The following is a 55,091-nucleotide window of genomic DNA, read 5'->3' as shown; positions in this document are numbered from 1 at the left end:
GGAAGCATTCAAAGCTCACATAAGAGGCAGTATAATCTCATTTGGAACTCCAAAAAAGAAAGAACATAAAACAAAGTTAAAAATAGAAGACCAGATTAAATGACTAGACATTGAGAATGCACCATCCCCCTCTCCCGTTTTACACCAAAACATAGCAACACTCAAATATGAATACAACAAAATCATATCTGCGAAGATAAGTAAAGCCTTTCTTTATACCAGGCAAAAATATTTTCAATTTGGTGACATGCCACACAAACTCTTATCTACAGAGCTTATAGAAAAAATGGAAAGAAGAATGCACAGAATTAAAGCTGAAGATAATATTCCTTACAAAACATAAAGATATAAAAGACAGGTTTCTGCAATTCAACAATTCATTTAGCAGACACATATATCCAATGTGACATACATCAGAGAGTAAGCACAACATGAATGTAGAAATGTCAGTAAGTGCAAATGAAGAGCTTTGAGTCCGATCGGACACACAGGTCCTGATAGGCAAAAAGCAAAGCACAACATCGACAGCTGTTCTTGAGAGTCCTAATCAGCATCAAAACCATCCTAACATCATCACAGGCATTATCGAACAAAACCATCATCATCATTGTCATCATTCATATCATTAAGTGCGTAGGTTTCTATGAAAGAGCTGGGTCTTTAGCTTTTTCTTAAAGGTGCAAAGGGATCAAATGGAATTTGGAAGTTCTTTCCACCACCAGGGGTGGGGGGGGGGCGACAGAGGAGAAGAGTCCAGTTAGAATCGAAGGACCCTGTTGTGAAGGTTGGATCAGACGCCTTTCATTGGCAGAGCGTAGTGGGGGGGAGGGAGTGCAGACCTGGATTAACGAGTTTAGGTAAGGAGGATCCGTTTTTGTTGCTGCTTTGTAAGCGAGCAGCAGAGTTTTAAAGTTGAGTAGTAATCAGAGCCATTGTAAGGAGGTGAACAGCAGAGGTTTAATGCATTTTATTCTGGCTTGTATGTTTAAAAAATCACTCCAGAACCTGTAACTATTAAAGCATTCTTAGACAAATGTGACCTTCCCAGATTAAGCGAGGAATACTGTGATACGTTGAACTATACAATATAACATACAATTTCTGATTTTCAGAGCGCTAATTGCTTCGCTAACACACTCCTCTCGGATAGGACAACAAGATATGCTCGAAAGGACCGACTTCAACAATTCAAAAGAACATATCTTATAACTACCATTCCATTACAGCAGTCCTCACAGTAGGCTACACGCGACACAGCAACTGAGATGGTTGAAGAGTGAAGGTCTCTGTGGGTGGAGGGAGGTGGGAGGGTAGGAGATGAGTGGGATGGGTTTTTAGTTTATTTGCTTGTTTGTTTGTTCCTTATATTACCTTGTTTAAATAACACATTTGACACCTGTGTACCAGCTAGGCTATTATTTGCTATGATTATGAAGAAACAGGCAACGCTACATTATCTTTGGTGTAGTAGAGTTATATAGCCTATGTCCACTGAATAAAAGAGTGAAGTCGGCAGTGTTGGGGCCTTTCAAGTAGGCTACACCAAGAATGACTAGCGAGCTATTCAAGACGACGGAGCCCCCGTCATAACAAGCCAAAACAAAAGTTGTTGCTGTAGTTTCAAACATCAAACTTGATTCAGCATCTGTGAGATCAGATCACCACTCAGAACTACACACGCCAAGGTTAAACGTAATACTGAGTGATATCACATAAGTGGCAAGTTACTTGATGAAACATCGAGCTGTTGGGAATTCAATCTTAGCGAGACGTCGCAGTAACAGTTTGGCTTCAGTGACGTAAACAAAGCAGTAACACCGCATGTCGTCTGCGGAAGACTAAAAAGTCCTCTTAAGGACTACATTCAGTGTTTAACGTCTCATCCTCTCATCTGTGTGGAGTCAAAATGATTGTAAGTTAATAAACTAGGAGTAAAACACTCAAATAATAAGAGGGTTTGTAGACTTTCAGCACTTTTCATAGATTCAATTAACTACAATTAAGTTATTCATAGCACTAAATGGGAGATGTTTGAGTGTTTTATACCCACAGCAAAGTTGATTTGACGAGAGTTAATTTCTTAATTAATAAAGGTTGGACTGTTGAAGATGGTCCAAATATATGTCTTAAAATACAAACTGTATTTCAAACAAACAAAGACAAAAAAAACCCAGAGAAGATAAGAACACAGAAAAGACACTGATACTTTATTTCTATCAGTTCAGAGAAAGAGTAGTACAGTGATTTGACTCCACAAGGGGGCAGAATAGGGACATAAAAAATTGCAAGAAGGGAAGTACGTCTTTCTTAAGAGAGGATTTGAAAGAAGCTCATTATTCAGCTTGAATTATCGTAATTGGCAGAAGGTTCCACAGTCTGGGGGCTCTGAATGCAAAGGCCTGGTCAGTTTTGTAACAAGGCAGGATTTAGGTACAATCAATCAGCAAAGCTGCATCCATTGAGGGAATGCCCAGACACATATAAAAGACCTCTTGAATATTTGGGCAATTTAAGGCTTTAGAAGTTAGCAGTAAAATCTTAAAATAAATATGGTTAAAGACGGACAGCCAGTGAGAGAGAGAAAGCCCAGGAGTTAAATGCTGTAAATGTGGGTGCCTGTCAAAACTGCATCAGGAATGCTCTGTCTGAACTTTTTGAAGTGTAATGTGTTGGGGAAGTTCATGGTACCGTGACCGTATGGAAAATAAAAAATAAAAAACTCTTATTGTGTTTTATAGCCAATTTTACTTTGACAGCCAAAAGAGAAATCTTAGAAATCTTATATCTCTTGTACTTCCTATTGTACTAAACTGCAACTTTCAATTCAATTCTAACTGATGTCCTGCATTTCTTACAGTGGATCAAAGTGTCAGTACAGAGGTGATCCCTGACCCTCCTGAAGCACAGATCAGCAGTGAGTGTAAAACCAAAAGAGAGCTAAGTAATAACAAACCTACTAGTATCCTCTGAGCTGTGTTTATGAAAAGCTCCTTCTGTGTGCTCACACCTCAGACCTCTGGCGTTTTCGCAATGCCCAAACACATTATAAAACACGAAACGAAATGAAACACAGTGGGACACCAATATTACAGCGTTATGGATGAAATGTGTAAGTACAAAGGCGTAGTGAGGGGGAAACTTTGTCACAACGCAGCAGGGTAATCGCAGTCTGTAAGTATCTACTGACTGTTCTCCCTTTATTGAATGAAGCTTTATTGGATGTTAAGCAACAAACCATGTGGTGGGAGTTAATGAATGTACCGGATAAAAAAAACACATAAATCCCCACCAGTGAACAAAAAACCCCACCAACCTTAAGTCAAACTCAAAGAAGAAGAATCCAAACACTTAAATACATTTAAAAGTACCAACATTTGATTCACACCAGAGCTAGTTTTAAAATGTTAGGGAGGGAGTATAGACACTTTATGTTCTTTAGTGATAATGACTGTTTCCCTCGCTTGTTGCCCTTATTGTCAACCGTCTGTAGGTAATTTCTTTCCGGTCATTTTTTCCTGTTTAATACCTTGATGATAGGTCAATAATAACATGGTCTCAAATACTTATTTTAGTGACTCAAATTATTTTTAGTATTCTGAAAGTTTAAAAAAGTTTATTTTTTTCTTTTCCGCTGCCTTCATGTTTCATTGTGTGGTAAATATTTTCATGCGTCTCTGTGTGTATGAGGGAGGCAGGGAGCCTCAAACCCTCTCAGGTTCAATTAGTTAAGTTGGTCATAACAGGTTCAAGGAAGACTGTCGTCCTCTGGGAATCAGCTCGGCGCAATGAGAAAAACAGATCACGTCTTTCTCAAGGGGGAATGAGAAGTTAACAGTGACTTTGTGGTGATGTATTCTCCTGGGTCAGCCTGTAGAAGAAATGACAGACCTGTTTGTAATGGATCAAAGGAAGTGAAGTTCATTTTATCATCTATGATGGAGTCATTGAAGGCTCTGTTTACTTGTAAGAAGTTTTCTTGCAACTACAGAAAGTAATAGCATTACTACAGTGCAACTGTTAGTGTGACTGCTACAACTGCAACTGCAAATTCAGCACGCAATAATACTGCTAACAACAAAGATAAAGTTACATCTGAAATGTTCCATGTTCATCTTGAGCTACTATGACGTCATGGCAACAAGCAATGCCAAAGTGTACGGGGAAAAAAAAAAAGCAGAAATCTACAGTTGTTTATTGGTTATAAACGTGTATGGGGCGCTGGTGGCCCAGTGGTTAGAGCGCACGTCCCATGTATGGAGGCTGTAGTCCTCCAAGCGGGCAGCCCGGGTTCGAACCCGACCTGTGGCTCCTTTCCCGCATGACATTGCCCTCTCTCTCACTGCCTGATTTCCAACTCTATCCACTGTCCTATCTCTCATATAAAGGCACAAAATGCCCATAAATATATCTTAAAAAAACCCCAAAACAAACGTGTATGTAATCAAAAGTAGTTTTATAATGAATTACCATAATTGCTCTTAGTAATGTTTGAAACTCTGCTGTATACATCAGGCAGGGCTGTAAAAACTGCTATTTCTAAAATGTGTTAGAAATACCAGGCTGTTGTTGTTCTTTATAAAGCCTTATAAACCTTCATCTTATCAACAGGTGATTTGATTCTCTAAAGAGAACTTGTGCCACTGTTTTTTTTTGTGAACAAACACAAAAAAAAGTCTAATGTCTCCCGGCAGGCCTGAGGCTTTGGTTGCATTTCTCATTTTGTCTTCTTTGTTACCTGTTTCCAGAGATGTCTCTCTCTGGGAGGATGTACAAGTTCCCCAGGGAATTAAATCCATTTATCTGGCAACAATCCTACCCTACCTTAATATTTAACCCCTCAGGATTATATCCCATGTAACAGTTTGAGTTCAGAGGCATCAATGCCCTGGAGCTTTATTAATCTCGAGAGGGGGCTCTGTTATTGCTTTTGGCACAGACTGAGAGAAATTAAATTAGGAAGAATCTGCATTTTTGTCAGGAATATGGGGTGTGCTTTTATTTAACAGAAGTGATGTTTTGTCAGGTCAGATTTATTTTCTAGGTTTCATTTTAAATGGTCAAATGTTGTTTGCTGCTACTGACAAAATATTTAGCCCTCAAATGATGTTATTATCAGAGCCCGACCGATTTATCATCCAGCCAATAATATTGTCTGATATTTGCATGTCCAGTGACCATCTGAATCGGCTAATTTTATCACAGACATGCACGGATATTACTAGATTTATTCACCAGTCAAATAGCATTTCATTTGAGTATCCTAATGCAACTCGAAGTACAGTAGAAAACCCTCGGAAATCAAAACTGAGCCTGTTTTCTGGAGACAAAGTGGAACATCCAGTCTTTATGTAGCTGTCATCGTACTTTCAGTTGAGTTTAGCTTCTTTTTTCTTAGTGTGTCCACAATCCTCACTGTCCATTGGCCTTTAACAACAGCCCCCCCAAAAAAGAGTTTTCTCCTCACAAGCTCACTAACTGAAAGTGAGCTCACCCTATGGGCTCCATGCGCAGCTTTTGACCCACACGTGACCTAATCAGTCAAATGTTTTTTACTTTTGGATTCAAACTTTTACTGAAACAAAATTGATACAAATATTGTTCATTTTAACTTTAATTGAAAATAATATGCCATGTGATAGGTTATAAAAGACTGGCCATGTCCAGGAATATAAACAACAAAACACAATGCAGTACATGGCAACTGCTGTACATCCACCCTCTTTCTTCCGACTGTGTTTTCGCTGCCCTGTTCGAGCCGACCCAAGGCCCGGTACCGGTCTGGGGTCCTGTTGGTTGAAGACCCCTGCTGTATGTATGCTACACATCTGTAAGAGCAGCTTCTTTCATTGTGTTCATTGCTGATTCTGTAAATATTGAGATGATACTTGATATTAGATCTGAAGTGTTTATTCTGTTGTTCTGTAAATCAAAGAGGCTGTTTTCGCAGCATGCTGTAAATCACTTTACTTTAAATCACGTCAGTTTCAGACACTGACAATTACTATGTCAATCATATTACTACTGATGATCTCACTTGCATTTGTATGCACAGCGTGGCATCAATATGAATTTCCATCTGTTTCATAATTAGCTAAACACTTCTTACAGCGGCTTCAAGATTGAAATCTTCTAAACTAAATTCAGCTGTCAAAAAAAAATGCACACTTAATTCATGTTGACCATATTCAGATAATACAGGTTATAGAAAGTTACTAACTGTTGCAACATACCCCCCCCCCCCCCCCCCCCCCCACCACACACACACCTCCTCTCTCTCAGTTTGGGAAACAGTGTTTTGCCAACTGTGTCATCATCCTGCATGCACAGTGTCAACAAACAACTCATTAACAGCCTCATTAAGCAGAGTTGTTGTGGGGTACAACAGGGGAGTGAAAAAAAGTTCACTTATGAACTTCTTGTGTGAAAGATGTTTACAAGTAAACACAAGTATGATTCAGCAAAATAGTATTCATAGTATGCACATTTTTAACAGCCATATAGAGATCAAAATCAGTTTGAACATGGCCGCTGTGTTGGTGATATCTGAGCAGTGCTTTCTTCAAGTTTGTTAAAATCTTCAACCACAATTAATGCAGCGTTGGCAACTATTATAGTTGTAATGATAGCTCCTAAAAAAATATTGGAAATTCATAAATGAAACACACAGTCACACCGATTGACATTTTATCATGCTCATTATGATGACATTAACCAGCGTTCACAACCTAAGAGACCCCACTTGGAGTTAAAAAAAACTATTGACTGGCTAGACTTGTGGTTTTATGGGATAAGTCAACAAGAACAATAAAGCATGTTAACATTCATGTAAATATTTCAAGTTTTTCTGGGAGAAAATTTAGCCAAAACATATGAGGGAAAATAACCTATATTTGTCCTATAAATTCAAGATTGTTACAACTTGGGACGCCGGTGGCCGAGTGGTTAGGGCGCGTGACCCATGTACGGAGGCTGTAGTCCCCGAAAGGGGGCAGCCCGGGTTCATATCAGACCTTTGGCTCCCTTCTCGCATGTCATTCCCCACTCTCTCTGTCCCTGATACCTGACTCTATCCACTGTCCTATCACTACAATAAAGGCATAAAAAGATTAAACCACTCACATCGAGCTTTTATGGGAAAGAAATGAGAGTATGTTGTATTCTTGTCTTCTGCTCTTTGTGCAAAAGCCAGTTGCCAACTTGACATTACTAAGTTAACATTGCACTTTTTATTTTTTTTTAACCATTCAGGGGCATGCTGATGTTGCTTTTTTTTTTTAAATAACTTTATAGGGCTTGAGCAGGCACTGAAGGGTGCAAGGACCCTCTTGAAACCCTAAGGATTATTATTTTATTATTAGTTTTTTCTTCCTCCTCTTTGCGCCCACTTTGATTTCAGCCAAAAATGTGTTGTGGACAGCTAAACAATATGCAGCAAACCCCCAATGAAATGACTGGGTAATGGGCAAATGATCACTGCTATCGCAAATTGGCGCACACACACACACACACACACACACACACACACACACACACACACACACACACACACACACACACACACACACACACACACACACACACAAACGTCCTTCAGTTTACATACTGAAATACATCACATAAATGTTAAATAAAATGGCACTAATGATGAATGGCTCACATACACTGGTCACATGGGAACATCCACTGACTGCCCCTCTTTGTAGCCACCCCAGACCAAACACTTAAAGCCTGACAGAGCTCTGTTGCTAAAAAGAGAGAATTGCTGATTTCTATCCACACACTGAAAGAGTACACAGCACTGACTGATGCAAAGAAAAGGATTCGACTTTATTGAAACCACAATGAACTTATTCAACTCTGCTCTGGGGAAGAACATCACTTTTGTGCATCCTGCTTATTTCATAATAAGCGGTTTATCTGGCATCCCGAATATCAAATATTACTATGTCTTTCTCTTTTTTGTTTATGTTGTTTCAGTGATAGGAAACACAGTTGTAATGGCTGTAATATACTTGGATCATAATCTAAGAGCACCAAAATACATAGCAGTTTTTAATCTGGCATTTGTGGACCTGTTTGGAAACTCTGCTCTGGTGCCAAAGCTTTTGGACATCTTTCTGTTTAACCATCCCTCCATACCCTACAACGACTGTTTGGTTTTCCTTTTTTTCTGCTACACCTGCCTTTCCATGCAGTCATTTAATTTGGTTGCACTCTCCTACGACAGATTAGTCGCCATTATCTTCCCACTGCACTATCAAGTAAAGGTGACCCACAGGTTCATGCTGTCTTTGATTGCCTCTTTCTGGGCATTCATTATCATTGCTGTTTTCATTGCCATTGGCCTACTTACCAGGCTCTCATTCTGTAAGTCTGTAATAATCAATAGCTATTTCTGTGACCATGGCCAGATATATCGACTGTCTTGCAATGACCACTATCCAAACTATGTCCTTAGTTGTTTGTACCCTGTTCTTCTATTCTGGCTTCCTTTTGTTTTCATCTTGTTAAGTTACCTATGTATCGGCTGTACTTTGGCCAAAGTGGCCTCGGTTCAAGAAGGACTCAAGGCCTTTAAAACGTGCATAGGTCATCTGTCTTTGGTGGCTATCTATTTCATTCCACTGTTGATCACATTTACCTTGATGGAAAACATACATCCTAATGCCAGGATCATAAATCTGTCTCTAACGTCCATTTTCCCTCCCATGTTGAACCCAATCATTTATGTTCTGCAAACACAAGAAATCAAAGAATCTGTGAAACGGCTACTAAAAATTAGAAAGAAATCTCAAATATCGAGGACAAAAATATTCACAATGTGACAGCGAAGTCATAGCTTTGGGCTATTATTCGTAGGCTATTGTCAGTGGTAAATGTGAAAGGATGAAATAAGATTATAATCATGACATAAAAGACAACTATGAATCAAGTTGTTGTTTTTTAAATGAAGGATTGAAAGATGTTTTTCTCTTCATCTGTGAAAACAGAGATAAATACATTCATTTTAAGGTCAAAGTAGATTGAAAGTATAGTATGAATCAAATAAAGATGTATGAATCAATTAAAGAGGGAGAAGTTCTTGCTTTAAAAAAAATGTGTTGTGCAATTTCTATGTAAATATCAGATTTTCCCTCTGCTTTTTTGAACACTGGAATCATTTACAGAGTAAGGGTTTTATCAGCATATTTAGGTTTTGAAGAAAAGCAGTAAAGAAAGTTTGCTATATTTTTAAATCAGTAATTATACAACAAGGGTATGGTGAGACAGTACGTGTTTCAACGTAAATAACAACCTTTATTTATAGAGCACTAATCACAATTACAAAGTGCTTTACAAGGACAGAAAGATAAAGACACTCATCATGATGAAGCGAAAGGCTGTTTGTATTACACATTTTCAAGATGAAGCATTTACCCTTAATGTTTGGATATCTTCACTTTTACCATGTCTTCAGAAAAAGTGTTTATTTGCTCATACATTAGTAGTCTTTAACATCTCTATGATCAGACCATTTAGGGGGTTAATGTATTGACTGGTAAAAAGCCTAAAACCTGTAATGAGGTGACCTTTGAGGTTATTGATTGTCACACATAATCGATTTCTTTGCTCAAAAGCCTTTAACAATCCTGTGTGGAATCTTTATTGTATCACTAATGGCAATCAGGCAGAGAAAGACAAAAAGTATTTGGAAGAGGATGTGCTGTTGTTATTGAGTGCCTCACTTTACTTAAAACAACATCATGCCATGAACCAAATATGGTTTGAACTAATGTGTTACAGACATGAACATTTCTGTCAAAGGAGCTGCTCACTGTATTTACCACCTCCAGTAACAATCTTTCAATCAGTATTACTGGGATCTGTTCCACATACTAATGGCAGATTAATTTCTGCTGTTCATAGTCAGTTGATTGATAGTCTTTAAATTCAAAACCAATTAAACTTGGTTTAAAATTTTGAGAGTACTTGAAAGTCTGTCTGAACCCTCCTAGCACCCCTAACAAATAGGGCTCTCAAAAAGGGGGTTCCTCAAGCGTCGAGTGTCTGCTTGAGGCTGACTCCAAGAACACTGGAAGGCAAATACACACAACAGGCAAAAAAAAGCCGTGTTTACAGCATAAATTAAATGTTTACAGCATGGTACCAAAAATGTATTGGGATGAATTTTTGTAAAATGGCTCCGTTTTGTTAGATAGGCCTACTGTTATCTACTGAAAGTTAGGTTGAGACACCATTTGGCGGCTTCTGCCGATGAGCCTCCAGAGCCCGTAACAGATGGCTGACGTCACTCAGGCTTCATCCATCAATGTTTACAGTCTATGATCTTACCTAACTCTCCCCTACGCTACTTCCTGTTTGGATAAAAACCTGATTTTATTTTGCAAGGAAATAAGGTGCAGAGTAGGGGTAGGTGCTTTGTCATTTTGAATTTCCCTCGGGATCAATAAAGTATCTATCTATCTATCTAGTAACAATATGGTTGTCCCTGTAATTTCAGCTAATACACAGAAAACCTGTTTTAAGGCATTACATAGGAAACATTAGTTGTCTGATGCTAAGGGCCAGATCATGATCACACCACATCCTCTCCACGTCTGTGGTAAATCCCTAGCATGTAAAAGTTATCTTACAGTTAGTCCCTATGAAAATAAAAAGAGTTTTTAATGTCGTCGACGTCGACCATCGTCCTGTTTTCCTTTCTCTCTTAAAATATCGATTCAGGCACTGTTTTACATGTATAAAGTTAGCACTGGTATCTGAAAAAACCCAAAGGATACCAAAATCCACTCTACAACTCCTAGGACCGCCTTTGCCAGACAGCAGTGGTTGAAAAAAAATGATTCCAGAAGTATGTTGAAGGCAGGTGGAAATAAAAGCTTTTCTTGCATGTGCTGAATACAAACCAGCTTCTTTACTTGGTAATTTATTGTTTATGAGGGAAGTTCTTTTACTCTTAAATTCTACTCTTCAAATTTAATGTTCTGTAGTTCTAACAATTCAGTAGAGTAATACATCTTCTCTCTACATAATCTAATTGTGTCAATTACAGGCGATTGATTAAAACAATATTCAAGCACATCCACAATTTCTATTTGGGCTTATAGCAGTATTGGGACTGAATATGTCATAAAAACGGTAAGGTGTAGTTTGTTCAAGCTCATATTTCTTTGTCAGATCTTTTGTTAGTTGATCAGGGATACAAGTGATGGAGTGGACTTGTTATCGCCAGTATTAAAAAATATTATAGACTTACACGGGTTGAAGCCAAAGGACTTTATCAGGACAACCTCAGCCTAGTCAGTCATGGCAAATAATGAGTCTGTTTCTACCTGTTTAATAAGGTTTTTTTCTTTTCCATTATTGCCATGTATTTTCTAATTGATAAAGGTCTCTGTAAAAAAATACAACAAAAATGATGATCCAGATCTTCTCCTTCATAGTGTTACGAGATAACTCTTGTTGTAAAATGGAGTTTTAAAAATGAAAATAAATACATTGATTTCTGCTCGGCTGTAGTTGTTCCAGTGGGGAGTGGATTTTGGTTGCGTTTAATATGATTGGTATTACTGTTAAGTTTTGATTTTATCTAAAGATACTGATGTGATGATGGATTGTGCTTCAACATAGATACAAGTAGAAACAACAAGTAGAAACAACAAGCTACAAAAAAATGGAATTGAAATGATTATTGAAGCGTATGTGATTCGCCTTTCTACTTTTATTTAATCTCATTTTCATAATAGATGGAATGACTTCTTGGTGGAAGTAGTTACTGCATCTCAGTTGATAGTTGAACAAAACAATGACATAAGCCCCCAAGACAGTCACACATGAGACATAAATTGGGATCTTGAGTGACAGGGCTAACTACACATCTCCTGTCTCTCTGGGACAAAGGAAACGTATAACTGTCAGGCCCCTCACAAACGGAGCCACAAGCGTGATCTACACACTTGAGTCACAGGTGAGTTTAACATATTCAGCTGTAATCAAATGGTGAAACAATGTTCTCCTCAAATGCGTGTTTTGTTTCTACATCTAGGGAAACAGGCGTTCACAATGGGTCCAGAAGTAAGAGCTGCCATCATATTGAATGCCACATTTGTTCGTCCTGCAAAGTTCTATCTCAATGGGTTCGCCAACATGCCTCATGAAAAGTATTACTATGTGTTTTTGTGTTTTGTCTACATCATGACTGTTCTGGGGAACGGCCTCCTTCTCACAGTCATTTACCTGGTGGAGGCTCTGCATACTCCTAAATACATGCTGGTGTTTAACCTGGCTTTCGCTGATTTGTGTGGCAGCACTGCTCTCATCCCAAAACTCTTAGAAACATTCTTGTTTAACAAAAGGTACATTGTCTACGAGGCGTGTTTGAGTTATATGTTCTTTGTTTTATTCTTTGCAAGCATGCAGTCATGGACACTTGTCACAATGGCCTATGACAGATTCATTGCAATTTGTTTTCCTTTAAGGTACCATAGTATTGTGACTAAACCAGCTATTGGCTTAATGCTTCTGTTTTCATGGGTTTTTATAGTGAGTATTATCGCGCCCATTATTAAGCTCATTGATCGCCTCTCATTTTGTAGATCTTTGGTGATACAGACTTTTTTCTGTGATCACTCCCCTGTTTATCGTCTGGCTTGTAATGACACCTCTATAAATAACATTATGGCATATGTTGCTTTTCTAACATTTATTTGTATTCCTTTTGTATTGATAGGCTTGACATATATGTGTATTTCAATAGCACTGAGCAGGATAGCATCAGGACAGGAACGACTCAAAGCATTCAAAACTTGTAGCTCTCATCTGATCCTTGTGGCAATTTTCTACCTACCATTATTTGGCACCAACATAGGTTCAGTGACGACCAACCTTCAACCAAATGTCCGAATGATTAACTCCTCTCTGACACACACCATACCAGCTCTTCTCAACCCAATTATCTACTCTTTAAAGACAGAGGAAGTGCTGAGCTCTATCAAGAAGCTATTGAACAGAAAAAGAATTACTAACACAACTAAGAAATTGTGACCTCTTCATCACTTCCATAATGTCTTGTTTAAGGAGTGTTATAGTAGCATTGTTCTGTTTTTACTTTTTATTCTAAACTCTTACATAAGTGCTGTAAGTATATTTCAAGGATTTTTTTTAATCATGTGCTGTTGCTGTAAAAAAAAAGGGGCATGATATGCCTTGTATTTCACAAGAGGTGATTCTGTGCCAGTACAATTGTTGTTGTTTCTGCGTTCCGTTTATCATACCAATTATTTTGGTCAAATATCCACTACTTCAATTTCATTAATTACTGTTTTACATTTTTGAAAATTGTCCAAGATGTAATAATGTCTGTCTTGAGAGTTGGACCGACATTTGACTGTGAACAGGCCCCTGTCTTGTCCAGTTCGAGTCCATCAATCCACTGGAACTTGAGGTCAACCTTTTAGAACTAATTTGATGTCAATCCATTGTTTTAGTTGATATTTGAGGAAAAAAGCCTAATATTATACTGCTCCTGTTCCTTATTTATTTTGAATGCTTTTCTTTGTCATATATTATAATAAACTAAATGTCCTTCGGTTTTGAGTTTTGGTTGAATAAAACAAATTATATCAATGCATGCCCATTGTTTCATTCAAATTATTACAAAATGCTCTCTGATTTTTCCGAAATGTCATAGATTAATCTTTTATTTTATAAGGAAAAAGAGAGAAAAATTCAGAGTTTTTGAAAGAATGCGATGTGTATAAATGTGCAACACAAAACAAAGATAGATATTTAAGGGGACCTATGCATTCCTCATTAAGCATGGCAAAATCAACTGAAATCACAGCAAAATATTCATACAACATTTTATATTTTTGCTAATTATTAATCATACGCTACATGCTGGTCACATTGGCTGAAGTGGTGTACACTTCAACATAAGGCTGGGTGAAGAAAAATGTTATTACCAAAAAAATGTCATATCAGTCAAAATCAATAATTTGTCACAATACTGTAAATGTCATATCAATATTTCTTTCAAATTTAAAGGCTGTTTTTTGCTCCTGAGTGAGAGTTTCCATTCTGTTCCAATCGTCTGTAAGCCTGCCTACCCATATCCCTGTGACATGATTGTCGTCTTTTTCTTCTCTTTATTGTCAGGTGGCAGCTAGTGTCACTTCAACATGATGCAACTTAACAACAGCTTTTTGATCTTCATATCATCATCCAATCTTTTAGTTGATATTTAAATTAGACAACTACCTGTTTAGAGTATTTTAAGGCTACAACAAAGCACAGCAGTGCCTTGTACCAAATGCAAACATCTGCACATTATGCTCACATTAACAATGCTAGTATGCTGATGTTAAGCATATATACAATGTGCACTAAATGCTGAGCCTAATGGTTTGCTATCACTAACACTTACACAATAGCACTGAAGACAAAGTACAGCTGAAGTTGGTTTAAGTGTCTTCATTTTGTAGGTCTTTGTAACAACCCTAGATTTAAGGCAGATTCCAGAGGAGGATTTTGTGTACCTCATTCTATGGGAACTCAGCAGATATTTGCCATGAAATTTAATGACAAAATAAAGATTTTCAGCGTACTTGTGGGTCCAGAGGGAACATAAGTTGTTGGATATAAAGCCTTAAATCTAACCCATATTTGATTCAAGGTTACATATTATACTTCTTTTCAACAAGTTTCATTAAGTCTCAGGGCTCCCTAAACCATGTCTTTGAAGTTTTGTGCTCAGAATCCTCTCTGATCCTGTATTTGATCATGACTATAAGCCCCTCTATTTCAGCCCTGCTCAGAACAGACTGTTTCTGTGTCTGTAACTTTAAATGCAAATAAGCTGTGTCTGACCACACCCCTCTTTGGAAAGGCTTGGGTGACTTTGGCTTTCTGACTCCATGCCCTGTTGTTTATGATGAAAAGGTGGACTCAGAGGGCAGAACACCTAGCTGTGGAAGTGTCACTCACCTGGGGGAGGGGTTACAATCCTTTGAGAAGTCATGAAGGGGAAAATCTCCAAACGGCCTGTTTGAGCACACGTTTTCTGAAAAGTGGAGAAGGCAAACAATCAAGCTGCCACCTCCAGTATTTAAAAATGAAGCCCATATGTACATGTTTCTTTTTATTTATTTAATTATATAAATATATGTTTTGTTTAATTGTATGTGTTTTCTCTGTTGTGTCTTGGGATATGAATGTAAATATCTCATGTGATCCTGATGTCACTCTCCAAAAGTGTAAACTAAGTTAAATGTTATGGTATTGTTTTTGGTTTGTAAAAACTTGTAAGTATGACTCTGTGAGGGAAAGCATGAAACTAATAAAACATAATTCTAATTTTTTATTTTTTATTTTTAATTAAGCCCATATGGAAGTACAAAATCCTGCAGTTTTTTTGAGTGTCTGTTTGAGGCTGGCTGCAGGCTGCAGAAACACTGGAAGTCACATACACATCCGGTCAAAATAGCCAGTTTCTACTACAGAAGTTAACATATTTACAGCCTGGTACAAAAAACTAAATAGATCTAATTAGCTAATTAGCTAATCAGGACATACTGTACAGGGGGGATGAATTCATTGTTAACTCATCTATTTTGATTTTATGAAGGATAAGCTATATTCAGCATGGCAACAGCCATCGATGGGACTCCAAAACCTTGATAGCTTTTTTTCAGTGGTAACTGGTATTGAAAAAACACAAGAATTGATTGCCATGAAACTTCTTACAATAATCTTTTGTGATTTTGAGTGCAACATTTGAACAGCTACTAGATAGATTGCTTTCAATTTGGTGACATTTCCAATGTCCCCGACTGAATCAGTTGTAAATAATTAGTTTGCTTATGACTTTGTTCACCATCGACACAACCAACATTATTAGGCCACATTTTCATTTTTCAACACTTACATTTCTGACTAATTATGTTGCTTGTGTTTAAAAAATATGTAATGTGTCTTCTTGCATGAAAAGTAAGCTTAAATAAGTATGATGAAAATGCTAAGGCTATTTCACAAATATTTCCCCATGCTGTTGCAGGAATTGCTCACTTCAAATGAAACATGGTGTTATGTATGACATACTCACATGATCAATGGACACATTTTTTTTTTTTTATTTCAATACAAATGAATATACCTTAAAGATATCCCCTTAAACTAGCTTCATGTTGTGGAGAATATTACTATTACTGTTTAATGTTAACCACTGTATATTTGTGTTAATATTGCATATTGTATCTCAAATCAAGTTACGTTCTATATCTAGTTACATGTTTCAATGAAGTAAGTCTTTCTTTAAATCGCTCCTTAAATAAGCTGTTGTTTCTAAATCTTTCTTGATTTGAATCACGGATGTGCTGAGTATTCAGTATCCTGTAGTGAACGCTCAGCCAGTTGCAGCAGAGATGACTACAACTTAAGAACAGTAAAGTTTACTTTCTATCCAACTGCTGACCATGTGACGCTGCCCCATGCATTTCTGCTGTATAAAAGTCAGATCTCACACAGTACCACTCACTTTCATGAGGCGCACACTCGATGTTGTCTGAGGTGAGCTTGGCTCCAACATTTCTACTTACTGCGTCTACTTATTTCTACAATTTACTGCGTCGTTCTTTGTCATTTCAACAGTTATTTTTGACCTTACGTCTAGGGAAACAGGCGTTCGCAATGGGTCCAGAAGTAAGAGCTGCCATCATATTGAATGCCACATTTGTTCGTCCTGCAAAGTTCTATCTCAATGGGTTCACCAACATGCCTCATGAAAAGTATTACTATGTGTTTTTGTGTTTTGTCTACATCATGACTGTTCTGGGGAACGGCCTCCTTCTCACAGTCATTTACCTGGTGGAGGCTCTGCATACTCCTAAATACATGCTGGTGTTTAACCTGGCTTTCGCTGATTTGTGTGGCAGCACTGCTCTCATCCCAAAACTCTTAGAAACATTCTTGTTTAACAAAAGGTACATTGTCTACGAGGCGTGTTTGAGTTATATGTTCTTTGTTTTATTCTTTGCAAGCATGCAGTCATGGACACTTGTCACAATGGCCTATGACAGATTCATTGCAATTTGTTTTCCTTTAAGGTACCATAGTATTGTGACTAAACCAGCTATTGGCTTAATGCTTCTGTTTTCATGGGTTTTTATTGTGAGTATTATCGCGCCCATTATTAAGCTCATTGATCGCCTCTCATTTTGTAGATCTTTGGTGATACAGACTTTTTTCTGTGATCACTCCCCTGTTTATCGTCTGGCTTGTAATGACACCTCTATAAATAACATTATGGCATATGTTGCTTTTCTAACATTTATTTGTATTCCTTTTGTATTGATAGGCTTGACATATATGTGTATTTCAATAGCACTGAGCAGGATAGCATCAGGACAGGAACGACTCAAAGCATTCAAAACTTGTAGCTCTCATCTGATCCTTGTGGCAATTTTCTACCTACCATTATTTGGCACCAACATAGGTGCAGTGACGACCAACCTTCAACCAAACGTCCGAATGATTAACTCCTCTCTGACACACACCATACCAGCTCTTCTCAACCCAATTATCTACTCTTTAAAGACAGAGGAAGTGCTGAGCTCTATCAAGAAGCTATTGTACAGAAAAAGAATTACTAACACAACTAAGAAATTGTGACCTCTTCATCACTTCCATAATGTCTTGTTTAAGGAGTGTTATAGTAGCATTGTTCTGTTTTTACTTTTTATTCTAAACTCTTACATAAGTGCTGTAAGTATATTTCAAGGATTTTCTTTTAATCATGTGCTGTTGCTGTAAAAAAAAAAGGGGCATGATATGCCTTGTATTTCACGAGAGGTGATTCTGTGCCAGTACAATTGTTGTTGTTTTTGCGTTCCGTTTATCAAACCAATTATTTTGGTCAAATATCCACTACTTCAATTTCATTAATTACTGTTTTACATTTTTGAAAATTGTCCAAGATGTAATAATGTCTGTCTTGAGAGTTGGACCGACATTTGACTGTGAACAGGCCCCTGTCTTGTCCAGTTCGAGTCCATCAATCCACTGGAACTTGAGGTCAACCTTTTAGAACTAATTTGATGTCAATCCATTGTTTTAGTTGATATTTGAGGAAAAAAGCCTAATATTATACTGCTCCTGTTCCTTATTTATTTTGAATGCTTTTCTTTGTCATATATTATAATAAACTAAATGTCCTTCGGTTTTGAGTTTTGGTTGAATAAAACAAATTATATCAATGCATGCCCATTGTTTCATTCAAATTATTACAAAATGCTCTCTGATTTTTCCGAAATGTCATAGATTAATCTTTTATTTTATAAGGAAAAAGAGAGAAAAATTCAGAGTTTTTGAAAGAATGCGATGTGTATAAATGTGCAACACAAAACAAAGATAGATATTTAAGGGGACCTATGCATTCCTCATTAAGCATGGCAAAATCAACTGAAATCACAGCAAAATATTCATACAACATTTTATATTTTTGCTAATTATTAATCATACGCTACATGCTGGTCACATTGGCTGAAGTGGTGTACACTTCAACATAAGGCTGGGTGAAGAAAAATGTTATTACCAAAAAAATGTCATATCAGTCAAAATCAATAATTTGTCACAATACTGTAAATGTCATATCAATATTTCTTTCAAATTTAAAGGCTGTTTTTTGCTCCTGAGTGAGAGTTTCCATTCTGTTCCAATCGTCTGTAAGCCTGCCTACCCATATCCCTGTGACATGATTGTCGTCTTTTTCTTCTCTTTATTGTCAGGTGGCAGCTAGTGTCACTTCAACATGATGCAACTTAACAACAGCTTTTTGATCTTCATATCATCATCCAATCTTTTAGTTGATATTTAAATTAGACAACTACCTGTTTAGAGTATTTTAAGGCTACAACAAAGCACAGCAGTGCCTTGTACCAAATGCAAACATCTGCACATTATGCTCACATTAACAATGCTAGTATGCTGATGTTAAGCATATATACAATGTGCACTAAATGCTGAGCCTAATGGTTTGCTATCACTAACACTTACACAATAGCACTGAAGACAAAGTACAGCTGAAGTTGGTTTAAGTGTCTTCATTTTGTAGGTCTTTGTAACAACCCTAGATTTAAGGCAGATTCCAGAGGAGGATTTTGTGTACCTCATTCTATGGGAACTCAGCAGATATTTGCCATGAAATTTAATGACAAAATAAAGATTTTCAGCGTACTTGTGGGTCCAGAGGGAACATAAGTTGTTGGATATAAAGCCTTAAATCTAACCCATATTTGATTCAAGGTTACATATTATACTTCTTTTCAACAAGTTTCATTAAGTCTCAGGGCTCCCTAAACCATGTCTTTGAAGTTTTGTGCTCAGAATCCTCTCTGATCCTGTATTTGATCATGACTATAAGCCCCTCTATTTCAGCCCTGCTCAGAACAGACTGTTTCTGTGTCTGTAACTTTAAATGCAAATAAGCTGTGTCTGACCACACCCCTCTTTGGAAAGGCTTGGGTGACTTTGGCTTTCTGACTCCATGCCCTGTTGTTTATGATGAAAAGGTGGACTCAGAGGGCAGAACACCTAGCTGTGGAAGTGTCACTCACCTGGGGGAGGGGTTACAATCCTTTGAGAAGTCATGAAGGGGAAAATCTCCAAACGGCCTGTTTGAGCACACGTTTTCTGAAAAGTGGAGAAGGCAAACAATCAAGCTGCCACCTCCAGTATTTAAAAATGAAGCCCATATGTACATGTTTCTTTTTATTTATTTAATTATATAAATATATGTTTTGTTTAATTGTATGTGTTTTCTCTGTTGTGTCTTGGGATATGAATGTAAATATCTCATGTGATCCTGATGTCACTCTCCAAAAGTGTAAACTAAGTTAAATGTTATGGTATTGTTTTGGTTTGTAAAAACTTGTAAGTATGACTCTGTGAGGGAAAGCATGAAACTAATAAAACATAATTCTAATTTTTTATTTTTTATTTTTAATTAAGCCCATATGGAAGTACAAAATCCTGCAGTTTTTTTGAGTGTCTGTTTGAGGCTGGCTGCAGGCTGCAGAAACACTGGAAGTCACATACACATCCGGTCAAAATAGCCAGTTTTTACTACAGAAGTTAACATATTTACAGCCTGGGTCAAAAAACGAAATAGATCTAATTAGCTAATTTCTCGATCAGGACATACTGTACAGGGGGGATGAATTCATTGTTAACTCATCTATTTTGATTTTATGAAGGATAAGCTATATTCAGCATGGCAACAGCCATCGATGGGACTCCAAAACCTTGATAGCTTTTTTTCAGTGGTAACTGGTATTGAAAAAACACAAGAATTGATTGCCATGAAACTTCTTACAATAATCTTTTGTGATTTTGAGTGCAACATTTGAACAGCTACTAGATAGATTGCTTTCAATTTGGTGACATTTCCAATGTCCCCGACTGAATCAGTTGTAAATAATTAGTTTGCTTATGACTTTGTTCACCATCGACACAACCAACATTATTAGGCCACATTTTCATTTTTCAACACTTACATTTCTGACTAATTATGTTGCTTGTGTTTAAAAAATATGTAATGTGTCTTCTTGCATGAAAAGTAAGCTTAAATAAGTATGATGAAAATGCTAAGGCTATTTCACAAATATTTCCCCATACTGTTGCAGGAATTGCTCACTTCAAATGAAACATGGTGTTATGTATGACATACTCACATGATCAATGGACACATTTTTTTTTTTTTATTTCAATACGAATGAATATACCTTAAAGATATCCCCTTAAACTAGCTTCATGTTGTGGAGAATATTACTATTACTGTTTAATGTTAACCACTGTATATTTGTGTTAATATTGCATATTGTATCTCAAATCAAGTTACGTTCTATATCTAGTTACATGTTTCAATGAAGTAAGTCTTTCTTTAAATCGCTCCTTAAATAAGCTGTTGTTTCTAAATCTTTCTTGATTTGAATCACGGATGTGCTGAGTATTCAGTATCCTGTAGTGAACGCTCAGCCAGTTGCAGCAGAGATGACTACAACTTAAGAACAGTAAAGTTTACTTTCTATCCAACTGCTGACCATGTGACGCTGCCCCATGCATTTCTGCTGTATAAAAGTCAGATCTCACACAGTACCACTCACTTTCATGAGGCGCACACTCGATGTTGTCTGAGGTGAGCTTGGCTCCAACATTTCTACTTACTGCGTCTACTTATTTCTACAATTTACTGCGTCGTTCTTTGTCATTTCAACAGTTATTTTTGACCTTACGTCTAGGGAAACAGGCGTTCGCAATGGGTCCAGAAGTAAGAGCTGCCATCATATTGAATGCCACATTTGTTCGTCCTGCAAAGTTCTATCTCAATGGGTTCACCAACATGCCTCATGAAAAGTATTACTATGTGTTTTTGTGTTTTGTCTACATCATGACTGTTCTGGGGAACGGCCTCCTTCTCACAGTCATTTACCTGGTGGAGGCTCTGCATACTCCTAAATACATGCTGGTGTTTAACCTGGCTTTCGCTGATTTGTGTGGCAGCACTGCTCTCATCCCAAAACTCTTAGAAACATTCTTGTTTAACAAAAGGTACATTGTCTACGAGGCGTGTTTGAGTTATATGTTTTTTGTTTTATTCTTTGCAAGCATGCAGTCATGGACACTTGTCACAATGGCCTATGACAGATTCATTGCAATTTGTTTTCCTTTAAGGTACCATAGTATTGTGACTAAACCGGCTATTGGCTTAATGCTTCTGTTTTCATGGGTTTTTATAGTGAGTATTATCGCGCCCATTATTAAGCTCATTGATCGCCTCTCATTTTGTAGATCTTTGGTGATACAGACTTTTTTCTGTGATCACGCCCCTGTTTATCGTCTGGCTTGTAATGACACCTCTATAAATAACATTATGGCATATGTTGCTTTTCTAACATTTATTTGTATTCCTTTTGTATTGATAGGCTTGACATATATGTGTATTTCAATAGCACTGAGCAGGATAGCATCAGGACAGGAACGACTCAAAGCATTCAAAACTTGTAGCTCTCATCTGATCCTTGTGGCAATTTTCTACCTACCATTATTTGGCACCAACATAGGTTCAGTGACGACCAACCTTCAACCAAATGTCCGAATGATTAACTCCTCTCTGACACACACCATACCAGCTCTTCTCAACCCAATTATCTACTCTTTAAAGACAGAGGAAGTGCTGAGCTCTATCAAGAAGCTATTGAACAGAAAAATAATTACTAACACAACTAAGAAATTGTGACCTCTTCATCACTTCCATAATGTCTTGTTTAAGGAGTGTTATAGTAGCATTGTTCTGTTTTTACTTTTTATTCTAAACTCTTACATAAGTGCTGTAAGTATATTTTCAAGGATTTTTTTTAATCATGTGCTGTTGCTGTAAAAAAAAAGGGGCATGATATGCCTTGTATTTCACGAGAGGTGATTCTGTGCCAGTACAATTGTTGTTGTTTTTGCGTTCCGTTTATCATACCAATTATTTTGGTCAAATATCCACTACTTCAATTTCATTAATTACTGTTTTACATTTTTGAAAATTGTCCAAGATGTAATAATGTCTGTCTTGAGAGTTGGACCGACATTTGATTGTGAACAGGCCCCTGTCTTGTCCAGTTCGAGTGCATCAATCCACTGGAACTTGAGGTCAACCTTTTAGAACTAATTTGATGTCAATCCATTGTTTTAGTTGATATTTGAGGAAAAAAGCCTAATATTATACTGCTCCTGTTCCTTATTTATTTTGAATGCTTTTCTTTGTCATATATTATAATAAACTAAATGTCCTTCGGTTTTGAGTTTTGGTTGAATAAAACAAATTATATCAATGCATGCCCATTGTTTCATTCAAATTATTACAAAATGCTCTCTGATTTTTCCGAAATGTCATAGATTAATCTTTTATTTTATAAGGAAAAAGAGAGAAAAATTCAGAGTTTTTGAAAGAATGCGATGTGTATAAATGTGCAACACAAAACAAAGATAGATATTTAAGGGGACCTATGCATTCCTCATTAAGCATGGCAAAATCAACTGAAATCACAGCAAAATATTCATACAACATTTTATATTTTTGCTAATTATTAATCATACGCTACATGCTGGTCACATTGGCTGAAGTGGTGTACACTTTAACATAAGGCTGGGTGAAGAAAAATGTTATTACCAAAAAAATGTCATATCAGTCAAAATCAATAATTTGTCACAATACTGTAAATGTCATATCAATATTTCTTTCAAATTTAAAGGCTGTTTTTTGCTCCTGAGTGAGAGTTTCCATTCTGTTCCAATCGTCTGTAAGCCTGCCTACCCATATCCCTGTGACATGATTGTCGTCTTTTTCTTCTCTTTATTGTCAGGTGGCAGCTAGTGTCACTTCAACATGATGCAACTTAACAACAGCTTTTTGAGCTTCATATCATCATCCAATCTTTTAGTTGATATTTAAATTAGACAACTACCTGTTTAGAGTATTTTAAGGCTACAACAAAGCACAGCAGTTCCTTGTACCAAATGCAAACATCTGCACATTATGCTCACATTAACAATGCTAGTATGCTGATGTTAAGCATATATACAATGTGCACTAAATGCTGAGCCTAATGGTTTGCTATCACTAACACTTACACAATAGCACTGAAGACAAAGTACAGCTGAAGTTGGTTTAAGTGTCTTCATTTTGTAGGTCTTTGTAACAACCCTAGATTTAAGGCAGATTCCAGAGGAGGATTTTGTGTACCTCATTCTATGGGAACTCAGCAGATATTTGCCATGAAATTTAATGACAAAATAAAGATTTTCAGTGTACTTGTGGGTCCAGAGGGAACATAAGTTGTTGGATATAAAGCCTTAAATCTAACCCATATTTGATTCAAGGTTACATATTATACTTCTTTTCAACAAGTTTCATTAAGTCTCAGGGCTCCCTAAACTATGTCTTTGAAGTTTTGTGCTCAGAATCCTCTCTGATCCTGTATTTGATCATGACTATAAGCCCCTCTATTTCAGCCCTGCTCAGAACAGACTGTTTCTGTGTCTGTAACTTTAAATGCAAATAAGCTATGTCTGACCACACCCCTCTTTGGAAAGGCTTGGGTGACTTTGGCTTTCTGACTCCGTGCCCTGTTGTTTATGATGAAAAGGTGGACTCAGAGGGCAGAACACCTAGCTGTGGAAGTGTCACTCACCTGGGGGAGGGGTTACAATCCTTTGAGAAATCATGAAGGGGAAAATCTCCAAACGGCCTGTTTAAGCACACATTTTCTGAAAAGTGGAGAAGGCAAACAATCAAGCTGCCACCTCCAGTATTTAAAAATGAAGCCCATATGTACATGTTTCTTTGTATTTATTTAATTATATAAATATATGTTTTGTTTAATTGTATGTCTTTTCTCTGTTGTGTCTTGGGATATGAATGTAAATATCTCATGTGATCCTGATATCACTCTCCAAAAGTGTAAACTAAGTTAAATGTTATGGTATTGTTTTGGTTTGTAAAAACTTGTAAGTATGACTCTGTGAGGGAAAGCATGAAACTAATAAAACATAATTCTAATTTTTTATTTTTTATTTTTAATTAAGCCCATATGGAAGTACAAAATCCTGCAGTTTTTTTGAGTGTCTGTTTGAGGCTGGCTGCAGGCTGCAGAAACACTGGAAGTCACATACACATCCGGTCAAAATAGCCAGTTTTTACTACAGAAGTTAACATATTTACAGCCTGGGTCAAAAAACGAAATAGATCTAATTAGCTAATTTCTCTATCAGGACATACTGTACAGGGGGGATGAATTCATTGTTAACTCATCTATTTTGATTTTATGAAGGATAAGCTATATTCAGCATGGCAACAGCCATCGATGGGACTCCAAAGCCTTGATAGCTTTTTTTCAGTGGTAACTGGTATTGAAAAAACACAAGAATTGATTGCCATGAAACTTCTTACAATAATCTTTTGTGATTTTGAGTGCAACATTTGAACAGCTACTAGATAGATTGCTTTCAATTTGGTGACATTTCCAATGTCCCCGACTGAATCAGTTGTAAATAATTAGTTTGCTTATGACTTTGTTCACCATCGACACAACCAACATTATTAGGCCACATTTTCATTTTTCAACACTTACATTTCTGACTAATTATGTTGCTTGTGTTTAAAAAATATGTAATGTGTCTTCTTGCATGAAAAGTAAGCTTAAATAAGTATGATGAAAATGCTAAGGCTATTTCACAAATATTTCCCCATACTGTTGCAGGAATTGCTCACTTCAAATGAAACATGGTGTTATGTATGACATACTCACATGATCAATGGACACATTTTTTTTTTTTTATTTCAATACGAATGAATATACCTTAAAGATATCCCCTTAAACTAGCTTCATGTTGTGGAGAATATTACTATTACTGTTTAATGTTAACCACTGTATATTTGTGTTAATATTGCATATTGTATCTCAAATCAAGTTACGTTCTATATCTAGTTACATGTTTCAATGAAGTAAGTCTTTCTTTAAATCGCTCCTTAAATAAGCTGTTGTTTTCTAAATCTTTCTTGATTTGAATCACGGATGTGCTGAGTATTCAGTATCCTGTAGTGAACGCTCAGCCAGTTGCAGCAGAGATGACTACAACTTAAGAACAGTAAAGTTTACTTTCTATCCAACTGCTGACCATGTGACGCTGCCCCATGCATTTCTGCTGTATAAAAGTCAGATCTCACACAGTACCACTCACTTTCATGAGGCGCACACTCGATGTTGTCTGAGGTGAGCTTGGCTCCAACATTTCTACTTACTGCGTCTACTTATTTCTACAATTTACTGCGTCGTTCTTTGTCATTTCAACAGTTATTTTTGACCTTACGTCTAGGGAAACAGGCGTTCGCAATGGGTCCAGAAGTAAGAGCTGCCATCATATTGAATGCCACATTTGTTCGTCCTGCAAAGTTCTATCTCAATGGGTTCACCAACATGCCTCATGAAAAGTATTACTATGTGTTTTTGTGTTTTGTATACGTTATGACTGTTCTGGGGAACGGCCTCCTTCTCACAGTCATTTACCTGGTGGAGGCTCTGCATACTCCTAAATACATGCTGGTGTTTAACCTGGCTTTCGCTGATTTGTGTGGCAGCACTGCTCTCATCCCAAAACTCTTAGAAACATTCTTGTTTAACAAAAGGTACATTGTCTACGAGGCGTGTTTGAGTTATATGTTCTTTGTTTTATTCTTTATAAGTGTGCAGTCATGGACGCTTGTTGCAATGGCATATGACAGATTGATAGCAATTTGTTTTCCTTTAAGGTACCATAGTATTGTGACTAAATTGTACATATCCTTCAGTCACGTCTATGAACTTGTTGCTGCAATGATAATCATCTGGTTGCCTCCTTTATTGATAGCAGTGACATACTTTTGCATTTTCACAGCACTGAGCAGGATAGCGTCAGGAGAGGAACGACTCAAAGCACTGAAAACGTGTTCTTCTCATCTGATCCTTGTGGCTCTTTTCTTCTTTCCTATTATTGGCACCAACATAGCTTCCCAATTCTCTTTTGTCCATCCTAATGCCAGGATTGTAGGCTACACTCTGACAAACACCATACCTGCTCTTCTCAACCCTATCGTTTACGCTTTAAAGACTGAAGAAGTGCTGAACTCTTTAAAAAAGCTTTGCAAAAGAAATAGTATCAACAACACATCCTCATCCAGGAAGGTGAAATCTGTAATGTTGCTGTCCTGATACATCAAGGAGTGTTACAATTAACAACTGTTTGTTACTTTTTACATTCAACATTTTAATAAAAAGTGCTACAAAGATATCTGAGGGGGAAAAGACAATTGTGTTATTTTGTTGTATTTTGCAAAGTTAGCAGACTCAAGGAAATAGTTTCACTACATGTTGTAAGTCATGTGACCTATGCATGGAATTTTAATTTTAATCCATGTCTTGGAGCTTATTAGAATTTAAATATTCAGGATCAAATCATCCTTTAATCTACCTAAACTTTTCATTCTTTTAGTATTGAACGACTCAGGTTTCATTTTAAAAACATTTTTAGCTGATCTTTAAATCATCCAACCTACATTTACTATCTCTAGTCTTTGATTGTATTTTCTTTGTGTAAGACATGGAAGCTGTTTATAAGCGGGCTTTCTTTATCTTTCGTTCTCTTAAGTATTATAATCCATGTGGAAAAGGAAACACACCAATATGTGCATAGTTCTCAAAAGTCCCAGCATATAGTCAGAAGTCAAATAAAGATTTGCATGAGTTGAACAGTTGACAAGAAAATATTGAGTATGAAGGCTCAATCAGAACATGGTTTTTGGGTGGATTCCACCATCTAGTGGTTTTGCTTGTATCCTACATGATGGATCCAATTTGTCACACAAACTGGAAAGGTTGCCTACATCAGCAGAGTTAGACAACTTTCTAACATGTCATTAATACGTCACAGTTTGACAGTGTCAGCTATCATTTTGTGTCTGTAATATGGTTACAATTTACACATTGATCAGATATCTGAGTTGTGTGTGTTGCAGTTGACGGTTTTGCCACTCGATGTCGCTGTTGTTAAATTACATTAGCTGTAGATAATGGTTGTGTGCTTCAGTAATCAACTAATCATAATGATTTTCACATTTTACTTACCTTATCGTTGCGGTTTCTTAAAAGTGTATCCATGGTAGCGGCAGTAACAGATGTAAAAATACTTTTTTTCGGCCGTTAGCAAGCTCGAGTCATTCAGACTTGAGAGGCAAAATTGTAGCAAGCGCTGCATCAAAAACATGGTTTATCACTGATTGGCTGCAGAAAGTGAACACGTCATAGCTGCGTCAATGTTTTGGTTAGTTTGGATGTTACGTTCTAACTAGTCAAGATGTACCTTAAGTCTCTGTGGTGCAACCAAACAATGAAACCATAACTTAAGACACAACTTATACAAAGCTGGTCCAACAGATCACAGGACTTTATATTCATTTTATGATAACATCAGAAATATTATTAAGATATGTTATCTCTTGCATTGTGCCAACATTAATAAACCCATCAAGTCTTCACATAAAAGTTTCAACACATCCACTTTGAGCTTCAAGGATATCTTTAGTGCTAGTCAAGAAAAACTCTGTGTACCTCAAAGGTCTTTTAGAATATTTATTTTTTTTGTTATTTTTGTATGCGCAAACTCTTGATCTGAGCAAATCATGTACGTACTTATGCGTTTGTAAAGAAAACAAATCCTCACAAAGGATTGTGGCAAGTGACGTTTTGATTTCTGTCACTTTTGGCTGACATCTGTCAATAATAGATAAACAGACACATAGTTTCATCACCAGGTACTTCAATTAGAGGGAACCAAACAACATCATAAGAAAGTGAAAGCTTAATTTATTGACGTATAAATCATTATAGTCTTCCCACCTCATGCAGAACAAGAAGGTTCTGAAAAACACATCCCGTTCCTGTGCTTGGGCTTCAGCTGGATGTTGTGATATCAGCTGGATGTTGTGATATCAATTGGATGTTGTGATATCAGCTGGATGTTGTGATATCAATTGGATGTTGTGATATCAGCTGGATGTTGTGATATCAGCTGGATGTTGTGATATCAATTGGATGTTGTGATATCAGCTGGATGTTGTGATATCAGCTGGATGTTGTGATATCAATTGGATGTTGTGATATCAGCTGGATGTTGTGATATCAGCTGGATGTTGTGATATCAGCTGGATGTTGTGATATCAGCTGGATGTTGTGATATCAATTGGATGTTGTGATATCAGCTGGATGTTGTGATATCAGCTGGATGTTGTGATATCAGCTGGCTGCAGACTCAGCTGAAGTGGAGGTTTGCTGCTGCTTCCTCAGCTTTTCTCTCTGTGCATTTTGGAAATTCATCATGCAGCTTTTGAAAGTCTGGACCTGGCTCTGGCACACTCTCCAGTCCTGGTGTTCAGCCATGCACTCCTGCACTGCGTAGTGAAGCTCGGCACAGCCGGTGCGGGATATCATCCGTTCAACAGGGTCGTCCTCGTCCTCCTGTTTACGGCTGCGGTCGTGTGGGGAAGGGGACGCCATCCTGTTCCGTGTGAAGCAGTCTGGACATGAGGACAACAAATTAAGTTATAAAGGATTTTAAAAATACCACAGAACAGTCAATTTCCGACTGCCTTATTTTCTAAATCTTTATTAGAAAAAATAAACAGCATATTGTCCCTGTAGTCTCTTAGAAATATTTTAACAATACAACAACACCATGTCTCAATCTTTGACGTTAATATTTTAAATAGAAATGAAACTTTTTGGTACTAAAATTAGAAAAGCAACTGCTCAGATGGCCCTTTGTTTCATTAAAGTTAGATTAAGTCCTTAATAGTTTAATTGATTAAGATAAAATAAATTACTGGGGATGCAATTGAGTTGAAAAAAAATGTTATTATTGGCAATGCATGTTATTGCAAATATTGCAAGTTGTGACCTCTATGGTTGTGACACAGTGTCATGACTTTTGCATAGCTTCTGGGTATTCCTACTCATTTGGGACCAAACCTTTTAATCCAGTGTTTCCCAAAGTGGGGGTCGGGACCCCCAGGTGGGTCACCAGCCACCAAGAGGGGGGTCACGAGATGCCTTCCATAAAAAATTTAAAATCATTTAAAAGTGCATCAGAATATCTTTTTACCCATTTTTGTAAATATACTTAAAGTAGTCCAATGTCATAAAAGACAGTATCATTAAGAGAAATTGAAATGAAATGAATGTGTACATATTTTATAGGTTTTAGGCTGTTGTGTTGTTTTGTGTTAGTAGTTTTAGAATAGGTTTATTAGTGTGTGCGTGGCTGTCGCTACGTTATATACCTAACTAACCACCTTCAAGAACAATGGGGGGTCCCCAGTCACCCTTATTTTGGGGGTCACGACCTGAACAGTTTGGGAAGCCCTGTTTTAATCTATCCATTCTACAAAGTTAACATCAGTCTGACATCAGGAGAAATATATTGTAGCCTAATGCAGTCAATACTGTGTAGGTGATATGTAGGTAAACACCATATACTGTAAATATTACAGATAGGTATGGTATAAACTTAAGGGTACTTCTATACTTTACCTGAGAACTGTCATTTTATTTAAATTAAATGTTTCACTCAAGAGGAAAAATACAATATTCCCACACATTGGACAGATATAAAGTTAAGTAATGTTTGTGAATTACAGTTTTAGTTACCCTATAAAGCTTCACAGAGTTTAGCCTTAAATGTAGGCTTAATTACCAAATGGTTTTAACTATAAAGTATGCTACCTATTCGGGGTCATTTAACATCCACAGGTTGTTGTTTTGTTTAAAATGTAGTTATATTTATGTCAAAAGCGACAGCGTGCACTTTGCCCTGATCCAATCCTTCAGAAGAGGTGAAATAACATCATCGAGAATTCACCAAACTAACGCAGATGTTCATTGCCCTCTTACCTTTTTGTTTTCTTTAAGCCAGTTTTCCTCTCAAGACATTGAATTTAAGCTTCCATAACCTGCATTTAAAGCTCTAAACTTTATTTATCCGACAGTGAAAAATACTGTTTTCACGGTGTCACACGGCGGACATATTTCGGCGGGGGACTAGTGCATACATACAACAGTTCCGTCGATGCATTACATCACTTCCGCTCTTTAGTTCTGGGTAGTATGACTTTTATTAGCCTACAGATTATTATTTTTATGCTCGGCCGAAGTAAAAATTGGAGATAGGCTAGTGTAACAACATTTTAGTAGTTCTACTTTTAGTTCTACTTTGTATCTCTTCCTTTACTACATCTCAGCCCTCCATTACTTGTTGTCTTACAGCTTTAGTTACCACTTCTCATGAGGCAGTTTTTTTTTTGTATCTGTCTAAATAAGATCCCTTTACATGAGCTAAATCTCATTCTTTGGAGTTTTACTCTTATAATAAATTCATAATATTGCAGAATATGATGGATTTCTGGAGAGTGATCTACCAAAAAGTAGATACAATAATATAAATGATGAAACCCTCAAACATCCCCAGAAAAAGTGCAATTGTCTCATTAATGTACTTTTTTAAAAATTTAGTAAATGTATTAGAAACACTGCCTGAATAGTCAAATGAGTAATACACTACTTGTAGTGTCCAATTCCCATGGTATTAAAACATTGACATCAACCATTTGACTTATTTAACTTTTTGTTTCTTTCTTGATTATTGATTACTACTTAGAGAGGAATGAATTATGGCCAGCCTATCAACAGTATTAGTAGTGTTGGCATATTGCTCATCTTGTTCAAAGAGTTTCTCAAGAGACGTTTAAAGATGTCCAAATGCTGTGTTACCCATGTGGAGCCGACACGGCAACCCCAATTGTCTCAATCACTCCATATTGAACGTATCACATGTGAGCCAAATAGAGGGCAGCACAACATTTAGAGTCCACCTTCTTGAGTGTTAATGTCCTGTATGATGTTCTGCCATACACGTTTGTGAAAAATCTTCCGAAAGAAAAAAAGACAAAGTCGGTGCTGCAGTTAAGTCTCATTTGTTTTTATTTTTTAACAATTTAACATTGAGATTCAAAAACATGAAAAGACTCAAACTGTAAAAGAGTTTAACACGGTACTACATCCTTTTAAGTCTTATATGATTTGATATTATAAGATAGCAGACAGATAGCAGGTAAAATAACATCACCGAGCAGTTCAAGCATCATGGCACACACACGCACACACACACACACACACACACACACACACACACACACACACACACACACACACACACACACACACACACACACACACACACACACAAACAAACACAAAGCTGTGGACACAATTGACCTGAACGAAAAATAACCAGATTTGATGTAACAATAGCATTACTAGTGATATTATTATTTACAGATTTTGTAGCACATGGTGACCTCACATGAACAGTGATTTACCTCTTCGGGTTAAGTTATATGGGAGCATATAGATGGGAAACAGACTTCCACACAACAACTATCAAAGTGCCTAACCTTGAATCCTGTTAAATTGATGTAAGTTAAAAAAATAAAAAAAACACTGGGATTTTAATTCTCAGAGTCCACAGTGTTTTTTTCTTTTAACACAATACAAACATTTAGCGCCGTAATTTCATTGATGTGTCATTAATCCTCAAATTTTTGCTCTTGTGGTCTGTGCCAATTCTTTTGTTTTTTACTAGTGCCAGGAATCTTACTTTAATCTCTTTGGTTTTCAAAGAATATACAATAGGATTGATGCAGGGTGGGAGACAAGATGCCAGAGACAGACTCAGCACACGCTGGTCCGGGTCAATGAGACGCATGTAAAACCCAATAGTAAAAATGGTAATGAGAGGAATGTAAAATACTGCAACAAGAATTAGATGCTCAATACAAGTCGCCAAAGCTTTAACTCGATTGTCTAAAGATTTCATCCTGAACACAGTCCCCAGGATGCTGACGTAAGACAGAATTATGAAAGTAAAGGGTCCCACAAGTAACAGGATGGCGAGCAAAGAGGCCACAGTCCACTGCAAGGAGAAATCATTACAAGCAAGTCGGAACACAGGCGCATAGTCACAGAAGTAGCTGAACACTTGGACAGATTTGCAAAAAGACAGTTCTGTCATTATAACTACTGCAAACATAGTGGTTCCCAAACCTAAAGCCCAAGTCATGCCCAAAATATAAGACATGCTCCGCAGTGTGTTAATGGAGCTATGACGCAAAGGGAAACAAATTGCGATCAACCTGTCGTAGGCAAGAACAGCAAGCGCATATGACTCCAAAGTCGCAAAAGCATAGTAGAAAAACATTTGCACGAGACACAAGTTGTATGGAATGAAATTGTCCTTAACCAGGAATATCTTTATCATGCTGGGAATCGTACACGTGTTAAGAATCACATCAACTACTGCCAGGTTAGCTACTGCCAAAAATTTTGGAGTGTGTAAATAATGGTCAAAAGCAATTATACAGATCACCAAGCTGTTGAAGAGCAATGTCACAGCATAAACAAACACCAGAAAGATGAAGTAGACACTGATAAAGGGAAATGTCTCAAATCCAACTATGTAAAAGCCTGGAGGATGAACAATGACAGATTCGTTAAAGACAGTCCTGAGAGAGGACATAGCTGGACTTCACAGCCTGTGTGTTGAAGGACAGCTTCTCGTCTGCAATGTTGAAAGAGGTTTGCAGTTTTAATCACGATACATTTAACAGAAAAATTCAAATGCCCGTTATATATTTCACTCTGATAAAACAGTAAACCAAACAGAATGCATACAATCTTCCCCCAGTATGTTGAATTAAAGTCAGAGAATGCAGCTTACCTGATCCCCTGTTTTCTCTAAATTGTTTAGCACTTATTCATGATGCTGTCTCTTAGAGCAGCATGCAGATAGCTGCTTGTCTGATTTATGGACTCAGATAATATAGTCTCATGATTGATCTCCGGAGATCAATAAGGAGGCAATTTTCAAAAGAATCTCATGTAGTCACTCATGTGCAGTGATATTAATTTGACCCTTGGAGAGAAGAGCTGTATAGGGTGTTTTGTTTTGTTCTTTTCAAATAAACTTGTCTACATTCAAAATGAAAATTATAATTTTGTTCAACCAATAACTTTTTATTTAACTTTTTTTAAATTCAAGGAAAAAATGAATACGCATAGACTAGAAAAGAGCCATGGATAAAAGCATTTACATTAATTATAATATTACATTTCACAGTAAATGTGAAATAATTACAATTTGCTTTTTTGCTTTAGTGTGTGTAGATTAATAACTGATTGTTTTAACCATTCTGTAATATTATGACTTATCTGCAATATTTGTTACTGAATGAACGATGTTGGCTCGGTAATACCATTTGATAGCTGCTCAAAAAAAATCAGTATCAATTCAAATCTTAACATTACTGTATTGTCTTTTTTATCCTACTACAATTTTAAATATTTTCCTCTTATGTATTTATTTTAATATCTTGTTGCTTTTATGTGTCGTATTTTCTTTTCTTTTCTTTTTATACATATCTGTTAATTCTTATTTGTGTGCATTAGTCTCTCAATGATTTTATCAATGATTTTATAAACTACTTTTTGTCAATAACTTTTCTGCACTCTTTTTAAGCACTTTGAACTGCAATTTAATTTGTCTGAAAGGTGCTATATAAATAAAGTTTGATTGATTGATTGCTTGATTGCTTGATTGATTGATTGATAGGTAAATATTTTAATTACAGTATACAGTAATGAGGAATGTCACGGGTAAACCCATCAGTTACATTTTTTCTTATGCATTACATTTGGAAAAACTGTAACCTGTAAGACATTTGGTAATTTTGAAACACATTTGATTCTTTCGATGACACATTTATTTTTATACTTTCACCATAAAATTCCACTAAATATTTAAATGTGACAGAGGGGAAGATGATACGTTGTTTCGTCATCACTTTTCTCTTTAAGGTTAGAAACCTTTCGTCCATTTTCTTTCGGCTCACCATAACCTGTTTAAAGTTAAATACCTCTTTTGGTTATACAACAGATGAGTTATGTGTTTGTCAATGTTTCTAGAGTGTTTCATAAATGTGTCAAATCTGTACTTCTTTGCAGGACCATCCACAGTTGAATACCCTTCAATTAAAACAGTCAAGTGAGTACTATTGTCTTGTTAACTGAAGCCGATAAGGTTTCTTAAAGGCCTGTGAGACCTGAAAACCATCAAAGTGAGTGTTATTACTGGACTTTTATTCTTGAGTGTAAACGAGGAGATTTATACTGTAATAATTGTTAGGTATGGCTGCGGTATACTGACCTGCAAGATGTATAAAAAAAATCCTCCTGCTACCCGTTCATTTAACACTCCTGAAACTGAGTTACAACTTGTCTGTTGCGTAATGTCCCAGAGGATACATTTATCATTAAACACGTCATAGTGAACCAAAACAAAATGTTTTTTAATGGGCCCAGTTTGTGAAGCCATCACCAGAGAATTTTGGTTAATGACCTTGACTTCAACAAACAAACCATTAACTGCTTAACTTTCAGACTAATTATTCTCAGATGCCCCTGTTAGGAAGAGAACAGTTAACAATGAAGAGGAATAAACAAACAGTAGATTTATGTTATTCATTATTTTTGTGTTATTGTTGTTTCAGTCAAATAACACCTGATGGTGGTTACCTGAAATCTCTTTGTTTAATGAAAAGGCATGTGTAAGCTCTTACATACTTGTCCTGCTATGTTTTTTAAAATACTTTTCCACACTGACTTATATTAAGAAGTTTAAAAACTATAGGTTTCTATTTGTTTTCTTTTCTCAAAACAAATAGTTTTCTTTTCTCTTCTTCTGAAGCCAGGCTTTAATTACAAGCCTCATTTGCATATAAGTTATTCCTCTTCATTAAATTTTATTGGCACTATACTTTAAGCAGCACAAATGTTTCTGTTTAAGCAGATGATAATCATTAATTTTACATTTGTTATAATTGTTATATCTAAACAAGTGGTTTGAATGTATTAAGGGTTTACTTGTGTTCCCATGATAGTCAATTATTGTGAATGTGTGGGACTCTAACAAAAATACATGTGTAGACATACTTTTGTGAGAGACAAAATTCCCTTTTCAAGCACAGGAACTTTCCCCCAGAACTAGGGACCTTTTAAGGAACGATAGACCCTTTTTCAACTGGAAGAACTTCCCCAGGAACTAGGATCCTTTTGAGGAAATATGTGTATATTGAACACAGGATTTGATTCCAGATTAGATTTGTGATATTTTTTATTCCTTTGTTTTTTAAGTCATGCTGTAATAGTGTGTTTTGTACCTCTTCATTACTGTAACAGCCAGACTTTGATTACAAATAAAGGTGTGGGGAAAAACAATGGGCTTGCAGCTTCAGTCTTTTAAACGCAGTGGGTGAAGAACTAAATTTAGACCCTGTTTCCTGCGGATAGTTCCTCAAAAGGTCTTTATTTCTAGGGGAAAGTTCCTGCGGCTGAAAAGACTATAGTTGTTTAAAACTGTTCTGGGAAAGGTCACAGTTGAACCTGAACTGTGGCTTCTGTGTCTTTGGTACATTAAAGTCCAGTCTGAAAAAAAAGAGAGAACTTAATGACCATTAATAACTATCTAATCTACCTGAAAGGCTCTTTAAGTCAAAGACTAGTCCGAAAACATTTTTCCAATGTAAGCCAGAAAGCCCAACATGATTGTTTGGCTGAAGTTTTTTTTTAAAAAGATGCATGGATAAGTCTTGTTATATCTGCAGCTGCTACACATCTTGACATAAAGGCTGACCCTGAGGTCCTGAGTCTTAAAATATATGATAAAATGTCTTGTATGTCTAAAGGAAGTTGAGTTGTAGTTAGTGCCAAGAGACAACAAAAAAATCAGAAATGAAAAGGAGGTAAAGCCACTCTGAACTCTCAGTCTGTCAAATACCTCTTGACATTACACATCTTCTTTAAGATATCTGATTAATTGAAATACTCAGGCCCAGAGTGTAAAAACATCCCAGAATGAAAACCAGGCATGATTAATGCATCGATTGATTCATCTAACAGGACTTCCTGCTGCATCTGTCAGCTCAAAATGACAGTGTTCAGCCGCAGGAACTTTTCCCCTAGAATGTTTAAGACTTCATCATCAACACATAACAAACAAACCGTTTACTGTTAACGCCAACATTTTTGCCAAGAAGACCTCTTCTGAACCTACAACTCAAGTTTCTTTTGACAATTAACCCATTTATGTTTTCAGGCTTGATTATATCTTGAAAGAACTTTATCTCACAAGTCGGTGGTTGACTGATGATAAATGCTGTGTGTAATGTCACAATGGTAGACTCACAATCTTATGAGCGTACTCTGGAAGAAAGGTTGGTATCTGGTATTTCACAATAAAAATACACCTCTAAGTGACTGACCCTGTTTCATATTGGGTAACATTAAAAACTCAACACGTAATGATAACGTAATGATAATGGGTCAACACGTAATGATTGGTTTGATAGGGCGATTTCACTCGTAAAAAATGTTAATTTTATATTATTAAAGATATAACCTTGTGGAGTGACTTTTTTACAAGTTGCGCTGACGATGATTCATTTTCCCTGAGAGAGCTTTTGTCATCAAACAGGACGCAGTGACCCCAAACAAAAGGATTCTCTCTCTACTCTCTGACTCCTGGGAGCCCTGCTAATGAGCCCTATTTGTGATGTCATTACCAAAAGGATGCTGGTTAATGAGTGCCTGACTGCAACAAACAAACCTTTCACTGTTCAGGCTTAAGCCTAATTAATCTCATATGCATCCATTAGGGGGTTATTGCGAACTTGCAATTAAAACTATAATAGGAAGGGGTGTTCACTAATGTTACTGAGTCATTAGTGTGCTTGAGAGCCTCCATTAAACCCCCTAATTGTCTAATAGTAGCCTTTTTCCTCTAAAGGGCTACACATGATAGGCCTGCATTCATGACCCCTACACACCATTGATTATCTTTCAGAATGGCCTTTCTGTAATAAGCAGACTTAGTGCAACAAACTGTAGGTACCGATTTTTTGTCTCAATAGCTTCTTGCTGAGCTGGAAGTGACCACAAACGATGTACTGCAGCAGAACCTTAAAAATATAACATATTTTGTCTGGAAAGCTAGAAAGACATCTTCCATTAAAAAAAAAAAATCTATATCTACAGAGTCACCTTCACCCTGTTTGTGACACCTTTTGATGTTGGATTTGGATGACAGGGTTAATCAGCACTGTTATATCATATCCCCCTTTATAGGTCTCCTTGATAAGGTACACACTGATGCACAACTTCTGTCTGTTCGTACACATGGAAACATATTTGAAACAAAAATAGAAATGAAGTGAGTTTATAAAAAAAAAAAAAAAAAAAACCCATCATGCTGTATATAAAGAAACACTTGGAGCTAGTGATTGAGACCACGATGGGTTATATGTGTCAAAACACTTTTGTTGCATTAACAGGCAGGGTATACAAATGAAACCATGAAAGATATTTGTGCTATAAGAAAAGAGTTTGGCAATCCAATAGTTTTTCCAAACTCATCTTAAAGTTCTAACAAAGCTTTGGACGAACAATTGTGAAAAAAAAAAAGAACAGGGGGATGAATCTGATAAGGCCCTGCCGAGATCCGAGAATGATTCATGAGAATAGAGAAGAAAAAGAAGTGTCAGCAGTTTTTTGAGTGCGATGCGGTAAAGTTTTACAGTCGGTCATCTTAATAAACTATAAACTGTAGCTCTAGCAAAAGTTCAGTCAGGACGACTATATTCTGCATGCTCGTTTTAATATTTATTCTCATACTGTGCAAGTAAAAGATGCTTAGAGATGTTTAAACTACACTGGAGCTATACTGATTGGGTTTTAAAATAAGTGTCAGGCTTTCTTTCAACATAATACCTCATTGAAATATTTTGCATTATTACCTCCCTTCCAGTTTTAAGGAATGAGGGAAGACATTAATTAAGCAAAAGGCTGAGCAGTAGAGGGTATGTTTGTTTACAGACAAGGTCATTAAGCATTCTTCCCCTGAGATGTTTCACATCAGGGACTCATTAGAGAGACTCTGAGGAGTTACAGAGGCATGATCTTTTAGTCCTGGGTCATCATGTCCTTCTTGATAAGCGGATCAATAGAAGTTGTATGTTCCGAGGGAAATCCCATTAGAGTGTTGAGATAATTCAATAAATAATCATATAATTAATGTCTTATGGGCTCCTGGCTGTGTAGCTGTTTTATATGTTTCAGGCTTTGAATATTAAATTCAGAGCACAACTTTTGGTATGACAGTTGGCAATGGCATTTAAGTTTTATATTTCTTCCTACTTAAGTTTTATACTTCTTCCTACTCCTTTTCAGGCATATCAATTTAATATATGTAATTTGCTTTTTATTTTTATTTTTATTTTTTTTGTGAAATAACTTGAACATTGTTTTTTGTTTATTGTATTTTCGTGCTTTTCATTTTGTTTTGTATTGTATTTTTGATATGTTTGATTTGATTTGATGTGATATGTCTGAAATAAATTTAATCAATCAAATGGTTTTCTGGTGGGGGTTTAGAAAATAGAAAGCTATGTTTTCGCCAATGAGTTGAAATGTTATACCCCAAGTCATTAACTTTTTATGTGTTTTATGTGTCCAAAAAACAGAAACTTGAACAAACTTCTGCTGTTATCTTAAAGTTCCTTTGATTAATGGCTGCACTGAAACTGCCCGATCTATATCTCTGTGATCCTGACATTGACTAATGATACTTTGACTTTGATGGATAAAAAATGAGAATGAGTTCTGTGGGAAATTGATGTGCAAAAACTCTTGATATAATTAACTTTCTCTGGAGGCATGACAGGCAGAACAGGTGACACTCGGCCGTCTGAGCTGAAACAACTCAACTCATCATGCAACACCTACGACATCACTGCTTGTTCAATTGGCTTTTTCGGAACGGCATAAACATAGATATCGTTTGCTGATTATTCATGCACAGCTGAAAGGAGTTGGACAGAAGACAGATGTAAACACATCTTTCGTCATTAATTTTTCTTAAGCCAAGAGGTCAATGAACATGTGCATGACACATAAAAAACATAGTGTTTGTAATTAAGCCCACCAGTGACATTTATTTTTGCAGTTGATTACTGTAATAGGTCAAATAAGCAAATTTGAATATTATAATATAGTCAAACTGATTAAAAAATCTGTCGTCTTCATGTTATTGTTCAGCATTATAAGCAGGATCCTGTCAGCCAAATGAGCCCCAAAGGGCCATGCTCATTCTTTTGAAATGTACCGCCAATGGTGTAATTAAACCTGATCTATACCATACTTAGACTGAAAACTTCACATTTATTACAACTGACATTTGAGATGAATATAAATGCCCTTGTGACACTTTCTGCATAGCTTAAAAAGAATTGTTTGGAGTTTGGTTTATAACATACATAAATAAATAGAGTCTAACCCTAATGCTACCTTCATCATCAGATGGGAGAAAACACTCTCTTAAATCTACACAAATTCCTCTTATGAGAATATATATGATGTTGTATCCTGAGCATGTTGGTAGATGATCTTTTTAGGGTATCAATTTGAACCTTTTACTGTTTAGACCTGAGCCTTATTGATCTAATTTGCCTTGGCCTTAATACAAAGCACTAAACTCACAATTATATATCTTAATCAAAATTATCAGTCAGATAATATGCACGTTTCTGTAATTGATGATGAATAACTTACAGTAGAAGGATCATGGAAACAGATACAGATGCTGCAACACAAGTTATTCTGTTAAACAACTTTTTTTTATTTTTATGAATGCCCTCATATATTTGATCCACGTGTTCCCATTAGTATGTGTGGATGATGAGGTTTTTTTTAATCCTTAAGAAAGACCCTATTTAACAAAGACATACAACTACTGTTTATTTATCATCAACAATTTCTATATTCTTTATGATGTGTCTACTTTAGACTGAGTTTTCCCTCAGAGTACAATAATGATTTATCATTTCTATATTATAAATAAGGTAACTCTCCTAATAAGTTAATGTGTTCTTTCAGGTGACTAGTGAGATATGCATAATTTAAATACATTAAACAACCTACAGAGGACTGTATGTAGCATAGAGATTGATGACAAAGGGACTCATTATCGACTAATGATAAAATATTATCGCTCATGGCTACACAACTGTTACAAAATAGCTAGCTATATGCACAATAACATTTGTGCTGGTACAATCAGATTGAGAGTGGAGTTTACACACAAGTAATTTGTGGAGACGTGTCAGGGATTATGAGCGTGGTGAATTAGGGATTGTATTCATTAACAAGCACAAATGCAAATATGCATTTTCTTCAGAGACCCTCCAAAAATCTTTTATTCTCAGTTTCAGACAAGATTAGAACTGAGAGAAGTTGAACACATTGTGAAGCTGTAAATACATGACATGTAGTCACATTAAATACAACAGTGAGCTGGCAGTGAGGTGTGGATAAGAAAACAGCAACCGGTTGACTTTGTCCAGATTCACTGTGGCCACACGAGGGCAGTAGTACACAATTTGGAGAATGTATGATGAGGTCAATCATGGAGGCAACACATTTGTGTGCACTCAGATGTATGACAAATGATATAATAAAGTTGTTCTGATCTGAATAAATCACCACACAGAACGATGGAGATGTGTGCATCAGTTTTGCACTGCAGGGTGGATGGGAAAGAGGAGTTCTGTTGTTATTGAGTTTTTCTGATCTAGCAGTGTTTTGGACAAAACTAAAAATTCAAATACAAATCTGTGAATATGTTAAAGTATGGTATTTTAACGGCTTGTTTTAATGTTTTTGTTTTAAAAAAGCTTGTGCTGAGAGGACAGAGCTCTTTGAAAGTGACGGACAGGTTGTCGAAGCAGGTGCTGTTCTCTCTGAGGTAACGGGCCAATGTTATGACCGGTCAGGGGATTGGCTGTTTCTCTCAAGTGAAGGACAGCATGAAATATTCAAACTGCTGAGACTGCACTTTTTTTTTTTTATTCTTTTTTTTACAGACATTTGAATGATAAGCTGCCCATCACATACTGTATATACACTGCTCAAATAGACACACTGGGAGATAATTAGCAGCGCTGCAGAAGTTGAGAGTGTGATTAATGAGGGTGAGATTTAATGAGCACTAAACATTTTGTTGTTTAGATGAATAGTTGTTGTCGGGCGTTCATAGTCTTTATCATTCCATGAAGTGTTACAGTGATTAAAAACAAACAAAGAAAAAGGATATCTTGAATTATATACTGTATGTGAAGCAGTTTTTAAAATGAAGCCAAAGTGGTGTGTTTTGTCAAATGTACCATATGTGGATGAGCAAATCTTGCAATATTGTGGTGTTAATTTACACCTCAGAAACTGCAACATTTCTTCAAGTGTTGGTGGAGTTTCTGGTTGTATTTCCTCCTGTCCTTGAGAAGACAGCCCAGCTGCTAAACGCTTAATTAACGTCTCGATGCAGCAAAGCAGCTGCTGAGGGGTAAAGCAGAAACACAGACAGCAGCTTGTAGACACTGCTGTGGATAAAGTTTTTTTTTTTAAGTGACACACACATTTGTATTGACAAATGAAGGAAATTTGGCTCTGGAGGATTTCTCAGTTCATAGAGATACACATTTTGATAAATGGCATGTCGGCATTGCGGAATACGGACCGACATTTGAAAAATATGGTCATATAGATTGTGCAAGCAGCTCACAGTGATTCGTATCAGTAAATTGCTAGATGGCAATCTTTAGTGATAGTTGTAGATTTTAGCTACAAAAGAGAAGTCAAATGAGGAAGTGTAAGGATAGAAGGAAGTCCACATGGGGAGGAGGAAAGTTGGTCAAACCATGGTTTGTAGATATTAAAGTTGATATAACGGGTGTTTCTCAAAGCGGACTCTCCCCATAACCACTCTGTTCTGGAGTGAACTCTGTTTGTTGTCATGAAGCATCCTTTGTTAAAATGGAGGGATTAGATTCAGTGACAAGCTTTAGGACAAACTCTCTCATATTAATGCAGATGAGGACATTTGTGTAACTACTATTTAGCTTAAAGGGGTTTGGTCTGTCCAAGTTACAACATGAAACATTCATGTTAGGAGCATCTTCTATGACAAACAATAAACCCATGTTCAGTTTATCAGCATCAGTGCAGGCTGGCTGTTGGAGGGCTTAACAGCCCACTGTGTCTGCACACTCAGAGGTTTTGGACCGCATTCATTGTGGCAGACGTGAGTGTGAAAGTGTGGTTTGGAGGGTTTGAGAAAGGCCCAACCTCTTGGTTAGGGGAAGGCTTGGCAAGGGCCGCAATGACTTACTTCAAGAAAACATATTCGGAAGAAGCATATTCAGAAACGATGAAAATTAACAAGCAAATGCAACATCCAAAAACCAACTGACAAGAAACTGTCATGTAGAAAATGAAATTTACGTTTTAACCAAATCAGGGTTACTACCTGTGTTTGGTTTAATTCCTCAAACCATGATCAGTTCCTAAACCAGTATTTTTTACGTCTAAACCTAAAAAACGAAGGGTTATCTTTATGTCCATTGGCTTCCCTGGCTTTACTCTCAAACATTCTTATCCGTCTGTTGTGGAAGTCTTTGGCAGTCGACCTAGTCTGTGATGAAAAGTGCGTGAAAGTGATGGTTTATCTTGAGCATCGGTGTCATCTCTTTCAATCATTCTGCTAACCTGCTATGTGAAGGATATTTATCATTAACCAAACGACCTAATCCCCAATGAGCACCTGAGCCCTTGCTGGGGAAGTATGATTAAAATTGGCGTGTAAAATCTGAGATATTAAGGCCTGACCTACAGGCACAGATTAAGGTCAGGACTTTCTCTCTCTGTGTGTTTCTCATACACTCATTCTACGCACAGACTACTTCTCAGGCAGGTTTAAAGGTTTCATCTGTTTAAAGATTTTTGATACCTGTACAGCGTGTTAAAACAGAATCTGTTCTGCTGGTCAATATCAGACTCAAGAGATCAGACAGTAGAATATATTAGTTCCCAGGGTTTGTAATTACTCTGCAGATGAACCGAGAAAATTGAATTATGCAGGAGCAATATTAGATTTATGTATCATCTTATTGTTTTAACTATAAAGAGATTATTGAGACGTGTATTCGTTGTCTCACACAATATCGTTGAGAGTTTCTGTTTGTCTTCTTTGCTGTCTTATCAAAACACACCTAAGAAAACAATTATAAATGGAAAACTAAGAGCTCAGTTTTCTTTGAACGTGTTTTTTTTTTTTCTTCCATCAGGACACGTTGACCCCGAGACAAAAGGATTCACTCCTGCCTTTTTTGACTCCTGGGAGTTTTTCTAATGAGCTCCATGACATTAGCACTGAATGCTGGCAAATGACCTTGCCTGTAACAAACAAACCTTTTATTGTTTAAATTTAAGCTTAATTAATCTCTTAAGAACTTATTAGGAGCCCCTAGCAATTAAAGCTAGAAGGAGAACATATGGGGGTCCACACTTAGAATGAGTCATTAAGGCTGCTGTGAAGAGATGGTACTGAATTTGTTTGTAGCTTATCGGTATTTATTAAAAGGTGAACACAGCTCTGACTCATTTTCATAACTGTGTGTGTGGTCACAGAGGTGTAACGGGTCCACTCTATGACCTCACCTCAGCTCCTCCTCTGAGGAGGAATCCTCCTGCAGAATCTGGTCAAAGTTGAATGGAGACTTTTGTGAAATAAATCTGATGGGTGTGACATTAAATGACATCTTTTATTCATTTTGTACTGTGAAGTCTTTAAAAAACTGTGTTAATTCAGTTTCCTATACAACAATCAGTTGGTTGTCAACAAAAAGCCGACAAGTATGGGTAGTTTTTCCTATTTTTATTCCATTATTTATTCTATGACATGGCCTTGAGAGCACAGGTTACTGATTTCAAGTCGGGATATTTTGTTGCCCTTGCTCCAAGCCGTGTACTTGCTTAAAATGATTCCCTGCATGCACCAAAATGTACAGATCGACAGTCATATTTTAAACCCAAAGCTTCCGTGAGAGAAAGAGAAAGAACACTGTCTGAATTTCATGAATACATTCACAACATTTCAGTACTGAATGTTGTTTTTGCAATTAGACACTGTACAGGAGTGTGTTTTTGTCAATTAAAACAACAAATTGCCCAATCTTGGGAGCCTTATTTTTTGGTTGCCATGGAAACATGTCTCCATATCCATGTTTATTATGCTTTTAAAGTTTTAAATTCTGGTATCCTGACAACCATAAGTAGAACTAATGTTGCTTGCCCGCAATTCTTGTTCTTCACATTAGTACTGGTAGGCAAAAAATACTTTCTTGCATGGACAAGTAAAATACACTTTTAGATAACCAAAGTCTTGACAAAGAATAAGTCATTACATAATGCCAATTTGAGGTATGTAGATACATTTTGATAAAGAACTAAAACATAAAATCATTCAGACGTTATTTATCCACCATTAATCAACTTCAATCAAGTTTTTCTGAGTTTCATTTCCAGTATGTGTTAGAAAACAGACACAGCAATATTTAAGGATTGATATGTTGTGGTAACCCAGCTGGAAAAAAAAGAGAAGAAGAGGGAATTAGCTGTTCAAGGGAAGCAACATTTTTCATCCTCTGTGTTTCTTAAACCATAATCCCTCATGCTGCGTGTGCTTTTGTACTATTACCCAGGAGAAGTCAAAATCAAAGCTTATGAAAAGAGCTTCTGTCTCCTTATATGTGTGAAAACTTCTGTTAAAGCTGAGACAGAGCAGCCATACATTTCTGATTGCTGTGACATAGTGTGAAAGACGTATGCTTCCAAGTAGGAGTGTACTTTATGATGAAGGAGAGCGTTCTGCTGGCTGGTTTTGTGTCAGACAGCGATAGCGGAAAATCAGTTAGAAAAGTGAAATATGACATCACATCCACTTGTAGTAGGCTTTGCTCCTGGCAGACGTGTTCATTAGCCCACAGTTCCCCTCCAATGGTTTTCAAAATGCTCTACATGCCCTGCCCTTAGCCTAATACCATCCTTTACCATTAGACATTACTTGGGTTAGACCTAAACTTTAAAATATTACAGAAAGTTTCACCTGGGTGTAACTTGGTGTTTTAAGCATAATTTACCCTCAATCTCCTCCTGCACACCAAAACCTCTACCTCTCCTCCTCAATCACAAAAGTACATATGCAGCAATCACAATCATTTTTTCATCTATCTATCTGTCTATCTGTCTGTCTATCTATCTATCTATCTATCTATCTATCTATCTAGACATAAGTCACATCAGGAACTGCTTCACATGATGTCTATTTCACCTGGACATGTGAATAAACTTTCCTTGCATTTAGTTATTTGTGACAAGGTTTTTTTTTTCTTCAGACACTCACACAGTGTGAGTGGAGGAACATGGCGGTTATTTAAAAATGAACCCTGAAGTTCAAATGCCAAGATATAATCAGCTCAGCTATTCAACAGTAATGTTAATATTTTGACCTTCACTTAAAGACATTGCCCCTAGTTTGCAGTTGGGCTTCAACCTCACAGACCGTTGTATATAGAGCAAGAGGATGAGTCATCCCTCTGCTCAAGGCGAGGGCATTTGGTGCCTGGACTAAAGAAGCATAATGAATCTTTTCTCTACTCGCCTCCCTTTATCTTTCTTTTTGAGTTTCTTCCTTTTCGCTTGGCTCAGCTTAAACCCTGTCCCTGCGTCCTTACAAAGTCACTCAACTGGATAAAGTCATTTACCTGGAAGAAGAGGAGCGAGAGATGAGAGTGGAGAGAGAGGGAGGGAGAGATGGAAGGGCGAGTAGGGCAAAGAGAAAGTCTTCGAAAAATACTGTATTTATAAGAGGAATGTAGAAAAATGTAAGAGAAACAAAGAAATGAAAAGTAAAGTGAAGTGGTCACAGAGAGCAGGGTTGAAGCCTGAATACTTTGGAAAAATAAGTTTAGACTTTTTTCTTTGACTACAGAACATAACTGAATATTTTGTTGTCTTACCTTTTTATGTATATCCCAAATTCCAACACAGGGAGAGAAGTCCAACACAGGGTAATAAAATAAATAGTGATACATGAGAAATTGTTCAATTTCCTTTTTACCAGCAGTTTCCACTAAATTGAAAATGTGCCGCTGGAGTAGATCGAAGGCTTCAGAATAGCGGAGGTGTCGCCAAACAGCAGTTTGTTTTGGTTTAAACGCACTGTATGTAAACTCCGCCTCCAGGGGGCTCTCCATAACATAATAACAAAAGATGACGTGGAGGCTAGCGGGGAATCATGGGAGTTCTCTCTGCTGCATTTAAAAGGTTAAATGTGATGTTTACGTTAACCAAAATCCTTCCAAACTCAGTCATTTTAGCCGGGAGCTGCTCAGTGTATGTAAAATATCAAACCTACTCAACATCATCTTGGTATTGTCATTGAGGGCCGCTTAATACAGGGGGTTAACATTAGTATTAGGATGTGTGCAGACTCTTGTAGATCTCAGGATTTCATGGCTAAACTCTTGTTGCTGATGACATGCACACCAATGCATACACAAACACATACAAACCTACACATCATGTTTTTTATTGTACAGGTTTTTTTCAGCCCTCTATTTTTGTACCTTGTGTCTTCTGACTTATACCTCAACTCTCCCTTATAAATGGTTGTGTAAAGTTTTCTATTGTGGATGTCTTTTCTGTTCCTCGGAAAGCTCTCAAGCATTTCTCTGGGACCATGAGGAGCTCTGTTGTTCAAGCTCCACCATCATTTCTGAAGAAACATTAACAAGTGTGACGTCAAAATGATTTAAGTCCACACACTTTCACCCCCTGATCTCTGCTTTGTCTACCTCATCATCCTCACTATACTACACGCCAGAGTGCGGTACACTGCCATGTCATCTGACATAACAAGTGACAATGTCTCACATTCAGATGTCGCTGTTATGTAATGTCGACTTGAACACTGCTGACACAGTGAAATACATTCACCAAGAGTGCTTAACATGGAAAATAAGATGAAACATTTGCAATCCGAGATCAGTCTATCCATTGAGGGTTCAACTGAAATATACATTTTTAGTTAATCAAAAAAAATATATATTTGAATCTTTAATGGCCAAAAGACATGCAAATTATCCTCACACAGCTGTACATTAAAGTCTACTGTAGATTATGAATTTATTGTTGATTCACATCTGGTATGTATTACATTTATTTGGAATAAATGTAAAATGAGTGCAGATGAAAATACTTTTTTTTTTATGGAAATCTTTCTTCCGCTTGGATGGTTTTGTTTTCCATTTGATTGTTTTCGTGTTCACTTCCACTTCCAATTTCCTCGAGAGTCATGTTTCATAAAGAAAAGACAGAATTACTATTGCTTTTGCTTGTTCAGAAACAAATAGCCCTTTTAAATGATGGCAGTTTTCACACTTCATCTACTTTTAGCCATATTTCTACCATTACTATTAGCTTTTATACTTTGCTGCTGTCTGTATTTCCTCTTGTCTGTCTGTTTCTAAATTGTACAAAGAGCACAGCCCAGACCTGCTCTCTATGTGAAGCGTCATGAGATAATAACTTTTGTTTGAATTTGGTGGTATTTAAATATGAATTGTTGATTTACTTTTTGCCTGTCGTGTGTCAGTTGTGATCTGTTTAGACGAACACACGTAACTGAAATGAATATTCTCACACACATTCTTACCCTCTTGTGTTTTTGCCAGCGTTTCAAGCTTGACCTTGGTTTCCCAAATCCCCCTGATCATAATGTAGAGCTTTAGTAAAAAGATTTGATGAGCTCCGAGCCATGGAGAGATACTGACATTGCAGGTCGGTTGTCATTCTGCACGCTTTATTAGTCACAGTGCTGATGATACTAACACTGCCATGTTTTCCTGTTCTGTCCCTCTGTTCAAACCTCTGCCAGGCTTCTGTGCTTTTAAAAAAGAAACTGATGATAGTTCAGACCTTTGGTGTTGAGCCCAGAGGCGGTGACAATGTGACTTTTTTACTGACATTGAGATCACTTAAAAATGTCCTTCTTGCACCATCATCGAGCAAATTGGAAAAAAAAAGAGCAGCTTATTCCAAACGAGAACATTTCTACTTTTTAAAAATGTTCTGCAAAGTTCTGCATGAACATTTCTCAACAGTGATGCTAAAATGAACTGGCATAAAGAACACGACTAACTCTCTGTTTCTCTTTGACCTTTTATTAACGTTTAAGTTGTTTTTTTATGCCTACAACAATCACATGCATGGTTAGAGTCTGTCTCTTCCTCTTCCTCCGCTTCTGATAAACTGACTTGGAGTCATTTGATACACGCTTGTGCTATTTCCAGGATCAAAGCGCTGTTCATAAAAACAAGGTTTGTAACTTGTGCCATGGATGATGAAAAATGATGCCTGCTTGAACTAACATGGCCCTCCAACAGGATACCCTCAACTCCAGCCCCCTTCTTCACCACTTTTCTCTCATCTCTCACTTTGCATAATACTCTGTCTTGGTGCATTAGAAACAGACTCTCTACCTGACTCTCCCTGCAGGGTTTCATGAATGCAGACTACTCATTTGCAGCTGTTTACAGAGGCTGCAGTTCTCAGTATTGATTCACCTTCGTTTGTTGTTTACAAATCAGAATTCTAAAAGCCTTTATGGCCTACATTTGTCACTGAAGTGAAATAATACCACAGGTAGTCTGACAAAAACAAACAGTAAGGTAACATGATGCATGAAAAGCTATGTATGTACAGTATTTACAACACTGCTTGGAAGCGTCAGTGGTGCAAGTGCAACACTGACCGTATTGCCATTTCACTGACTTTGGCTGTGTGTACTTCATTCAGTGAGAGGGCTTCTTGCAGTTCATTGGCCAGTCTGCTGCTGAGAGTGAAACTTAAAAAAAACAAACTATTGATGGTGGTCCGAGAGGAATCTTATAAATCTGCTTTCATAGAGTACTTCTCAGCTCAAAGTCGTTCTCTATGTCCTCTCACCATGCAGTCCTGGCCACATGTTTCAGTGGGTCAAACTGCCACATTAGCCAGTCTGGGGTCTGAGTCCTGCTCGTAGCGGTAATGGTAGACCTCCATCTGGTCTCGGCACGCCTCTCTGATGTTGTTGAGCCACCGTTTGATGCCTCCCCGGTTGAGATAGAGCACCATGAGAAACACCACCCCGATCAGTGCCAACACTATCCCCAGGAACACGTACGAAACCGCCTCTAGGTTCTCGTTCATACAATCCACGTCCTCTTCCCGAAGCTGTTCCACTGGAATCCCCCGCTTGGCCTCGGGCTCGCTGCACAGGAGCCGCCCAGCATCCGGGCACTGAGAGGAATTCTTCAGCCAGTAGTAAAACGCCTCCAGCTCACAGGTGCACCGAAACGGGTTTAAAGACAGGTAGACGCGTAAACGCCTTTGCTGATACAAATTTGTGACATTTTCACTCCCGATGTTCTCTAAGGAGTTATTTATCAGCACCAGCCCGTGGAGGTTGTAGATATCTAACCTCATTAAGGGTATAGACTTTAGACCATTTCCCGCCAACTCCAGCCTGTGGAGGTGGCGCAGACTGTGTGTGCTGAGCGCAATTGAGAGCTGCGCCGTGGCCACAGGTAAAATCGAGTAATTGAGGTAAAGAGATCGTAGCTCGACTAACCCGTGGAAAGCCCGAGCTGAGATAGACGCCAGCTGATTGTGGCTCAGATCCAATAAGTGCATCCGGGGGAGTCCCAAGAAGGCGTAGGGTTCAATGGCCTGGATCCCGTTGTAAGACAGCGAGAGTGTCGTTATTTCCAACTCCGAGCCGTTGATCATGAACGTGCCACGCTGTAAAGTTGAGATGTTTCTCCCCCTCAGTATTAAGGTGGACGTCCACTCCGGTATGTCTCCCGGTACTTCGGTGTCCTCTCCGTCACGGCAGGTCACCGTCCCCGAGTCTCTGGCACAGACGCAGGAAGACGGACACCCTTCATCCGTCCTGACAGGCGAGAACAATAAACACACCAGCGCTGCGTAACACCAACACCACTGATTCCAAAGAGAAAACACACACTTCGGATTGTCGGCGCTGTAAAATATCCACATCTTCTCTCTCATTTTGGTCCCAAAGAAGGCTGATACCGGTGCGTCTTGACCGAGTAGGCTACTATCCTCTCAGACATGTGGAGTCAAATCAGCCCGCTGGCATCGATTACTTTGAACCATCAGGACAGGAAAAAAACAACTCTTTTCATTGTCATTTCGGTTCCTTGTGACTTCGTCTGGGGGAAAAAAAAGGAGTTTTGCAATTTACGCACAGGATTGTGGACAAGAGCTGAGTGTGGCTGCGTGGAAAGCTGCTGCTCCTCGCTCCCTGGGTGGTATTTTTTGACGCTTGTCACTGAGAGAGAGGGAGAGAGAGAGAGAGAGAGAGAGAGAGAGAGCTCAGGCGGCAAAAGAAGTGCTCTTAAGTCCTCCTAATTTACAGCTACTTCACTCTGATATTACCTGACTACGTAATCAGCCCATTCATCATGACTGCATGTGTAGGCGAATTTAACTTCACCAGAGTCGGTCGGTCCATTTCCAAGCAATTGGTTCCATTATAACAGCCCTAATTTACGGCGACTTGTGTTTGCTGCAAACCAGTTACAATAATTATGTACAGGCACTGGAGCCTGTGTAATGAGGCGCTGGTCAGTCCCTACGATTGATCCATTTTCAATAAAAAGAAAAAGTCCCATTCGGAGAGTTGGTCCCGCTCTCTACTTGTACAGTATAAAGTTGGCAAACAAATCAATAAGCTTGAATACATATACCGCGTACAGCTCAGAGATTTGTGTGAGCATGTCTGACTGACATGGGAACTGACTTCCCCCTTTTTCTCCACCAACCAATACAAGCATATGTTCTGCAGAATTAAGTGGAAAAACTAGAAACACTGACAACACAGCATATGTGTTCTATAAATGTTAGATGTCAAAAGGAAAGGATCTCAGAAAGAAAGAAAATATATGTTGAAACTTTTGAGGTTCAGCACTATGGACAGCCCCACAGAGAGTGTTAGCATACTCCACAAGGAAGAAGTAGGCTATTTCTGTGTGCAGCTGGAATCATGGACAACCTTCAAATTGAAAAAAATGAAAGCAAAGAAAGAAACAGGGAGGATGTGCTTTTTCTTTTTTAGTACGCGTCAACTGTAACATGAGCTGATAAAAATAGAAAGAGACAAGAAACAAGTGTCAGCAAAATGTTCAGCACCTTGGACAGCTCCAAAATGACAGCGGCATTAAGAAAGAAAGAGGGGAAATATTAATTAATCAATCTGTGTTTCTAGGAACAAAACAGAGATTAAGGAGCATGAATATAAAGAATCAGTAAAAGCCTACTGGAAATAGTTTATTGAGGAGCTAAGACAACATAATGCTTCTTTACAGTATCCATGTCTTACCATCCCGTGTATATGCAGTCCACTTTATAAAAGCCAGTGGTTTTGCATGTAATTTCACAAACAAATGATGCAGAGTATCAGTAAGCTTATTCAACACTCTTACTAATAACTACTGCAGTCCCAGTATGCACAACAGCAGGTCTGCACTTCACTCTTTCTCTGCATGTCTTTGTTTACTCATCGGTTGAGTGCACACATCTAGACAAAGACTATCAGACCATGGTGTGTTGTGTTCTGTCCTGATAAAGCAAAAGATGTATCTGCTATCTACATTGAATTTAAATGCCAGCCTCTTCAGTTTCTTCAACAATGGTGTGTCTGACCTGCACTGGAAAAGGGACATTTGCAATGTATGATAGAAACTACTACTATTGTGAACCATCTTGATGAAAACTTTGCATGCTATTCATTGCAGCGATGTGAGAACAAAAAAGAGGTTATAAGTGATCTTTTCTGGAGTAACTGTAACCAGGTAACAACTTCTTGGCTTTTGCAGATATAAAAAGCATTACAATAATCAGTGAGAGAAAACCAAAGCATGAATAACCATTACCAAAAAAGTGATTTAATTGGAGACATATTGAAACACTTAGTAGTTAACCCCAGGCGATTACTTTCACAAACTAATGAAATTAATGACATCACCAGCCTGAGCGTGTACATAGAAACATGTAACATCAGCATAAAAATGAGGAAACACAACCAAACTGATAGAACACTCCTCAGGGAAAAATGAATAATGAAAATAAAATTGACCCAAGAACTGACCCCTGTGGCACACCTCAAGACTAAAGAACATTTGGGGAAACCTTGGCATCAGCAACTACAAAAAACATCATTCAGTATGAATAAAAGAAAAATGAGTTCAGAGTTATTTCAGATCGTAGAACCCATTTTTGAATTAGTCAATCAAAAGAATGGGCAATTGTATGAACAAGCAATACTACTTAGCTAAAAGTAAATAAAAAACCCAAACACTACACTAATTTGTTTAACATCTCTTTAAAAAAAAAAAAAATCTATTTTAAGGCGTTTTGTGCCTTTATTAGAGAGATAGGACAGTGGACAGAGTCAGAAACCGGGTAGGGAGACAGCAGCGGGGAATGACATGCGGGAAAGAAGCCACAGGTCGGATTTGATCCTGGGCTGCCCGCCTGGAGGACCACAGCCTCCAAACATGGGGCGTGCACCCCAACCACTGCGCCACTAGCGCCCCTAGCCCCTCTTAACCATAAGATAGCTGCTGTCTGGTGTCAGGCTTTCCACACAATTTTGAACCTGGCTGAAGGGAGTCAAAAGAAAATAATTTGACTCAGCAGTGAGTGACTCAGCAACTGAGATTGGAAATAGATATTGGGCAATAAGCTCTATTATTCTTAACTCCCCTGAATGTATTTAATAAGGTCAAATGTATTATCCAGTTAATCTTCACACATCACACATTTTTTGTTGTATCTTTTGTTTTGTTGTTTTGTTGAAATTCATATCTCATTTTAGTTCCTGCCTCTGTGTGTCCTCCCTAGATTATTACCACAGATACTCATTACACACGCCCATGATTATGTTATTTTGTCTCGCAGATTTATACTACAAAGATTTTTCTCTTCCTTTTCTGGTTTGTCCATGTGGGTTCATCTTTTCTTTTCTTTGTTTTGTTATCGTTTTCTATGGTTTTGATTTTGGCTTGTTTGTCAGCTTTTGTATTTTTGTCTGCAAACAGACTGCATGTGTATGCTGTTCTTTGACTGACCTCCTGTGCACAACTGCCTTATGAACTTCCCCTTTTGTCCGGTTAAATCTCAGTCGAGGGTAGTGTCCTATGAAAGCCTGTCATTTAAATGAAAAATCCATTACTTTTTGAACCTGGTTTTGTCAATTTTCATTAATAACATTATGTAAACTGGTGACACAAAGAGTTTACAACACTACTGTCCCATATCAGCGCGGGATGTAGCATTTAATCCTGTTTTAATTGGAAACAACGCCAAAAAGACAGCAAATGAATTCCCTAAAATTACCAACTTTTTCCTGAAAGATCAGTCAGAACCATAGCGCACATTTAGGCATTGGTGAGCATTTAGCTGAGTGCAGTTTGCTGTCATACTCAACCTGGACGGACAGAAATGGCTATTGAGGGGATGTAAATATAAACACTATGAGGGGGAGAGAAGAAGAAACTAAGACAAAATCAACAGAGTAAGCAGATGATTGAGAATGGCCGCACTGCTGGTTCTCCTGATAAGCACAAAGGGCCATATTAACGTCAGGTTTGGCCATTAAGGCTAATGAGACAGTATTTCTCCCCCCAAGCAAATAAGGACATCAGCTCAGGCGTCCTCACCCTGTCCTCTCAGGCTCTTTGCCTGCTCCACTGGTGTCTGCACTATCTGCTCGTCCAGACGGCTGATTTAGTAGTAGCTGCTGCTGGGATGTAGTCATGGTGCCCTCCTTGTGGCCTTCAACTTGACACTAAACCTCATAATTGATTTATCCAAGGCTGCCCATCCCTATATCTTGACTAAAGTGTGTGTGTGTGTGTGTGTGTGTGTGTGTGTGTGTGTGTGTGTGTGTGTGTGTGTGTGAGTGACCAGTTGCCAATAGCTTTGGCAGTCAAGTTATTCCTGACAGCTGTGGTGCACATGCTACTAATTTAACAATGCTATACTGTTTTTGTGTGTTGATTTGTCTATTGAATCCCACTGTTGCATTTGATTTCCTCCTTAATGTGTCATTCGTCATTCATTAACTTTGTTTGAAAAGCCAGTCTCATCTGCCCTTCATCTGTCCAACAGCTGGTGCATGAGGAGACACATGCTGGACTTATTTAATACTATTTAAGACAGCCCAAGTGAAGGACTCAAGTAGTTTAAGCCATTTGATGACAGTAGAAAAAGTTTAAAAGACCTGAGTTTACCAAAATGTTGAAAACGTTGGTAGAGTAAGTAAGATCGTCCAACATGACTAATGGCTCAGTTTTAAAATAGAAATTTTCTGCACCAAATTCATTCAATTGACCATGGCCT

At 37.5% G+C, this 55,091-nt stretch overlaps 8 protein-coding genes across 8 annotated transcripts; 5 read left to right on the top strand and 3 right to left on the bottom strand.

Annotated features, from left to right (window-relative positions):
• The first annotated feature begins 7,454 nt into the window (after positions 1 to 7,454).
• On the top strand, positions 7,455 to 9,045 carry LOC109991717 (olfactory receptor 1E16-like). Its single transcript, XM_020644067.2, has one exon. The coding sequence runs from the start codon at positions 7,806 to 7,808 to the stop codon at positions 8,823 to 8,825; it is 1,020 nt and encodes a 339-aa protein (XP_020499723.2). The 5' UTR covers positions 7,455 to 7,805; the 3' UTR covers positions 8,826 to 9,045.
• A 2,910-nt stretch (positions 9,046 to 11,955) lies between these two features.
• Positions 11,956 to 13,644, top strand: LOC109991716 (olfactory receptor 1-like). The gene has a single exon (XM_020644066.2). It carries the CDS (start codon positions 11,998 to 12,000, stop codon positions 13,042 to 13,044), a length of 1,047 nt encoding a protein of 348 aa, XP_020499722.2. The 5' UTR covers positions 11,956 to 11,997; the 3' UTR covers positions 13,045 to 13,644.
• Positions 13,645 to 16,559: 2,915 nt separating this feature from the next.
• On the top strand, positions 16,560 to 18,269 carry LOC109991715 (olfactory receptor 1-like). The gene has a single exon (XM_020644065.2). The coding sequence runs from the start codon at positions 16,687 to 16,689 to the stop codon at positions 17,665 to 17,667; it is 981 nt and encodes a 326-aa protein (XP_020499721.2). The 5' UTR covers positions 16,560 to 16,686; the 3' UTR covers positions 17,668 to 18,269.
• Positions 18,270 to 21,183: 2,914 nt separating this feature from the next.
• On the top strand, positions 21,184 to 22,892 carry LOC136182416 (olfactory receptor 1-like). Its single transcript, XM_065963087.1, has one exon. The coding sequence runs from the start codon at positions 21,311 to 21,313 to the stop codon at positions 22,289 to 22,291; it is 981 nt and encodes a 326-aa protein (XP_065819159.1). The 5' UTR covers positions 21,184 to 21,310; the 3' UTR covers positions 22,292 to 22,892.
• A 2,915-nt stretch (positions 22,893 to 25,807) lies between these two features.
• LOC109991714 (olfactory receptor 8B8-like) lies at positions 25,808 to 27,006 on the top strand. Its single transcript, XM_020644064.3, has one exon. The coding sequence runs from the start codon at positions 25,935 to 25,937 to the stop codon at positions 26,787 to 26,789; it is 855 nt and encodes a 284-aa protein (XP_020499720.2). The 5' UTR covers positions 25,808 to 25,934; the 3' UTR covers positions 26,790 to 27,006.
• A 1,185-nt stretch (positions 27,007 to 28,191) lies between these two features.
• Positions 28,192 to 30,680, bottom strand: coa4 (cytochrome c oxidase assembly factor 4 homolog). Its single transcript, XM_065963311.1, has 2 exons — positions 30,522 to 30,680; positions 28,192 to 29,149 (listed from the first exon to the last, which is right to left on the bottom strand). The coding sequence occupies exon 2, from the start codon at positions 29,127 to 29,129 to the stop codon at positions 28,869 to 28,871; it is 261 nt and encodes an 86-aa protein (XP_065819383.1). The 5' UTR covers positions 29,130 to 29,149; positions 30,522 to 30,680; the 3' UTR covers positions 28,192 to 28,868.
• A 999-nt stretch (positions 30,681 to 31,679) lies between these two features.
• Positions 31,680 to 33,427, bottom strand: or41a3 (odorant receptor, family 41, subfamily A, member 3). The gene has a single exon (XM_020644063.2). It carries the CDS (start codon positions 33,199 to 33,201, stop codon positions 32,185 to 32,187), a length of 1,017 nt encoding a protein of 338 aa, XP_020499719.2. The 5' UTR covers positions 33,202 to 33,427; the 3' UTR covers positions 31,680 to 32,184.
• An 11,014-nt stretch (positions 33,428 to 44,441) lies between these two features.
• On the bottom strand, positions 44,442 to 51,001 carry waif2 (Wnt-activated inhibitory factor 2). The gene has a single exon (XM_020644093.3). It carries the CDS (start codon positions 50,733 to 50,735, stop codon positions 49,662 to 49,664), a length of 1,074 nt encoding a protein of 357 aa, XP_020499749.2. The 5' UTR covers positions 50,736 to 51,001; the 3' UTR covers positions 44,442 to 49,661.
• Positions 51,002 to 55,091: the final 4,090 nt, after the last annotated feature.

The sequence above is a fragment of the Labrus bergylta genome, chromosome 14 (assembly GCF_963930695.1).
Source record: "Labrus bergylta chromosome 14, fLabBer1.1, whole genome shotgun sequence".
Taxonomy (NCBI): Eukaryota; Metazoa; Chordata; class Actinopteri; order Labriformes; family Labridae; genus Labrus; species Labrus bergylta.
This window is presented reverse-complemented; position numbering and strand designations above follow the sequence as displayed.

Coding starts and splice junctions, on each gene's coding strand:
- LOC109991717 (XM_020644067.2), top strand. CDS start 7,806: ATGCAAAGAAAAGGATTCGACTTTATTGAAACCACAATGAACTTATTC.
- LOC109991716 (XM_020644066.2), top strand. CDS start 11,998: ATGGTGAAACAATGTTCTCCTCAAATGCGTGTTTTGTTTCTACATCTA.
- LOC109991715 (XM_020644065.2), top strand. CDS start 16,687: ATGGGTCCAGAAGTAAGAGCTGCCATCATATTGAATGCCACATTTGTT.
- LOC136182416 (XM_065963087.1), top strand. CDS start 21,311: ATGGGTCCAGAAGTAAGAGCTGCCATCATATTGAATGCCACATTTGTT.
- LOC109991714 (XM_020644064.3), top strand. CDS start 25,935: ATGGGTCCAGAAGTAAGAGCTGCCATCATATTGAATGCCACATTTGTT.
- coa4 (XM_065963311.1), bottom strand. CDS start 29,129: ATGGCGTCCCCTTCCCCACACGACCGCAGCCGTAAACAGGAGGACGAG.
- or41a3 (XM_020644063.2), bottom strand. CDS start 33,201: ATGTCCTCTCTCAGGACTGTCTTTAACGAATCTGTCATTGTTCATCCT.
- waif2 (XM_020644093.3), bottom strand. CDS start 50,735: ATGAGAGAGAAGATGTGGATATTTTACAGCGCCGACAATCCGAAGTGT.